Source organism: Protopterus annectens, chromosome 1.part0 (assembly GCF_019279795.1).
Source record: "Protopterus annectens isolate FY-2018-M chromosome 1.part0, PAN1.0, whole genome shotgun sequence".
Taxonomy (NCBI): domain Eukaryota; kingdom Metazoa; phylum Chordata; order Ceratodontiformes; family Protopteridae; genus Protopterus; species Protopterus annectens.
Window position 1 is genome coordinate 219,321,806 of NC_056725.1, and position 72,089 is coordinate 219,393,894.

The window sequence follows — 72,089 nt, forward strand, 5'->3', positions numbered from 1 at the left end:
TCTTCACCATTTGATATAAAAGTATCTAAATAAGCTACTGCATCACTACTACTAGTAGATGTAAATTTTAGAAACCCACTGCTGTTGTTCAAAAAGTCCAAAAAAATATTCAGTTCCCTGATAGGAACTGCATATCCAGACAACAAAGGGTTGCTAATTTATTGTGAGCTACTGTTTTGTCATCTTTGTCTTGGGTACAACTTATATCTTCCTTGAAAGAAAAAAAAAACATAAAACTGAAATTCTTTTCTTATTTCCTAAATGGTTATTATGGTACTGTCTTTGCTCAGGAAATGTGTGTTGTAAGGATGCAACAAAAACTAAAGCTGAACAGCAACACAATTTCTTTACTTAATCATAATTTATGTTCAAGCCATTATTAGATGAAAAGGTATATAAAAAGAAAAAGAAAAAACTTTAAAATGCACTTCATAGCATGTAGGAAGTTATAGCTTCTTGAAAATGTTGAACAGTAAGGCAAACTGTGAGAAAAGAAAGAAAAAAGTAATGTACATGGTATGGGGAGCCCAAGTTGGGGAGGGGAAATGGGAAGAGTGGAGGCTATTGTGTGTATGGGTGAGGTCTAAAACAGTAGGCCTAAGGCACCATTTCACCTAAGTCCAGAGTTGTACATAGAGTTGCTGCAATATATCATTGTGCAACTAAATCCCAGTAACTGTAAATGTCCCTTTTTGTGAGATGAGCCAACACAGTGTAGTACACAAGTCTTGTAATGTAAGAGAATTGTAGCTAAACATCAATCAGTGCATACTACTTCTAAAAGTTTTCAGCATGAACTAAAAGGTTGCTTAGGAAGGGTGGCAGTGACACGGTGATACATAGACTGGAAATGCCTAGGGGGCCCCCAGCTTGACATCTGCTGGGGGCCCCTAAAATGCTAACACCAGTCCTGATGAGCAGGTATAACAATGTGTGCATTCACATAACTGTGCTGGAATACACATTTGTTGGTGCCAAAAGTTCCATTTCTTAATATACAAATATATATATATATATATATATATATATATATATATATATATATATATATATATATATATATATATATATATATATATATATATATATATATATATGTATGTATATATGGGTCTCCTTTACACTATACTGAAACTTAAACCAACGAGACGAGTACTTCGAAACCAGACATTGCTGAACCTTCACTTTGCCAAAGTTTACATCAATAAAACACCTGCAGAGCATGTCTCACACAGCTCAGAACTTCTGAATGGAAATTGTGGTACAGTGAGGATCGAGAATAAGAAGTTATGTACCTACCATAACATTCCATGTTAGTTGTCTTCTCTCGCCTTCTTTCTTGCTTGATGGGTTCGGAGCCGATCCTCGGCTCCGACTCGGCACTTGCTAAGCTCGAGAGTCACTTTTACCAGCTCGAGGCAGCCCCATATCCCAAGATGCAAGGCGGTAAGTACCCAGATCTCATTTGATGACAAAGGGCAATAGCACCAAGCATAAATACTTCCCAAAGGAAGAAAGAAAGAAAGCCTACAGGATGAAAGAAGGACCAGATCTGAATGGTCTTCAGCGCAATAATCTCTTGTAAAAAGGTCTGTCCAGGCCTGGGGGAAGGAGGGAGGGTCGCAAGAAAGAAGGCGAGAGAAGACAACTAACATGGAACGTTATGGTAGGTACTTAACTTCTTAATGTTAAGTTGTCAATCTCGCCTTCATTCTTGCTTGATGGGACCGCGTCCCTAGCACCTCTATCCTGGGTGGCTCAATGGAACAGACTCTTGAGGACTGTAGAGCCAAAACTGGCTCTGTCCCTGGAGGCCAAGTCCAATTTGTAATGGGAAACAAAAGTATGAGGAGTGGCCCAAGTGGCGCTGCACAAATAGTGTCTAAAGGAAGTCTAGCTTGAAAGGCTGTAGAAGTAGCTAAGCTCCTAGTTGAATGTGCTTTAGGTTTTGAGCACAGCTGTTTTCCCCTGAGCAGATAAATTTCAGAGATGACCGAAGAAAGCCATCTAGATAAAGTCACTTTAGAGACAGGAAGGCCTTTCCTGTTATCCGCATAGAAAACAAAGAGTTGATCGGATTTCCTAAATTGTTTAGTTCTGTCCAAATAATATCTGAGTTGGCGGTGGACATCAAGATAATGTAATTTTTGTTCCGATCTGTTTGAATAGTTTGGAAAAAATACAGGGAGATCAATGGATTGATTTAAATTAGCCTTTGAGGCGACCTTAGGCAAAAAGGTCGGATTAGTTCTCAATGATACTCTGTCCTTGTGAAAGACCAAATAGGGGGGTCGAACCGATAGAGCATGAAGTTCAGACACCCTCCTGGCCGATGTAATAGCTACTAGGAATAATGTTTTCCAAGAAAGAAATTTTAGGGAGCAAGAGACAGCTGGCTCGAAGGGGGGAAGAATCAAAGATGTCAGCACTAAATTTAGATCCCATTGAGGAGGAGGATTCCTGATTGGAGGCTTTAGCAGGAAAATTCCTTTTAAAAAGGCTTTACAAAGCCTATGGGACATAATATTGTGATCATGAAAAATCTCTGATAAGAAGTCCAAAACTGCCTGAACTGGGGCAGTGAAGGGATCAATATTCTTGGCTTTTGCCCAACAAGAGAAACGTTTCCATTTGCTTGTATAAATCCTCCTGGTAGAGGATTTTAAAGAAGCTACTATGATGTCTCTAACAGGGTTAGAGATCAAAGGAAGCCTGGCTAAGGAAGGAAGTGGAGCAACCATGCTGTGAGGTTGAGAGAAGGGATAGACCGGTGCAGCTGACCGGATTGGTGAACCAGAAGATCTGGCACTGGGTCCAGATGCCACGGCTGCACCAAAAGGTGACGATGAAGGAACGGAAACCAAATTTGTCGAGGCCAATAAGGAGCAATGAGAATCATTTTGGCTCTCAAAACGGTAGCTTTCTGGATAACCTGAGGGATCAGAGGAAAAGGAGGAAAGGCATAAAGAAGTCCCTGGGGCCAATCCTGGGTCAGAGCGTCTCTGGGGGGATGGCCTGACAGAGGGAAGAGAGAGAAGAAGTCTGGGCATTTGCTGTTTTGGGGAGTAGCAAAAAGATCGCAACATGGGCGACACCATTCCAGAAAAATCTCTTCCACTATGGATTGCTTGAGAGACCACTCGTGAGGCATGAGAATAGCTCTGCTCAATCTGTCCGCTAAAATGTTGGTTTTCCCAGGGATGTGCGTTGCTACCAGAAACCGATGAGAGGAGATCGCCCATTGCCACAGTCTGAGCGCTTCTCGACACAAGGGGTAGGACTTGGTTCCGCCCTGTTTGTTGATATACCAAACTACAGACATGTTGTCTGTGTGGACTGCAATTGTCCCTACAGGAAGAGAGTCGTTGAGGGCTTACAACGTTAAAAGCACTGCTCTCATCTCTAAGACATTTATGTGCAGGTGGTACTCGAACGGTTGCCACGTCCCATGAACCATCCTGCCCTGATAATGCCCCCCCCACCCGATCAGGGAGGCATCCATGGTGACCGTGGCTACCGGGAATGGGGGTACAAAGTGTCTGCCTTGGTGAATCTGGGGAGAAGTGATCCACCAAGCAAGATGATTTTTGCAAATCTGTGTCACCAGAATTTGGTGACGCATTGGAAGTTGTTGGTAAGACCACTGAGTGAACAACATCCACTGAAGAAGGTGCATGTAGAAGCGAGCCAGGGGAAGAAGAGTAATGGCCGCAGCCATGAGACCTAATACCTTTAGAACCATTCTGGCCTGTGCTTTCTTGTCGGCTAGAATGATCTTGACATGACTTTGAATGTCTGAAACTCTTTGATCTGTAAGGGTAGCTGACATCCGAACAGTGTTTAAGTTTGCGCCTATGAAAGTAATAGACTGGCAGGGCAATAAGGATGACTTTTCGAAGTTGATCGAGATGCCCAAATGAGAACAAAGATTTATTGTGTAATCCCTGGCTTGAACAAGCTGATGCCTGGTGGTGGCTGACAGGAGCCAGTCGTCGAGATACGGAAACACCTGGAATCCTTGACGTCTCAGGTGAGCCGTGACCACTGTCATGCATTTGGTGAACACTCTGGGGGCTGTGGTGAGACCAAAGGGCAGGGCTCTGAACTGGAAATGACTGGACCCCAGCCGAAAGCGGAGAAATCTCCTGGAGCGTCTGTGAATTTTTATGTGATAGTACGCATCCTGAAGATCTATTGAGCACATCTAGTTGTCTTTCTGCAAGAAGGGCAGAATCGACTGAAGAGTGACCATTCGGAATCTTGTCTTCCTCACAGACTTGTTGAGTCTGCTGAGATCCAATATTGGTCTCCAGTCTCCCGTCTTTTTGGGGACCAAAAAGAACCTTGAGTAGATTCCGGGCTCTGAATGGTCTGTTGTAACTGGCTGAATGGCTCTTTTTTGCAGTAGTTTTGAGACTTCCAACTCTGCAATTTCCCTTAGGCCGGGTGGTACATCTGGAAGGGAATTTGAGGGACAGAAAGGATTTTCCTCGAAAGGAATTTTGTAACCCTCGGATATGATCGACTGTACCCATCTGTCTTGAGTGAGAGAACGCCAGGCTTCTGGGTACAGTGATAGTCTTCCCCCGACTGCCTCCAAGGAGGGACAGCCGGGCAACATCTCAGGGATGCTGAAAGGGCTTGTCAGAGAGACTCTCTGTTTCCCTGGTTCTGTGGACCCCCTCTGCCTCTAGAGCGGCGTCTGTTGTTGTTACCCCCTCTGCCTCTAGGGGTAAATTGACCACGTGAATCCGGAGTGACTCCTTGGGATTTGCGGAACCACATTTTGCCACCCTTCTGTCCTTTGGGATAAGGTCTAGAAGGGGTGGAAAAACGGACTCCTACGGCAGAAAGAGTTTTGCCGTCCTGCTCACACCTGGTCAACGTTTCCTTCACCTGAGGGCCAAACAAAGCTGACCCATCAAAGGGAGAGTTTGTGAAGGACGCCTTAAAGGGATCTGCAAAATTACATAGCTGCATCCAGGCTTGGTGTCTAAGAGCCACACCTGTACCTGCGGCCCTACTCGCTCCATCAGCAGCATATGATATAAGCCGCATGGAGGAGTTTGCAATGGAGTTAAGGGTTCCTAGCTGCAAAGCAATTTTTTCCTGAGCCCCCGCAGCTGTAGGATCCTGCACAACTTCACCTAGCTCCTGAAGGATATCCCTTTGGAGTCTGGTGAAGTGACAAAGATAGTTCAGCGAACGCATAGCAAAGGTCGCTGAAGAAAACATCCGCTTACCATATCTATCCATGGTCCTAGAGTCCTTATTAGGAGGATGGACAGTTACGGAAGGATCTGCTAGTTCCTTCTTGGTGGCAGCCGCCACCACCATGGCATCAGCCGGGACACCTTTTGTAAGGAATTGCTTGTCCGACGGGGCAGTAATAAATTTAGAAGGCCTCCTAGGGACAGGCTCTACAGAGTCAGGAGCAGTCCATGCCTTTCGAGCAATAACCTGCATAAGGGGTCGAAGGCGGAGACACCCAGGAGGTGGAGGGCCGAGATCCAAACGCCTCCAGGTATACTGACTCATCCTCAGAGGGATTATTAGTGGGCCAGTTTCCCCTCTGTTTAAGGAGTTCTAGGATGTCTGAGAAGGAGACATCCTCAGAGGGGGATCTTGGGGATCCCTCTGACTCATCTAAGTCAGTATCTGAAGTGATAGACTCGGGGGAGTCTACGTGTTTCCTCTTACATGTCCTCTTCCGTGGAGGATGCCCCGACAAATCAGGAGAATCCTCGGAAGAGGGGGATATTCCCAGTGGGGAAACCTGAGGCGGAGGATCTCTGGGTCCTGGAGCAAGAGAAGTGGCAGAGATGTCAACAGGCACCATAGAGGGAGGAGCTAAGGGAATAGACTGCTGGCTGAGACCAGTGGCTAGCACACTCTTCATTACCTCGAAGGCCCCCCTCCCAGGAAGGTCCGAGAGAACCCGCTCCGAAGAACTAGGAACTCCAGGACCCACCGAAAAGGTAGGCTCCGAGGCAGATGTCGGAGCCGAGCTCACCAAGGCCGAGGCTCCAAGGGGAAGAGCGGGCTCGGACAAGGGTCCGATGCCACTCACCCCTCGGAGGAGACCAGGAAGCCCGCCACCGAATCCCTCTAAGGAAGGTCTCAAGAGGAGATAAGAGTAGAGGCTGAAGTAGCAGAAGGGGTATCTGTCCCTCAGCCATAGCAGAAACCATTCCCGAAGACTCCAACTCCAAACTCTGAGGTAGAGTCGAAGGAGGAACTACCATGGGGTGTGGACCAATAGTCGTCTGCTGAGACGGACTATGTAGCATTTGGGCCAGTGCCTGTGACTTTAGTAATCTACTGACCACTCTCTCCAAATCATGGTCAGAAAGCCTGGATGACCTTGAAGATCGGCTCGATGGCTCCGCCCGAGAGAGGGCGAGCCGAAAGTATCGGCTCCAAGGAAGGGGACCTAGACCTCTTCCTCGAAGAAACCATCGGAGCCGATGAAACCACTGAAACTGTCGGAGCCGACGACTTATCGGCACCGACAGGCAGCTTCGATGCATCGGCTCCAGCCGGAGCCGATACGGCCATAAATGTAAGGGTGTCGGAGCCGATCGGAGCCGACACCGATGCCTGGGCCACATGGTGGTCGGAACCGATCGGAGCCGACACCGAAGTGGTCGAACCAGAGTCGGCACCGATAGCCATCAGTGCCGAAGGTTTAGGCAACCCAGAATCGGCTCCAGCCAGAGCCGATTTCAACTCTGAATGAGTCGGAGCCGAGGCCGCAGGCTTGGACACAGAAGCCTGGGCCTTGGAAGACTTAGAAGTCTTAGATGGGGCCAACTTAGCCGGAGAGCCCTCCGGCTTAAGAAGGCCCCTTAAAATCAATTTATTTCTTCTTTCCTGCAGGACTCTCTGGCTAAAAGAATGACATATAGCACAGGAGTCCTGCAGGTGAAGAGGCCCCAGACAGTACAGGCAAGAAGTGTGACCGTCTGTCAGAGACATCTTCTGACAGCACGAGTCACACTTCTTAAAGCCTGAGACCCTTTCTTTAGACATGGTGTAAAACAAACACACACACACACCAGTCCAAGAAATTAAACTAATTAAATATACCCAAAGGTATCACTAACAGACACACACACACACCCTAACAGGGGGGGATGGGATGGGTGAAAGTCTGACTAGAAGTTATGAGGGAAATTTTCTGTCAGAAAGGGATTAAAACTAAGTTAAAACTAATAATTTAAGTTTTTTTTGTAAAAAGGGGCTAAAATAGTAAATTAACAATTCACTTACCAGGAGCAGGTAAAAGGAGGACCTCATCAGCGAAGCGGCAAATGAGATCTGGGTACTTACCGCCTTGCATCTTGGGATATGGGGCTGCCTCGAGCTGGTAAAAGTGACTCTCAAGCTTAGCAAGTGCCGAGTCGGAGCCGAGGATCGGCTCCGAACCCATCAAGCAAGAATGAAGGCAAGATTGACAACTTAACATATGTACACTTTTCCTCACTGTAGTACGACCTCGGAGTTGATATGTATAATTTTCAGGGGGTTTGGGGGGATGTAGCCAACCACAAGGGACGTGCATGCACCCCCAGCAAAAATGTAAGAAAATGTATATTTTTTGTTTTGTTGTAGCAAATGGTATTTCAGTGTTGTAAACTTCAGCAAAGTGAGTGATCGGAGATGTCCGGTTTTGATTGGTTTAAGTTTCTGTAAAGTTTAAATTTGATAATTTAAAGTAGATCCTTATATATATATATATATATATATATATATATATATATATATATATATATATATATATATATATATCACATTTAATAAAAAATATAGAACATTTTTGTAGTTTGCAAAATGTTACCTGTCATAGTAATCAGACTCTGTGCAGATGCATGTGGAAATTTATGGGCCAAGATACTGATAAATCTCAAAATTACAAGACTGCATTTAGAAATTATAGTTTACACAAACAAATATGCCACTTATCAAAATTGTATACTACCTTTCCATCATGCAATTTCATAATGTAATTTCACAAATCTGAATGTTAAAAGGTTTGCACTCCTGCCAACAAGGTGATTTCATATAGCTAATGTAGTCTGCCATTTTGTGATGGAGCTAATACCCAGAATATGAAGGAGGTACACATGAGCCCAAAGCAAGACTACCACAGCTTCATAAAACTCCATAGTTCTGAGAAAGGTTTGCAGGTTAAAAATGTGTGTATAGAAACCTTGTTGCCTTTTTAAGTAAAAGAAAATTTAGTGATAGCTGAAATCACAGAGAATAAGTTAAATTGGTTCTTTCAGGTGTAGGCTGATTTAACTGAAAAGGTAGTAAGCCTGGGGGAGAATTTTTGTAATTTATTTATTTAATACCAATAAGCATCTCCCATTCCTTGTGCAGACCTCATGCATGGTGCACTGATTATGAGGGTAAATGTTGCTGATGTGACAAGGGAAGTGGCAGAAGTAAAATAAGAGTAGCAGGTTAAAAATGGAATATCTGACATTCACCCAAGTGATTCAGGAGAAATGTGGTGAGGAACAAGTTCTGAAGGAGGAGTTCCATCTGCTGTATATAAAGGTAAACAATCCTGTGAAATGTGGAAGGTGCAAACTATAAGGATTATAGGACTGATGAAGCCTGAAAGCCTTGACCGCCACGTTTGGTTGTAATTGGAGCTTAACAAACTGCTACAAATGCCCAGTGGACAGAGGGAGAGACTCAGCATTGAGTTAACTGGGAGTGGATAGTAGACCTGTTTGTCAAATGGTCATAGAATAAACTGAGGTTTTATAATGTTTAAAGCAGGCAAGGGCAGTACCTTGGATGGAGTATTATGATAAGCAACAGTGGTTTGAAGGGGGAGTTTGAAGAATGTGAAAATTCCAGATGAAGCCAGTTGTTTATAAAACCAGGAGATGATGTGAGAAAGGTTTAAAAATTCAGCTGCAGTAGGGTCAATGAGGAAATGCATGTTTCTGTCAATAGATAGAGGATCTAATGTCTCTGTGCTACTGAGTAAATTAACTTTTGGGAAGAGGGGAAGAGTCAAAAGTTTGATGATAAAAGATAATAATGGTTTTCATCAAGCCAGAACATGAGACTGTTAGTGTAGAGATTTAAGGCTGCCAGTGTCTGATACAGTCGAGGATGAAGTAATGCAAAAAGGCAAGATGGGCCTTGTGCTTGAAGAAGGAAAGCAGCATAAGGAATGCACTGTGGAGTGATGTGAAGGTGATTTAAAGACTTTAATTTAAGAGAAGAAAGTCAAGAGGAGAAGAGGGACATAAGAGGGGCAGATGAAACTGTATGGAAACAGAGATACTGTGGCAAAGATAAGTGTGACTGCAGAAGAAATAAGAGTTATTTTCCACAAGAGATGGTACTGACAGAAACTAAAACATTTAAGGTAATAAAGATATGGGACTGGAATGGCATAACGCAAGCCTCCCCTAACCCTCATCCTGACAAAACACATGAGGAAACTGCCTCCATATTTAACAACTACTTTATAGACTCAATATCCAAATTATTAAATCAAGATACAAACCATTCCACCAACAATAATAGACCTAATAGATCAAACTCTTCTATCAGTAGTAACCCTCCCACTACCTTCTCTCTCAAACCTGTCTCCACTAACTATATTAAAACTCTACTATCTAAATTAAAACCTTGCTCCACGTCCGTAGACAACATTCCCTCTGCATTCCTTCAGGTTGCTGCTGATGTTCTTGCGTTCCCAATTTCTATTTTAATAAACCACTATATTATGGAATCCACAGTCCCTTCCATCTGGAAGCAAATTTACACCCTTCCAATACACAAAGGAGGAAATTCTACAGATATAACCAATTTTAGACCCATAGCCATACTCTCACCACTCTCCAAAATTCTGTAAAAATGTATACACAATCAAGTCTTACACTACCTTCTGCAAGAAAATCTACTCACACCAAGCCAACATGGCTTTCATCCCATGCACAGCACTACAACAGCTCTCCTGTCTTTCCTAAACTCTGTATCACTAGCTAGAGACAGTAAAAAACTTATTTCCTGTCTCTTCATTGACCTCTCTAAAGCCTTTGATACAGTTTCTCATAAACTTCTTCGCCTTAAACTAGCAAACTTCTCTCCACCCACCATATCTTGGTTTAACAGCTATCTCTCTGATACACTCCAATCAGTCAAATGGCTCTCAGCTTTCTCCCCTCTTCTTCCTGTTAAAACAGGTGTTCCACAAGGCTCCATCCTTGGGCCCCTTCTTTTAACATATTTACCAACCTTCTCTACTCTTCCTGTCCTGGATCCTCACTGATACAATACACAGATGATTCTACACTTATTGCTGAATCACCAACTCAACTAAAATCATACACACATTCCTCTTTTAACTCTGTAGAAAACTAGCTATCTGAAAACCAACTTATCCTTAATCCAAAGAAAACCAAATTACTACTCTTTCTCCCTAAAAATCTTAACCACATAAAGTCTTCCTTCTCCATACTGTCACAAAATAATACTCAAATACAGGTGGACACCAGTACAAAACTCTTAGGTGTTACTATGGATGATAGACTAACGTTTGATTTATACATTTCAAGCTAGGTCTCATCTATAGAAATAAAAAATATCTTACCAAAATAGCAAAACTAACCCTTGCAAATGCCTACCTCTTACCCACTTTACTTTATAGCTCCCAAATTCTCACCAGCCTCAACACTGGACTACTAAACAAGTTAGAAACAATGTATAACAGGATTGCCAGATTTGCTGCCCAAAATTGTTACAAATCCCATCACTGCCTCTCACTAAAAGAACTAAATTGGCTAGAATTACCTAACCTGCTTCAGTATAATCAGTTTCTGATTATTCATTCCATTCTCTACAAACCCTCTTTCTGTCCAACTATCTCATCTCTAATCTTTCATTACCTACCCACTGAATTGCTCCGCAGTTCTGAACAAGGCCTACTAAAAATCTACAAACTAAGGACCAAAATAGGTCACATAGTCTATAACTTTAACCCTTCCAAGGCCTGGAGTAGCCTACCACTAGATATAAGATCCCTTGAACATCCCAATCAATTCAAAACCGCTACAAAAAATTCATGAAAAATGGACTTGCCAATGTAATTATCCCCCGTAAACACTCCCCTATAACCTTCTACTTCTCGTCTCTCTTCCTTCCCTTCAGTTAACACACCTACTACTTTATCTTCTCCTCTTGGTACATCACTGTACAAACATAGCTAGTAAAATATTTCAGCTATGTAACTATTGCACTATTATGTATATAATATGTAATTATGAATGTATCCCTCTGATGAATGCATTTCTATGTATTTCACTTTCCACAGTTTAATGTATGACACTGTAATGCAATAATGTGTGGTACTGATGAATGTAATGTGTGGCACTGTAATTCAGTAATCTGTGGTAATGGTTAATGTATATCTATATGTATTTAATATGTAAAATTTCTATTTTCTGTTAGAGCTTTTCTCCTCGGGCCTCTGCTGAAAATGGGCATTTGTAGCCATCGGACAAACACGGTCAACAAATATAAAATAAATAAATAAATAACACTCCTTTATTGAAACAAATAATGTGTCTTTTTGTTCATTTCCCTGGTAGTGGAAACCCAACAAAGGCATAATACTGGAAGGATGAGGTCGAAGTTGATGTGATTATCAGAGGAGTAGATGGAATGAGGGATGCTGTATGAAGACTGAGTGAGTGGAAAGGCTATTCAATATGCACAGATTAAAATTAAAGACTATTGGGAAAAGGGAATAGGGTGCTGGAAGGTTTGAAAAAATACAAATGACTATATTCATTTAGTGTCTCATGTTTTTGAAAAATGGTGTAATGGTAATGTCTGGAAGGAGTGAAATGTGAGTAAGTATTCAATGTGTGTGTGTGTGTGTGTGTGTGTGTGTGTGTGTGTGTGTGTGTGTGTGTGTGTGTGTGTGTGTGTGTGTGTGTGTGTGAGTTTGTAACATGAAAGGGGTTGAAGACGTGTTGTAATATAGTCAGGCTGCCACTAAAAATCTGCAAGGATAGACATAAACAACAGCCTGAAAGGATAACTAAGGCTGAAACAGTGTTTTATGATATCTAATGTTGTTGCATTCTGAAGGGCAGGGATGAGAAATATGGCCTTAAACATTATCCTATATCATATTCTGTGAAAAAAATTATTGTGAAAACTGCTAAGTAGTTTTAGAGTATGGAGTTCTGTTTTATGGGTAGTGGTAGTTTGTGCAAGGATAAGTGTGTTATAGAAAATGGTAGGAGTAAAGTGTATATATAGGGAGGAATACTGTTACATTCTACTAGGAGGGGGCAGGGGTGAGGACTATGTGTTCAAAATTTTATGTGTGTGTGTGTGTGTGTGTGTGTGTGTGTGTGTGTGTGTGTGTGTGTGTGTGTGTGTGTGTGTGTGTGCACGCGTGTGTGTATGTGTGTGCTATTGCTGTTCCAAACATGCAGCTATCAAGAGTTTAACTTTATAGGTAATGAAGTTTTAGGCAGGGTTTAAAGGGAAAGACTGTAAACACTGTGAAAGTATGCATGTAACTGTTTTGTAAGTATGATGTGGACGTAACATAGTTTGTAGAAACATGCAGAGACTTGTGCCTGTGTTGATAGGGTGATATATGGATATTAGTCTAAGTATGGCTGAAGAGCAGGGGAGTGGAAGTCACGGCATATAATACATGATGTAAAGTGTAAGGTGAAATGGTGACACTCACTGAAGTTGGACGGCCTACGTAGCTAAATCTGACACTGCATGTAACTTTCAAAACATAGAAACTGTTGAGAAATGTTCTTTTCTCTGAAATAAGGGCACTAGGATACCACTAGCAGTGAGCTCCAGAAAGATCAAAGTGGTGTTATGTTAAAGGCTGAGAAGGATCAGGGAGAGAGAAATTATCAAATCCTCTTCTGATATTCAAATTCTCCAGCAAGGGATAGATCAGACCACCATCTAGCATGCTATTCACAGACTTACCTTAAATGCCAAGATAAGCAGTATATTTATCTTCAAGAAATCTAGCACCCCCACCTCATACTATATAAATATCATACAAAACAGAGTCATCAGATATTGGAGTATTTATATGGATAATGTATTTTCTTTTAACCACCATGTACCTACAATCATTTTATCTTACACAATGAATCATTTTAGGTATTTCCCCTAGGTCCAAAGAAGTCATAATTCCATTTTATTCATCCTTTATTAGACCAATTATTGAACATAATACTCAGTACTGTATGCACTTTTTAGCTCCATGGATCCATAAAAGCAGCAAATACCCATTCTACAGACATAAACCTTCACTACCCACACTAACAGCACCTGCTGGTGGTATAAGTACTTATCCTAACTCAATCCTTGTTTTTGAAACAGGCTTAATTTTACACATTAAACACAGTGATTTCATTGCAACCTTCAAAACCAGACAAAGAATGTCTCCGAGATTGTAAATTAATAACTGGGGTATATGCAGACACCATACTTACTAGAAAAAACTCACAAATCCGTAATACTTTTGTCCAATGTGACTAAATTAAAGTTCATTTAGGCTGTTGAGCTTATTGTCTAGCTATGAACCTTTAATTCCAGGTGTATAGGATGGAAATTTGTGAGTCTTAAAAGAGGGGTAAGTTGCTGCTAAGAACAGGATACAAAACATAGAGGCATTTTCTACTAAAATACATGCATTTAGGGATGGAAAAGTATGAATAAACAAGGAAAGATGGTGAAGAAAATGGTTATGGAGCAGTGAAGTGAAGCTAAAAGGAAAAACACAGGGAAATATAGGTATGAGGACCTGAGGAAAAGGGACATGAAAATGGGTACAGTAGAAAGGCAACTTAGTTTAAGGTGCAAGGGAGTTTGTGACAGGATGGCTAGGGTAAGAACAAAGTGTAAAAGAAAAAAACAACATCATGGGTGTTTTGGGGAGGCAAGTAGCTCATGAGTAAAACACAGAAGATGTTGAACTATACAGTGGTCTCTGAGCTAGCTCCATGTAGAGATAATAGACTGCAAAGCTTTCCTACCATCCGGCTAGAAACACCACCACAAGGGGTTCAGGTGAGACATTTCCTTGCAGGTACATTTGACCAGGAAAATGTGGCTAAAGTGAAATTCATTTGCAAGGTCATATGACTGTTGCAAATTCACTGCAAGCACAGTCATGCAGATCCATGTCTACACCTTTAATAGTCAAGTGCATGGGAGTGGGGTATAATGTCCATAGCCCCCCTCAAGGCACTTAGAAGCAGCAGTCAGTGTATCAGACAGTAGAAGGATGCCCAATGAGTATGTCAGTGCAATGAAAATGCACAATGGCCAATGCTTTTATTAATGTGACAGAGGTGTGTGGACCGCTTTGCCCACCCACTTTTGCAGTGTCTATCGAACATTGTCTAAAACACATACTGGAGCATAAATGTGTTAAGGGTTAACTATGATAAAATAAACTTCAGTCATTGGCAGATTAAAATATAATTTATTAAATGAAATGACAAACATGTGGGAGACAGTACTCAGAAAGTCATGTCTCCCTGAACAAAATATTTCATAATCTTTTATAGGAAAACTTTAACAAAGTAGTAAACTTTATCAGTCATACCACTGCTAGCATCCAATAGAAAAATGCTAACTAATACAGTTCATAATATAGTTTATTCTTCAGACCATTACTAAATAAGTAATAGAAATATGTAAAGTTTAGTAAAAATAGATCTGCAACTTCTTATCTACATTTCTAGCTTAGTATGGAATATGTTTCTTTTTACCATGTGATTTATAAAAATGCTGCTTCAGGCTCAGGAAATGAAACTTAACATTCTGTACTTTTCTATGTTTCTGCTTGTGCTATTGCAACACATACGCTAATCTTTTAGGACGCACATACACTAACCTTCTAGAACAAGTGCAAATTCATTTAACCCTTTGCAATCCTTCATTTGATGCTGAGAAAGCATCACACACATATTGCAAACCATTGTTTACCCTTTAAATATATTGTCATACATTTTCCAAAACCTTCAAAAGTAACTCTTCATTTCCATTTATTTCACTTTCATTGACATGATATGTACGTGACATTTGTTTAAAATCACTAAAATGTAAATTCTGTAACAATGTGGTTGATCAAGATGCAATGACTTTGGTTATTAAAGCTTTGCATAAAAATAAAAGCAAAACAAAATTATTATAATAAGCATAATAAATTTCAACAAACTGTCTCCCCACCCTGCAAACAAATTGGTTAACCAAGCCCATTGTGAACTATTCACTTCTTTGGTATCTGACAGTTCAGCCACTTTTTGGATGATTTCCAAATGACTACATATTGCATGCACATTATCAGGAATAAATGAACAGCATTCCTAATGCATGAGCATGCACGTACCCCCCTTTGATACAAGTACAAAATCAAATGCCATTCGATTTTGGAGTACTGCTGCACATGTGGCACTCAGCTCTAACGTAATCAAATTAACAGTTTCAAAAGTTGCATTGCTTAACACTTCTGATAACATAGAGAGCTTGCTTTATCAGCTCCCAAACTGATTTTACAGTCCCATAAGCAGATAAAATTCTAGCCCCAAAAATAACATCATCACCAATGTCCATATTAGAAAGTCCTGCAAAAGCTGCTTGTTTTAAATCATAATGATAAGTCCAAGAGGCATCACACTTTCCAATAAGATTTCTTACAGTCTTGAGTATCTCATATGTTACAAATGTTACCACTGGGCAGGGCATCTACATGTCAAATGGCAGGAAGAACTCTCCCAATATAACAACACCCTAATAAGTTTGCTGGCAGCCAATGATATGCTAGACCACCAGAAATAAAATAAAAGTCTTTCATCATGACCATATCTTTTACTGCACTTCCACTATACATTCTTCGAGTAATATTACATTTGCTTCATCCAACCTCCACAGTCCCATTTTTCGTATAGCAAGTATAACCCTTGACAGTCACTGAAAGTCTAAGTGAAGTAATTTTATTAAGCAATGTGACATTATGCCACAAAGCATTTTTACCTAGTACCACTGATGAAAAAGCTGTCCCCATATCAACTTAATTTACAGTTACTGGAAAGAATGGGATACCTCCATCATAGGCAGTGGGTATGTGGGCACATAACAAGCAGTTACTAATATTTAGAGTCTTAGCATAAGTATTCAAAGTAGCATGAAATATATTGAAATTTGGATGCCAATCTGCTGATATCTATCTGGATTTTAGCAATTGTTTTATTTTTCAGTTAAGAAATTGAACAGTATTTTCAGTTTCAGCAGGGATCAGGAAATGTAGTAGTAGAACAAAAATAACAATTGCAGTCATCATGGCAACAGTCAGACATGAATGATGAGTTGGTCGGGATTAGAGTGAATTTTCAAAAGTGTGCAGGCACAAATTAGTTTTGTGATAAATAGCTTGCTGCTGCACTTCAAACACATTCCATAAAGGTTGCTGTTGTAGTTTAGCTCCCACGAGTGGCACTTGGTCACCTGGCTCAGGAAAAATGTCGCCTTCTGATGTCCCCACAGTATCAGTCATAAGTTCTGTTCCCAGTCTCTCCGATTTTAATTCTAGTACAAGAGGAAACCAGTTCATCATCAGACAAGGCTGCAAAGGTTAGGTCAAAGGGAATTGGTTGGCTTCCCTTATTTGGCACTGCTTTTAGGACATGGGAGATATGGATCCATGCAGACCCTTCAAGTCTAATGGCTGTAGCTGTGACAAGGAGCACCATGAATGGGCCTTTCCATCGTGGTTGGAGGGTGTGTCATCTGGAGAAGGAATGAACAAGTACCCAGTCTCCTGGACTGACATCCTGTGCTGTGTCAGGATCAGGCTGGAGTTGGGAGGAGATTACCTGAGAATGGAAATGCTGCAGAACAGAAACAAGTTGTTTTACAATAATTAAGCATTGTCTCATCAACTACCTGCAGATCAAGATTTGTGGGTAGGGGTGTGGCTAGCATCCTCATAGGGAATCCCATGAGGATTTCATGAGTGAAGAACTTTCTAGGTGCACTGGTTGCACTGCGGATAGTAAATAAAACTAAGGGCAAGACCTATGGCCATTTTAAACCTGTTTCTGCAGTAAGTTTTGCTAACTTAGTTTTCAAAGTTTGATTCATTCTTTCTACCATGCCTGAAGCCTGAGGTTAGTGTGGACAATGATATTGCATCTCAATATTTAGAACGTTACAAATTTGTTGAATAATCTGACTCATAAAATGAGTACCACTATGTGACTGAATACAACATAGTACCCCAAAATGGGGTATAAACGCATACAAAATTTTCTTGGCCACTGAAGCCACATCATTGTTAATGCATGGGTATGCTTCTACCCAACCAGGGAAAACATCAATCAAAACTAATACATATGTAAACTTTGCACACTTTGGTAATTCTGTAAAATCACACTGTATACAACAAAAAGGTCCCCATGGCTTTTTAATATGCTGTGTGGGAACAGTTACAGATTTAGAAATATTAAATTGAAAACATATATTACATGTCTGTACAAGATGCTGAACAACTTCTGATGTATAATGGGCATACCAATTAGTCAAAATCTGTATTATTAAAGCATTTTTCCCAGATGGGAAGGTAAATGCTAAGCCCATGCCAATTGCAGCAAAAGAGTTCATGATGCTACTAACCTTCTATCTGGATGGCACCAGAGTGAGTCTGGGGAATGACAGCAGCCATCATGGATCCACCTTACCCTTTAAGAGTCATCATCTTGGTTCTGAAAAGAGAACACTTCCTGCAAAGTCACAGGCACATTTTTAATTTGAAGAGGCTGCAAAAAACCTAAACAGGATTTAATAAGCAGCCTGCCTTGCCATTGCATCAGCAAAGATATTTCTTACTGTTTCAAATGAGTTGTCTGACTTATGAGCAGCACATTTAACAACAAATGTTTCTTTTGGGAGAAGCAGAGCATCTAGTAATTCATTTATCAGATCCCTTTTGAAAAAACTGAAGCCAACCACCCTTTCAGCCGATCTTCTGCCGGTTGAATACCTGCAAATTGCTGCAGATGTCGTAGCCTACCCTATCTCAATCCTAATTAACAGAACCATAACCGAGGCCTCAATCCCCTCAATTTGGAAAATATCCTATGTTATTCCACTCCACAGAGGAGGTTCATCCACAGAACTATCCAACTATAGACCTATAGCCATACTATCACCACTTGCCAAAATTATGGAAAAGTGCATGCACAACCAACTAATGCTCTATCTAACCCAAAATAAACTACTCACAGACTCTCAACATGGATTCAGACCCCATCATAGTACAACCACTGCCCTCCTCTCTTTACTGAAAACATTAATCTTAACCGAATAATAAAAAATATCCTCCGCTCTCTTCCTGGACCTATCGAAGCCTTCAATATGGTAAACCATCAGTTACTTCTATATACTTTAAAACCCTGTATCTAGATACTCCAGCCCTTGACTGGTTTCAAGCTTACCTCACTGGGAGACAACAAGCAGTAATGTGGCAAAACAAGCTCTCCTGCCTACTACCAAATACCATAGGAGTTCCTCAAGATTCCATATTAGGACCTCTCCTCTTTTCAGTCTTCATAAACGACATCCAAACAGTCATCCCTGAAGCCACCTGCATTCAATATGCAGATGACTCGACTATAATATGTTCCAATGCCTCTCTTGCAAATCTACTAACTACCACCCAACATAGCTTCACCAAAGTCGAAAACTGGCTTGCCAACCATCTCCTGATCTTAAATCCAAACAAAACCAAGTTACTTTCTACCCAACCAATAGATCTCCGACTGAAAACTTCACTATAAAATCCAATAATGGGACCATCATCTCCCCCGACACCTATACAAAGCTATTAGGAGTAAACATTGACAATAAACTCAGATTTGATATACATATCAACTAAGCCATTAAGTCAGTCAACAAGAAACTTGGGACCCTATATAGAATTAAAGCCTTCCTTACCCAATGCCAGGGCAGCCACAGCCCGTTCACACCTTCTCTCTACCCTACTATATGCCTCTCCTGTCCTCACTCACCTTAACAAATCTGATCTGGCCAAGCTCTCATCCTGCTATAATCACATTGCCAGGTTCGTTACAGGCCTACCCTACAGAACACACCACTGTACTAACCTGAAAAGCTTGGATGGATAGAATTCCCACACCTTCTTCACCAGTCCCAACTCATAGAGGCCTTCAAAATCCTTAAACAACCTGAGAATACCCCAGCACTAAAAACTTAATGACTCCCTACTCCAATCTAAGCTGCCTTCGCTCAGCAAACAGACTCCTTGTCCAAACAACTAAATCTCTCAACCTAGGTGGTGACGCCATTTGCCAACACCACTGGTAAAATATGGAACTCTCTCCCAAATAACATCACGCTTGCAACTTCTCTAAGTCAATTCAAAAATAGTCTAAAACTCCACTTCAAGTCACACTGGCTATGTCCTTGCTCAAACCCAGACTAGCTCTGTGCCATTAACTAAAACATAAACAACTAGCTAAGATGATAAGTACTTTGTATACTGTGATAAAGAAATATGTATCCTGTCTAACTCTATGTCATTATACTGCCTTGCTAATATGTTATTAATGTTACATTTGTAGTAACCTCAGAAATAGTAATGGCAGTCTTGTACTTGTATGTAAATAGCCTATGTTTTTGTTAAGTTCTTTCAGCTCATTTACTGTACCTAATTATCAATGTAACTCTGTTGGAGCTTTTTCCCCGCCTCTCGCTGAAAAAGGACATGTATCCAGTCGGACCATCCCGGTTAACAAATGTAAAATAATAATAATAATAATAATAATAAATAATTTAAACAGACTGTATTTTTAATTTTTGTTCCTGCAAAATTCAAATAACCTCTTTCTCTCCAAAGGTTACCAAGATCATGAACCACTCCACACACATATCTTGAATCACTGTACACGGTAACAGTCTTTCCCTGTGATAGTTTGCAAGCTTCAGTAATAGCTACTAATTCAGCTGCTTGAGGTGAAACATTTCCCTGCAATTGTCCAGTCAATAATACTTAATACTACAGACCGGAAAAGCGGCTGTCAATTTTCCATCTTCCCTTCTGATGCATGATCCATCGACAAAAAACTGAGTCAGGGTTCTGCAGAGGAGTATCTCAGAGTTCAGGTCTAGGAGGAAGTGCATTGTTAACAACAAAAACACAATTATGAGGCTGACCTTTATCAGCAGTAGGGATAACAGAGGCTGAATTTAAAGAAGGGCATCTAATAATTTGCAAAGAAAGATTATTAAGTAAAGCCAGCTCATATTTGGAAAGTCTAGTGATAGAAAGATATTGTGTTTTAGTCATTGAGAGCAAAACATTAACAGCATGTGGAACTGCAACAAAAGTATTATGACCTAGAGTAAGTGCCACTGCCATAGCAACTAATCAGATAGTTGCAGCTACAAAGATTCAAGATTCAAAGAATCAAAGAAACTTTATTGTCATTTAGGAAACACAAGTGCTACCTAAATGAAATTTCAAGTGTCAGCCCTTTTACAGTAGAAAAATAAACACAAAAAGACAGAGATAATATGTATTAAAGAATAAGCAATAGCAATAGCACAAAAGTAAATATCTAGGTAGCTGACGGACATGCTTGTACACTATTTATATACACTGGACAACACTGACTACTAGATGATTAACATATGAAAAGAAAAGTACACTATACACAGAGGTGAGATTGCATGATTTTGTACATAAGGAAGAAGGAAGTGATTGGAATTGCACTTGAATGAGACTATATTAATTTTATTATGCAATAAATAAATAGAATTATTGTATGAAAAAAAGGAAAAGGAAAAGAATGAGAGTGTAACAGTCTATTATAGATTTGATAATCTAGATTTATGTCTGCATTAATGAGTCTTATTGCAGCTGGATAAAAACTGTTCATGAATCTGGAGGTCCTGCAGTAGATACTCCGTAACCTTTAGTGAAACAACCATAAGGTAAGAATAAGAAGTGTCACTCAGTATTTTGCGGGACCTCTTTTTACATCTCATTTCAAACAGCTCCTGTAAGATAGGAAGACTAGTGCCCATGATCTTTTCTGCCATTCTTCTTATTCTTTGCAGCTTCTTCCTTTCAGCCAATTTGCTGTAAACAAACTATATAGTACAGTTGCTAATGATCATGCTCTCAATGGCCCCTCTGCAGAAAGTATTTAGAGAATTCATAGAGAGCTTTGCTTTTCTAAGCCTTCTTAGGAGGTATAGTCACTGGTGGGCTTTTTTATTTAGCTAGCCTGTGTTTGTATTCCAATAATGATCCTCAAATATATTTACCCCCAGGAACTTTGTAGTTTGGACTCGCTCCACATCTTCACCATTGATCTTGAGGGTGAGGTGCATGACAGAGCTCTTTCTGAAGTCAATAATGATTTCTTTTGTTTTACTGATGTTCAGGTCCAAATTGTTATTATTGTACCATTCAGTCAGGGAGTTGGCCTCACTCCTATTCACACTCTTGTCATCACCACTTATGAGTCCCACCACTGTGGTGTCATTTGCAAATTTGATGATGTGGTTGTTGCTAGCTTTCGGCTCTACAGCTGTAAGACAAGGGGGAAGTGCGGCTGCCACTGGATCAAGATTTGTACTGTAATAAGCAGCTGGTCTAACGCCATCATTTCTTTTGTGTGCTAATTATCTTAATGCTACCTTATTGCATTCACAACAGAAAAGAAAGAACACTTGTGAATAGTCTGGAAGTCCTAATGCTAGAGGATCTGAAAGAAGTTATTTTAACTGGGTAAAAGATTTTTAATGGCAGGGTTGCCATGGGAGGGGCTCTGGGATATTCTTTTTCAATAGTTCCAAAAAAGGTTTAATTACTTCAGCATAGCTGGATTTTCATGTCTATAATAGCCTGCTAAACCAAGAAATGCTCCAAGCTGTTTTAGAGTAGTAGGTCTCAGTGCTGTCTGTGTAGTTGTAATACAAGAGGGCAAAATGTCCTGTGCATTTTCAGAGATTAGATGTCATAAATACTGAACTTACAGTTGCCAAGGCTGCATTTAGATCAGTTTACTTTAAATCCTAACTCAGCTAGTTTACTTAACAAGAAAACAGTATCAGTCAGAAAGTCAGCTAAACAATTAGATGCTATGAGAACATCATCTACATACTGTACTAAGGCAGACCCGCAAGGTAACTGCATTTTATCTAGCTGCTTTTTCATTCCTTTTGAAAATAAGGTGGGTGGTTCTACATACCCTTGAGGTAAGTGTGTCCATGTGTATTGCTGTCCTCTATATGTAAATACAAACAAATGCTAACTATCAGGGTGGATTGGGATAGAGAAGAAAGCTGAGAAAATATTGATAACCAAAAAGGTGGTAGCAAAAGGGAGAACTGGGCTAAGAATAGCTGCTGGGTTAGGTACTGTGGAAAAAGCAGGCACAACCACTGCATTCACAGGCTCAGATCTTGGACAAATCTATAAGTGTTTTTGCCAGGTTTCTTTACTGGCAAAATGAGTGTTTTATAAGGACTCCTAGTAGGAACAATTATGCCTTGGTGCAGTAATGCTGAAATAACTAGCTGAATTCCTGCTTCTGCTCCTGCTGAAAGAGGATATTGTGCTATCATAGGCAGAGGTTCATGAGGTTTTAAAGTAATTTGCACTAGTATAGCATCTCTAATAAGTCCTACCTCATTTTCATGGGTTGTCCTTAACTGTGAAATATCTGAATTTAGTAATTCTACATCAGATAGCTGTACAGGTTTTATGTCAGTGAGGAAAGAAAAGAGCATTTCCTCATTCAAAACACCCATAACAGCATACATCTGCATCACTGGAGACTCACTGGGAACATTTAAATATATTCCATCTGTTGTACAGAATATTGTGCATTGCAACTTTCAGTGAATATCCCTACCTAAAAGATTAAGTGGTGCAGAGGTTCCAGTGAGAAAAGTATGTTGGTAAAAGTATGTTGGTCTGTCAATGTTCCCAACTGAATAGGAACTGAAACTGTCTAAAACCGACTCCTGAAACCCGACTCCTCACACTTAAGGTGCAAAACAAAGAGAGATTCTTGGCCATGGAAGCATTTAACATTGATCTAGTAGTGCCAGTATCTATTAGAAAAGGAATATTGTTGTCTTGAACTTTAGGGTTAATGAATGGTTCTTTCTGCTGTACAGGTATGAAAGGAAATAGCTGTGATTCCTGTTCATGACTCCTATTTATCTTTCTGTGAAGGATTTGGGAGGGTGGCCTAATGGTTAAGGTGTTTGCCTTATAAACGCAAAGTGCAAGGTTTGAGTCTCACAAGGGATAATTGTCTAGGCTTAAAATGGCTCACAAGGGCAGTTAGCTTAGTACTAACCTATGAAGCTATGGTGGCTGCCAAGGAGTGTTTCACATAGGAGGTTGTTGCCTCACAATTTGGTGGACATTTTGCTGATCTCATGGTGGCATCTGATTTTCAAATGGATTGTTAGACTGCATTGATGCATCTACTGGCTGCAGGAAAGGACAATGTTCCCTCCAATTACCATTTTGGCTACAATTAAAACACTGATTTGAATTTGATTCCTGTCCCTGTCCTTGTGAATTATTAAAATTCTGAGAAAATGGTCCTTGATTTTGAGAAAAATCTAAATCTATTACTTCTCCCCTCTTCCTCCTTTACTTTTCCCTCTATTTCTGGTAAACTATTTGAGCTATAGGTTTAATATTTTTTCTTGTTGCTCCTCTTCTCACTCTGGTTTTTCACAAATAAGAACATCTGCTAAAAACTGAACCTTATGAACAAGTTCATGAAGCCCCAAACTTGGCCAGGTTAAACAAATCTTTTTTTAGTTGGACTCGAATGGGAGGGGTAATAAATCATTGACAAATGCAGCTAAGAGACCATTTGCTTCTGGATATTCAGTAGGTTCTGTATAAGCTGAGAAGGCTTCAAAGGCATCTGTCATGCACTGTAAACAAGATTCAATTGACTCTTCTTCTTTCTGCATGACTGTGTTTATCTAGGACAAGTTAGGTATCGATGGACATACTGCAGTAATAGCCTGTAATAAACACGTCCTAGCTGCCGGAAAAGCCTCCATGTCTGTATGCTGGGGAATAGGGTCTGGTATATTAGAATGATCCCAAATACGTTTAAATAAATCAGGTGGAATGGATGTGTCCATCACTGCTCTGAGATCTTCTAAAGTAAGATTTTGCAACTGAACATGCACTTTTAACATTCTTGAAGAAATGAAATGAATAAAACCAAACAGGAGTTCCAGCCACGATGATCAATGAGGAAACAGTGGTAAATTCCAAAGTAAGACCAAAAACTTTTATTTCACCAAAAGAAAGGATAAAGCTTTCATGGGGACACCCACGCTTTTCTTCAACATTATGCAACACATAACTTCCTTAAATATAAAAAAATACAGGAAAAAAAAGCTTAAATAACAATTAATTAAACAATTAAAGGTACAATATAAAATTCATTAAAAACGTTGCAGTATCAACAATATGTTCTTCCAATGTGTTACTTAGCACAAACAATTATCTAAAGAATATATACATTATAATAACATGGATACCAAATTTAATACATTAATGTTGTTTATTTAATGTCTATGTTTTCAAATTATGAACATTTATAAAATATGCAAGCTATGATTATAATCAATATGCTCAACAATTTTATATTATATTATGATAAATAAATATTAAGCATCATAGTACATTAATAAAAAATCAATGAATGATCATTGCAAGACTCTAACTGGGGCTTAATTATAAGTAAAAGATACATGATTTACAGACATATTAATATAGAAATAAAAATAAAAATTCTATTTCACAAATAAGGGTTTTATAGATACAAAATAGTTCAGTCCTGGAGATATGTGTGCACTTAAAATCCATTTTAATTCTGCAACTGCTAAATCATTATCCAAATCACCTCCTTTATGTCCTTAATATCTATCTGTAAAAACTAAAACTAAACTATGTGAGTGTTGTTCCAAGTTTTAATGTTTGCTTAGTTTCTATTCTATACCTCTCATACATAGATGTGATATTATATATGTCCTGCAGCCTTCTCTTGGTTAAACCCCAATAGAAGGCTTCACAGAAGCAACAACAGTCACAAAGATAAGAAGATTTAGATTTATTAATGCAGCAGGTAGAGTAGGGGGTAAAGAGCAATGTGTTTTTAACATTCTTACAAATTTTGCTGGATTTGTTCTGATGGATGGCAGAGAGTCCAAAATAGTTTGGAAATTAACAGAAGACCAAGGGTAGACCACATTTATAGTGGAAGGTGCTGCTTCATCTCTGTCATGTGCTGGGTTCAAGACTTGTCGAGGATATAGGTGGGTAGTTGGAGTAATTACGATATCTCCCTCCAAAGTGGAGTCAGAATTATCTTTATCTGAATTGAATGTATCAGGATCAAAATAACCATCCCCAGCTATAATTATTGGAATTGAGTAACCAGTTTACATGAACATACCTGCTCTCGTCTAGGAAGAAAAGATAATACCCCCTTTGTATGTCACCTTAGAAAGCTAATAAAACTTTGAGGTAATTTAGACTGGGTACAGTCTGAAACAGAAGAAGAGGAAGAAGTTTGAAGTTGGCTAGAGGAAGGAGGTGACTGAGGAGGTTGAGTCATGTGGTTAGTGGAAGTGTACGACTCAGAAGGTTGCCTTCCTTGGGAAGGTGGTGGAGTAGGAATCTCTGAGATGGAAGAAGAGATAGCAAAATCTTGTTTGTCAGGGGGAGATGGTGATGTATTATAAGGTGGTGGTGGTATGGTGACCAAAACTAAGCAGTTGACATCAGACAACTTGCTAAGTTGTAATTTCTGTAGTTCCCTAAGAGGCTAGAGCCAATAACCACACTGTCTCTGACAATCATAATGTTGTAAACTATTAACCATTTTATTATTTATTATTAAGTTTAACTGCATTATGTTTCAAACTACAAACTATAGAATCTTTTTCTCTATCTTTACATTCTACCTGCCATGCAGTAAAGGGCCAGCAGCCAACAGGGACTTTATTGCTTTTTTACTCCAAGTCTTTTTTTTTTTTTGCAAGTTTAAAAAAATACTTTTACCGAAAGCACCTGCAGGTAGGAAAGTCAATTTGCCATCATTTTTAGTGAGCTCATGGCATTTATCTAAGTAAAGAACAGCTATCTGTCATAATTCTGAAACATGTCTTGCAGGAGTACCATACTCAGGTTCTTTCAACGTAACCATATTCACTCTCATTGTAAAGAAAACTTAAAATGTTGATGCAAAAAAAAAAATGGTATCCCACTCACATACTAACCCACATGCATACAAAAGATACTCTTACTTGTAGAAACCTGAAAGTCTGCCAAGACTGAAAGTTCTAAAGACAGGTACAGTTGTAAACTGATACTACAGAAAATACACTTGACAGAAAACTGTCAAAAGGCTCAGTAAAATGATTTTCTATAGAAGAAGCTCCAGGCAGTTTGAAAAAAAAATCAGAGTCTTTAAGGCACCATCCATGAAGGTCTAACCACAATAAAATAAATTTCAGTATTTGGCAGATTAAAATATAATTTATTAAAAGAAATACATGTGTGGGAGACAGTACTCAGGAAGTCATGTGTCCCCCAAACAAAATAATTCATAATGTTTTATTAAAAAAACTTTAACAAAGTGGTACAATTTATCAATCTTATCACTAATAGCATCCAATAGATAAATGTTAATCAATACAGTTTATAATGCACTTTATTCTTCAGTCCATTATTAAATATCTAATAGAAATATGTCAAGTTCAGTAAAGACATGTCTGCAGCTTCTAATCTACATTTCTAATTACGCTGCCTCAGGTTCAGGAAATGAAACTTAACATTCTGTATTTTTCCATGTTTCCGCTTATGCTGTTAAAACACATACAATAACCTTTTAGGACACACATATACTGACCTTATAGAACATGTGCAATTTCATTTTTACCCCTTACAAATGGGACTACAGAAGCATGTAAGATTTCCCCCATGCTATAGCACGTCTAACTGTTGGTAGTTTTAAAAGAATGTACTCTACACCATGCACAACACACATTATTTCACCTGTCCCCGTGCCTTGAGTTACTGAATCTGTGAGAATAGCTCTGTGTGCTTGTCTGTCTCGACAATGAATTTCAGAAACCCAAATGTCTTTGCATCTAAAATTTGCAACAGAGTCTGGTTTTACACATTAAACACAGTGTTTCCATTACAACCTTCGAATGCCGAAGATGGTAGTCAGGTTGGCAGTCACTGAATAATGGGAAAAGTTGGACTTTAGAGTATGAAATGAATCAGGATATATGAGTAGAATTCTACCAAAGTAAGTCACTGGTCAGATAGCCAAAATTATCAATACTAAAATCAGATTAACTGTATCCTTTGTTACCAGAGAAGGAAGAGTTTTATACTGTCAGCAACATCAAGATCTGGAGCTCAGTGTTGCTTAGGCTATCAACATCTTATTGCAAATTTTAGAATCAAATTAAGGAAAATAAACTAGTCTTCTATGCAATTATGTACAAGCTCAGCAATACTCTCTCTGAATATAGAGAAGAGATGAAGAACAAATTTAAGGGATAAGAGCTGGTGGGTATAGTGAATAAGGCTCTACAGACCAATGTTTGTGATATTGTGCAGGAAGCAGCAACAAAAAATATTCCAAACTTAAAGAAGATTAAGAAAGTAACATGGCTATCTGCAGGGGTTTAGAAGAGGCTGGGGAAAGAAGGAGAGCAAAAATAAAGTTAGAACCGTAGATTGAGTTGAATGCAGAGCTTCTGAGAAGTGCAGGAAGAGATAAGGATGTGTATTTAAACAAGCAGTGCAAGGAAGTAGAACAGGGTAATATAGTAGGAAAGACAGAAGACTGCAATGAGAAGACTGGTGATATTAATAATAACTTCAAAGTAAAGATAAGCATGATAAAAGTTCAAAACTGCAAAAGCAGAAGGACTAAAAAAGGTGGCAGGAATATACAGAAGAACAAAAAATGGATCCTAACATCCCTGATGCACATTATGGTGTGCTCTAAGATCTAGAATCAGGCATCCTGAAGACTGAAGTTAATGGGCCCTAGAAAGCCTTTCTGACAACTAAACTGAAGGAAGGGGTGGAATTCCAGCTAAACTTTTTAAAATCCTACAAAATGATGCTGTTGCACTGTTACTTGTAATTTGTTAAATAGTATAGGAAACATTGCAGTGCTTGTTGAAATGAAAACTAGCAAGTGATATTCTAAGTCTAAATAATGGTCTCTGCCTGTCAAACAATTGCACTTGTTTTGCATGCTAGGAAGGTAATGTTTGAAATTTCACAAACTAGACCCCTGTAATATATGCAAGGAGAACTTCCAGATATATAAGCTGGTTTTAGGAGGGGAACAGCAACATTGTCAACATTTGCTGAATAACACAAAGTGTGGGAATTCTAGAAAATATGTACTTCTAATTTATAAATTACTCCAAAGCCTTTGATTGGTGGACAACAAACAATTGTGGTGGGTGTGAAAAACTGAAAGGCTGCCAGCCTAGCTAGATAGAATTTTATAAATAATTCTGTCATGTGTAAATATTAATATAATCCACAGGCTGGTTTTACAAATGCAAAAGAGAACTATATGTTATGATTAAACTATATGCTGTACTGAGCTTCAAAAATTGCTTGTCGTGGTGTGGCTAGTGAATTCCTGTCGCTTGTGTACAGTCATCACTGAAGATGTTTTTGCAGTCTAAATCAGCCACACAGTGAATATTCAGAGTCCAGATCACAATTGCTTTATTTCTTATGTTAGCTTAGATAGTCAGGGAGACCCGGCAAGCATGTCAGCAGAGGAGTATGGTAAGCTGACAAGGAGCCAGTTGGCTGAGATGTGCCAGGCTAAGGGACTGGTGCATGAAAACCTGACTAAGGCAGACATGATTACAGCTTTGGTAACAGCTGCATCAGAAAACAGCAATAAGGAGCATGATCAGGCAGGTCGTAGAGGTGTACAACACTCAGAGAATGGACAGCTCAACCTTTCTGCAGAGGACTTATAAATCCATCTGGAGGTAAAGAGACTTGAGTTGGAGGCAAGGTATTTGGAAAAAAGAAGCAGCAGAGAGACTGAGACATCTACAGGCTGAGGAGAATGAGAAACTGCTATGCCTGGAAGCTGAAGAGAAGGAGAGGCAGAGGCAGCACAAAAAGGAGATGCTGACTCTTCGCCAGAGTCATGGAGGTAATGGGGAAGGGAGTAACCAGAAGCACAAAAGGTCAGGAAAGTTCTTCCATAGTTTACAGAGGGGGAAAATGTTCATGGTCTCATTCATATGTTTGAGAGGGTAATATAAACAGTATGGTGTTGACCAAAGCCTCTGGGTACAGTTCCTGACCCCCTTACTCCAGCTGTAACTGTGTTGTCTAAATTATTTGATTGTGAATTTTTTGATTATACTGCTGTTAAGAATTGTTTGTTTGAATTTTTTAAGCTAACACCTGAAGTTTATAGGAAAAAGTTTTGTGAACATGAATGCAAGGCAGATAAAAGTGTGTGAATATGTTGCTGAACTGAGCACTTATTTTCAAAGGTGGGTGAGTGGGTGTCAGGTCACCACTTTTGAAGGGCTGGCAGACCTTTTGGTGAGAGAACAAGCCATTAGCACTTTGCCTGAGGACATGAGGATCTGGTTAACTGATAGACAATGTGCTACTTCAGAGGAGTTGAGGAAGAAGGGGGTCCTATACTTAGCAAGCAGGGCATCACTGCACAGGAAAAGGACACCCAGTGCTGCTCATGGGTCTAAAGGAACCTGTGGTGGGAAGCCCAGACTGCCCCAACAGAATGTGCCAGTAGCAGGGGAAGCCACTAGTCTGGGTACATGTCCAAGACCTAGGGTTAAATGTTTTTAATGCAACCAGTGGGACCATGTGGCATATAGATATACACAGAGGCAAAGGGAGAACAAAATTTGAGGGAGCCAGTAAGTGGGAAAGAAAACATGCCAATAGCAGGTTGTCTTGAGACAAATTACCATCCTGCAGATGTCCTGGTAGGGAAGGATTTTGATGAGAGAGTACCATGTGTTAATGTAGTTACATGAAGTCAGGCTTCGAGACATGCATGTGGGTCTGGTAGCTTGGGGGAGACCTAGAGAGACTGCATACTTGTAGCCAGGACTGGTGAGACTGTAACTTTAGGGAGCAAGCTACGATGTTGCAGTGAGACTGAAGGTGAGCCACAGCTGCTTGTGGGTACTGATGTTCTCTTGGACAGAGTAAATGGAAGGGTAGAGGTGAGTAGTAGTACCCAGGCTGACAGTGAGGCACTACTGTCAGAGGATGCCAGACTTCCTGTGGAGGGGGAGCTGGGAATGGTTACAAAGAGACAGTTGAGACAGGCTCAGGTCTCAGTCCCTACATTACAAGGACTGAGGCAGGTAGCTACTGAGGCACCTGATTTTCAATCGAAGGGGGATTCTGTATAATGGGACAAAGGGTTACTGTATAGAGAGTGGACCCCTGAGGGAGGGCTTGATGGTGAGAGACTACAGCAGTTTGTAGTGCCTAGAGCCTACCATCAGGCATTTCTAGCCATAGCCCATGATATTCCCTTTGCAGATCATATGGGCATAAAACATACAAAGAGACATATTATGCAAAACTTCTATTGGCCTGGAATTTCCAGAGATGTAACAGGGTACTGCAGGACCTGTGAGCAGTGCCAAAAGGTAAGCAAGGCAGGAGATAAGGTGAGAGATCCTTTGATGCCTTTTCCTGTGATTGAGGAAACTTTTCATAGGGTAGCTATGGATATTGTGGGGCCTCTGATTACCCCAAGTTCCACAGGGAAAAAGTATACCTTAGTGGTAACAGATTATGCTACAAGATACCCTGAGGCAGTGGTGTTGTCCTCCATTGAGGAAGGAAAGGTGATAAATGCTTTGTTAGCGATTTTCAGCAGGGTAGGTTTCCCAAAAGAAATACTGATTGACAGAGGTGCCAATTTCATGTCAGACCTGCTGGCTTGTCTGTGGAAGTACTGTGGAGTGAAGCACCTGAAGACCCCCCCCTACCATCCCCACACTAATGGTCTTGTTGGGAGGCTAAACTCTACACTCAAGTCCATGCTTCAGGCATTTGCAGACCAGTTTAAGAGGGAGTGGGACAAATATTTCTCCCATCTGTTTGCTTACAGAAAGGTTCTCCAGGAATCCACAGGTTTTTCACCCTTTGGGTTGCTGTATGGACATAGGGTAAGGGGACCTCTAGATTTAATTTGAGATGAGTGGGAAGGTGAGTGTGAATCTCACAAGGATTCTGTTGTGGCATATGTCCTAAACCTCAAGACAAGGCTCAGGGAACTCATGGGCTTGGCCCAGGAGAACCTAATGGTTTTCATTCCTGTCAGACACAACAAGCTGCAGGCAGCCTGGGAGGGACCCTACAAGGTGGTGAGAAAGGTAAGTGATGTTAACTATATGGTAGAACTGCTAGGCAGGAGTCAGGGGCACAAATTGTACCATGTTAACATGATGAAGCCTTACCATGATAGGGAGGCCCTTGTCCTGAGTGTTTGCAGTGGATTGCAGGAGGAGTCTGAGGGAGATCTGGGGACTGATCTCCTCAGTGAGGCTCGGACAAACACCTCCATGGAAGGGGTAGCAATGTCCCAGCAGCTATCTCCTACCCAGGTTCAAGAAACCCAAGCAGTGTTACAGGAGTTTGTGGACAGGTTCACTGGGAAACTAGGGTGCACCCATCTGGTGCAGCACCAGGTGGATACAGGACCCCAACGGCCTATTAGGCAGGCCTCTTATAGGGTGGCTGAAAGAGTCAGACTCTGAGTGAGGAGATACAGGAGATTTTGGAACTATGGGTAATTCAAGAGTCCAACAGTCCCTGGGTCTCCCCAGTAGTGCTGGTGCCAAAGAAGGATGGCAGCACCAGGTTCTGTGTAGACTGCAGGAAATTAAATAGTCACACAGAGTCAGATGCTTACCCCATGCCTAAAACAGATGAGGCCCTAGAGCAGCTGGGTGGGGCTAAGTATCTTACCACCATTGATCTTACCAAGGGTTATTGGCAGATGCCCTTGACTACCAGTGCTACAGAAATGTCAGCTTTTGTGACTCCTTTTGGCTTGTATGAGTTCACAAAGATGTCCTTTGGGATGGAAAATGCCCCAGCAACTTTCCAGAGGTTGGTAGATCATATCCTAGCAGGAGCAGGAGGGTTTGCTCTTGCTTACCTAGATGATATTGCCATCTACAGCCATTCCTGGCAAGAGCACCTTCAGCATGTCAGGGAGGTGCTAGGCAGACTACAGAGGGCAGGGTTAACCATTAAGCAGACTAAATGTGAGGTGGGTATGGCAGAGGTCTCCTACCTGGGACATAGAGTGGGGAGTGGTAAGATCAGGCCAGAATGTGCCAAAGTGGAAGCTATTCTGGCATGGCCTCCACCTGTTACCAAAAAAGCAGGTGAGGGCATTCTTAGGGACAGCAGGGTACTAAAGAAAGTTCATCCCCAGTTATAGTACCATAGCTGCTCCTCTCACAGACCTGACAAGGAAAAACAGACCAGATAAGGTAGTGTGAACCACAGCATGTGAGCAGGATTTCCAAAGGCTTAAAGAAGCTTTGGGAGGACCACCTGTGTTAGCCAGTCCAGATTACAAAAATAATTTGTTGTGCAGGTGGATGCTTTGAACCATGGGGTGGAGGCTGTACTTAGCCAGATTTCTTCAGAGGGAGATGAGCACCCAGTGGTTTATCTCAGTCATAGGCTCCAACCCAGGGAGGAATGCTATGCAACTGTAGTAAAGGAATGTCTAGCCATAGTGTGGGCACTGCAGAAACTTCAGCCTTATCTGTATGAAAGAAAATTCACTGTAGTTACAGATCACAATCTCCTCACATGGTTATACTGGGTCAGCCAGAAAAACGCAAAATTGCTAAGATGGAGCCTAGGGTTGCAAGCATATGATATGTCACTGCAGCACCGCAGTGGGATTAGCAATGCCAATGCAGATGGGCTCTCAAGACAGGGAATGGGGTAAGGTATACTCAGATAGATCTAACCCTCTCAAGCAACGTTTCTCAAGGGTCACTTGAAAAACTAGCTTGAGTTCTCAGGTAGGGGAGAAATGTGAAAAACTGAAAGAATGTCAGCCTAACTAAATCGAATTTTGTAGATAATTCTATGCCATTTGTAAATATTAATATAATCCACAGGCTGGTTTTACAAATGTAAAAAAGAACTATAAGTTATGATTAAACTATATGTTGTACTGAGCTTCAAAAATGTAACCACAGTGCACTCTGCTGGAAGAAAGCTGATAAGTCAAGCATTGTATGACTGTTTGATCTCAGGGCTTGGAGACGGGATGTCTGTATGAAGGAATTATTTCTATTGTCTTAGAACAAGAGTCAATTGCTAGATTTTACACACACACACACACACATATATATATATATATATATATATATATATATATGTGTGTGTGTGTGTGTGTGTGTGTGTGTGTGTGTGTGTGTGTGTGTGTGTGTCTTTTATGACTCTGGCTTCCTGGAGATGCACATTACAAAAATAAATGTAAATTCTGAATCTCTGTTAGCCTGGGAAGCTAAATCAGAACTGTTAAGGATGTAATCTAAAAGAAGTCAGCAGTTGTGTATTATCAATTTAAGAATTTCTCAGAGAGAGAGAATGACAACATTTTTGCATTTGTCTCTAGAACTGACAACATCTCCAGTACTCTGCCTTTTCTCTGTATGTATGTAAGTTATTTAGAACATTGTTTCTCTTAGAAATAGATACAAAATAATAAGATTAGACTAGCTGTTTTCTATATTTATGTCAGACTATTCTACAGTATTATTTTAAGCATTTTCCTGTGATCTATGAACTCTTGACTAGCACTGTGTTGAATTGAGATTTGTCTAGTGTTTTTATTATTTATTCCTAAATAATTTTGAACCTTTCAACTGTGGCTGTTTTGTGTAGAGATAATTTAAGCTCTAGACTACATTGCATGTATATAGTGATTCTGTCCAAGCCACTCCAATAAGTCTCGCTGTTCATCATACTTACTAATTGGATAATAATAATATTGCACAGTAAAACTGGACACCCTATGGTAAGGGCATTATTAGTAGCTGATATTAGTGGTTGGTGGCAGTGATTTCAACCTTATAACCTGGACAGTGGAGGTGACATAGCTGGAGAACACGTGCCAGCCTTCCCCAGGAGTGTCTGTGTGTTGGTATATAACTCATATCTCAAAGTGTGTGTGTGTCAGCTACTTGGGCAGGGACACAAAGCACTGGTTGGACAGAGAGGGTGCTGTCGGTTTTAGCTTGACCACTAGGCTGAGACCTGCACCCTATAGCTGTACCAGTGGGCAGACGTATTGGGGATCTGGAGAGAACGGGAGAAACAAGCTCCAGACTAACTGTGTTCTCTGCGTGCTCTTAAGGGAAATTGTACTTTACTGTTTATGCACTTATCCTTCCCAATGTGGCTGCCCCTCACTGATGTTAGTGGTGAGGAGTGAGGCTCTTTGATTACTGGGCCAGTGCACGGGCTTCACAGAGGGTTCTTAGAGAAATGAGGATACCAGGTCACCATGTGTTCCTCCCGAGGAATCTGTATGCAGACATAGAAGCAAGAATTAGACCTCAATATGGAGTAACTGACTGGTTCAGAACTGGGAAAGAAGTGTGAGAAGCCTGCATATTGTAAATGATTTACATGCAAAATATGTCATGTGAAATGTTGGACTAGGTGAATCAGATCAAAAAAATATCCTTCAGTAGAAACAGAGGTAAATCCCAAAGATGAAAAAAGAAATCCAAACCAACACATAGCTAGACAAAATGATCCTTTAATAACACATACAAATATAACATGCATAAGTTATAAAATGACATTAAAATGCTCAATGATAGTATTTTAAATTATCTTTTATTTGAGCAAGTGTCAGAAAAATACAGTAAGATATTTTCTGACATCAAAACTTTTGCTGATAATAACTATTAAGAAAAAGTTGAATAAGTTAGATAGAGACAGGCAGGATTTCTTTACTTAAAAGAGAATACCCTGCCCCCTGTCTCATTAATGTTTATGGTAACGAAAGTAATACTGAAGGTTATGTTGACAATAATGTCAGCCACAATGAAAATACAAGAATGGTGGATGACAATAATGAATATTTTTTAGAAGAGGAACCCCCCCCCCGAAGTGCTCTGAGCATCTGATGAACAGGCAGCATCAACAGCAACGTGGTCGTTCCTTTCAGGGAGCACGCAGGGGTCATTCAATGAGGGGAAGGGATTGGGGGAGAGGCATTGATGCACTTTGACAATGTTACACTGCCTTTTAATACAACTGCATTTAAATGTGACATTGCTTTTTCATTCAGTAGTTATTTTGACAATGTGAACACTTCAATAAATGTTGCTGGATCTGGTACCAATGAAAAAGTTTTGAATGCACCTATTTTGAGATGTAAAACTGGCACTATTTATAATTTAAGTGATTTTACTTTAACAGTTGAACATACTAGAATTTTAGGAAAAATCTTCAACTTTGTGCCTGTATTTAGAACAGACATTGCAAAATTACTTGTTAATTTAAGACTTTTTATGCATCATTTAAGCTTAAGGTTATTTTTTCTCATAAAAATCAAGGTCCAATTAGTGAACCATTTACATTAAAATGCAGAAGTACTTTTTTACCTCCCAGCAACTCTATGGTTTGTTTGTTTGAATTGCTTGTCGAAAATGATTTTAGGGAAATTGTAAAGAATAGCAGATTTAGATGTAACAATCTTACTAAAGAAGAGAGTTTGGCATTGAAAGAATTATCAGCTGACAGGAATTACAGGTTGATGAAGCCAGACAAGGGGGGATGGGGGGTAGCATCGTGATTATGAAGCAGATTAATTATGTATGCAAAATGTTAGATATTACTGAACAACGAAGAAAATTATGAAAGGGTATCTTTAAACAAGATATATAGGGCATATTCTAAAACTGATATTTTATTTGACACCCTCATGCAAGATGCACTTACCCTTGATGAATATGATTTTTTTGAAAGTGGATATACCTAGGATTCTGATTATATTTGGAATACCTAAGATACCCTCCATTCAGGCCTATTGTTGCAGCACATAATTCCAAAACTGAACCACTAGCAACCTTTATTGATTATTTTTGTAAAACTGTGATGGATAGTTTTAAATATGTTTTGCAAGATTCTTGGCATTGCCTGGAATTGTTAAGAGAGGTTAACATAGAAAAAGATGACTGGTTTGTGGCTATCGATGTAGTGAGTTTATTTACAGTGATCCCCCATGACATTGGCTTGGAATACTTTATGGAGTGCATGACAAACAGTGGAATAATTAACCAAACAAAGATCAATTTACTGACAGAATTGTTAGAGATAGTGCTCAAAAACAACTTTTCTATATTCGAGGGGGAATACTTTCACCAAAAGACAGGTGTGGCGATGGGGGCAAAATGCACCCCAGTGTTTCCAAATTTATTTTTGGCCTAATGGGAAAGGATCACTGTTTTTTCATCAACCTTCATGTCCAAAATCAAAGTATATTATAGATTTTTGGATGACATACTTGTGATTTAGAAAGGTACACAAGAAGAAGTTGTGGAATTCCTAGACCTTATGAACGGAGTGTCTAGTTATTTGAAATTTACTTAAAGGGTTCATGCCCACAAAATAAATGTCCTTGATATTCTATTAACTAAAGGCAACAACTCAGGAGAATTAATTTCAAACATATTTAGAAAGGAAACATATAGTAATGCAGTTTTACATTATGATAGTTGTCACCCGGAACATCAACGTAAGAGCATAGTGAAGGGTCAGGTGGTTCGACTATCCAGATTGGTGAATTGTGATTTAGATTTTGGCAAGGAACTTTACAAACTTATAGGAATGTTTAAGGAAAGAGGATACCCTATTAACCTCTTGCTTGACACTTGAAAGGAGGTCATTAGAAATTGGACCACTAAATTTAGACCTATTCTGAAGATTAGGTTGGATAATTCTGCGGGTGATTGTGTTGGTAGGGCGGATTTGGATACCAGCTTGCATAATACAAACAAGTTTGATGCTATGGTTGTTCCATACAATCATGGTGCCCCTGATCTAAGACAAAGTATCAAGAGAGCTTGGAAAGGTGTATTTGATGCTGACTTTCAGAATAGACTTGGCCTTGAGCCCAAAGTGGTTTATAGTAAGGGCAGGAATATCAAAGAGATTTTAGAAAAGGACACTGGTATGACTAGGAATTTGTTAGTATCCAAGATGCCCAAGTGTGGAAGCTGTTCAACATGCAGGTTCATCAAAGATGGACCGTATGTCCAGGTAGATTCTTACGATAAGACTTTGAGGTATCCAGAGCACTGCAACTGCAACGCCAAATTTGTGGTATATCTAGCTACATGCACCTCATGCCCCGCATTTTATTTGGGAAGACAGTTAGGAGGCTGCATGTGAGAATTATGGAGCACACTAGAGACATTAGAAATGCAAAAATAACTAGTACTTTATAGACACATAGTCTTGCTTGTGGTAATTTCAAAACGTTTATTTTCTTTGTAATAGATAGGGTATACACCAATGCCAGGGGAGGTGACCAGGATTTGTGTTTGCAGGTGAAGGAAATGGAATGGCAACTAAGGTTAAATGTCAAGGTTAAACCAGGCATTAATGAGTCAATTTCCATGCTTGGTATATTAAAAATGAGGGCCCAATGTGTATAAGTGTGTATAAGTATAAGTGTATGACTCAACCATCATCTGCTCAGCCCAGTCCCTACCCAAACTGCAAAAAGTCACACAGGAAGCCTTTTCCTCTGTTGAAACATGGTTATCCAATGCCCAATTAATAGGCAACCCAAACAAAACTAAACTACTCATCTTCCAACCCACCAAACATACTCAAAACAACTCTCACTTTAACATTACAGCAAAAGACAACACCACTATATACCCAACTGAGCACACCAAATTGCTAGGAGTAGAAATAGACAATAAACTAAAATTTGGCATTCACATATCCATGACCATAAAAATGTCCGCAAAAACTAGGAGCGTTATACAGAAATAAGCAACTTCTCACCAAAGCAGCAAAGATTTCAATAGCAAATTCCCACCTTATCTCCACCCTACTTTATGCCTCTCCAATATATACCAACCGAAGGCAATGCAATCTAAACAAGCTAGAGACCTGCTACAACAAAATCGCCAAATTCACCACGGGGGCATCCTACCATAGTCACCACTGTCTCTCACTTGCTGAACTGGGCTGGCTTGAACTCCCTCACTTCCTTCAATGGTATCAACTCTCACTCACCCACAAACTAGTAAACCATCCACTAAATGTCCCATCCCTCCAGAATCTACTCCAACCCTATCGCACTACCAGACCACTAAGATCCAGGAACAAAAATCACTTGCAAATCACTAAAGCCAATAACTCTGCTGGTGAAGCACTATTCTCTTGCACCATAGCCAAATTATGGAACTCCCTCCCACCCACAATTACCTCCATACCATCATGCACCCACTTCAAAACTTTACTAAAAGCGCACCTAAAAACATGCTGGCTATGCCCTTGCAGCTCCCACTCTAATATCACCCACCCCATCCAACTGCTACCTTTCTTTCCACTCCATTAACTACCTTGATTATAGCAAGCTCAGATGCTCATAAGCCTAGTACTTATTATACAGCAGGAACTTGTTATTGTAACATTTGTTATGTCTGTTATGTACTTCACAGATAAAGATTCTAGTTGTCTACTGATGTACTATGTTCTTCATCTGTAAATATGTTGTAAGTAATTGCTATGTTAAATTGTTAATCACTATGTAATCCAATGTAAATACTGTCTGTTTATTTTAACTGTGGAGCTTTTTTCCCCGGGCCTCCACTGAAAATGGACCTACGTCCAGTCGGACACTCCCGGTCAACAAATGTAAATAAATAAATAAATAAAATACATAAAGTATAAAAGTGTTTCAGCATGCTTAAAGTGTTTGCAAAATATTTGAAAGACATCAAAAAATATTTTTAAAATGGGTATATGATACATGCTATGTATTTCAACATCAGCTGAAAAATGCATTTTAATTCACAAGTGTCTTACTAGTAAGAATTGTGGTTTTAGGGCATTATGTTTATGTATAAAAAATAGTAGTTAGTTTTACTTTATTCAAAGTAATTGTATGTGTATTTTAACAGTTAGCATTTTTATAAAAAAATTTTCTATGCTAGGGATTTAAATGCTAAAGTCTTTTTTACATGTTAAGTCAGCAGGATATGATGTCAGTACTTGGTTTCTTATTTAAATGCATTTTTGAATTGCACCAATATGACTCTGATGATGCCTGATTGTTAACAGGTGAAATCGCCCAGTCTGAGGTACTTTGTGTATGTTATATTTTTTATGTGTTATTAAAGGATCATTTTGTCTAGCTACATGTTGGTTTGGATTTCTTTTTTTCATCTCTAGGTGAATCAGATACCAGAATAAAAATTGCTGAGTGAAATATTTAAATTATCTGATATACAGGCAATACCACTTTGACGGATGAATGTGAGGAGAAGCTGGACAGCCTAAAATACAAAATCTGGCTTCTGCTCAACATAAAAAATAAGATTACATCATTTAGCACTATGCATTCTTTGCAAATAGATAGGGCGGCCACGGTGGTGCAGTGGTTAGCATTGCCGCCTCACAGCAAGAGGTTCTCCGGTTCGATCCTCGGCTGGGATGCCTTCTGTGCCGAGTCTGCATGTCCTCCCTGTGGTCGCGTGGGTTTCCTCCGGGTGCTCCGGTTTCCTCCCACATCCCAAAGACATGCTGCAGGTGGATTGGACACTCTAAATTGGCCCTAGGTGTGCGTGTGAGTGTGCCTTCTGTGGAAGGTTGGGTGCCGGGCTGGCAACTCGACACCGTAAAACTCCACTGCCATTCAATGTGCGGACAAGGTGATCCGCTGTGGCGATCCCTAACCGGGAAAAGCCGAAAGAAGAAGAATTCTTTGCAAATAGATAATAAAGTGGAGGCAGTAACAGGTTTTATTTTCCTGACTCAAGGATTTCTTCAGATGGTCATGGTAGCCATGAAATTAAAATATACTTACCTATCAGAAGGAAAGCTTTAGCAAATCTGGATAAGCTATTAAACAATAAAGACATCAATATCATGAAATGCCACATATTCAAAGTTATTTTCCCTGCAATAACATATGGCCATGAAAGTTAGACAAAAATTAGTCATGCCCTATAAAATTAATGTTTTTGAGTGTTTCTTGTAAAACAATTGTCTGAGAATGTTATGTTATAGAAATAGCCAGAAGATACAGGACATAAGGGAGAGTGGGCTAAGGAATGTGCAGAATGTAGTACACGGGGAAAAAAGGCTATTTACATTTTCAAAGCAGTCTAGAGGGTTGGACAGGATATTGGTAAGAAAGAACACAGTAGGAAAAATGGAAATAGTGATGACAGATGAAAGGTGCTTGCCAGACCATCTACATGCTTAATGAGTAATCAGGCTAGAGAGAGAGATGAGTCAGTGAGTGATGGCTGCATTTATAGAATTAGATACCTAAAGTACAGGGGAAGGAGATGTTTTTCAGAGGGATGTTTATGGATTTGTTGTAGGAGAACAAGCTGCAGTATAGTTTAGAGTGGAAGGTGTGCAATTGGCTAAAGCATGCATTTGGAGGATGAGGGGCAGGTTAGTTAGGAAGAAAAGGGAAGGTAAACCTTGGGGGTGGAGGGGAAATGAAGAGACAACAAACTGCTTGAAAGGGAAGGGAGTGGAGGTGGTAAAGGGTGTGCATGTGATAGTGAAGGTAGTGAAACCCATAACTGATAAAGGAATTAGTAAAGAAGGTAGAGGATAAACTGAAAAGCAGTAGGGATATGAGAAGGTTGCAGGGGAAAATGGATGTAAAATGTTTGACATAAAGGCTAAATAAATAAAAGACTGATATCAAGGAGAATTATGTAGGAAGGTGTGCAAAAAGAAATTTGTGTCTGAGGATTGTGATATTAACTGGTATGAGTTCAACAAATATGTGAAGGTAGAAGGGTAGTAGAGTAAAAAAAATAGTTGTGCTGAAAGTGGAAGTGTCTCATACATAAATGAGAGGAAAGGTTTGTGTAGATCAATGTGCATGTATGCCTTTAAGAAGCTTTCCAGGGGCTTGCTCAAGTGTAAAAATACTGAGCATGTGTGAGCCTGACTGCAATTTTGCAGTAAGCTGGTGAGATGTAAGCAGGTATGTCTGTATAGTCTGTCAGTTAATCAATTTGTTTATATTTTGTAATGCTGCTATTCAACCTGATGTGTTTTAATGTAATAAAGCATATAAATGAACTACCCTGCCTGTTCATCATCTATAGTAGTGAGAGATGAGCAACAGGGTACCAGAATGGGATCCAGTTTCTCCAGATTCAAGATCGAGGGGCATTCAGTTAAGATTGGAGGAATATAGAGGAGTGGATCATCCCTACTGCACATATAACTCGTAAAACAGGTCTGAAACAAATTTTAGATAATTAAACTTGCTCAAATGATTTCTTATTCACAAAATATGAAAAAAAAAACATACAAAACACTCTAAACAATATTTTAAGTAAATGAAATGTCGGATACTGCAACACATTGCTAGAAATATTTGCATTACTACTGAAAATGTTTGAAATAAAGTCTGAATGGCATGAAATAAATGAAATAAAGAAAATGACGCCTTTTTCCACTCAGTACATACTTTTTCATATTAATTAAAGCTCTTCTAGATATCAGAAGTGTATGAAGCGTTCTTATGTTTGTGCAGTATTACAATATATTTATTTCACAAAATACAGCCATTTCAGAGCATATTTTGCAAAGTACAGTATTTTAAAAAGTTTATTGTGCATTTCAGTGTTATTGCAAGCTGCTGTGAGAGCTTGTTCATATACAATTACAAGGGCTATATTTTCAGCATGTTTGTGCATAATCTGTTGGCATGGCAGACAGATTTCAAATACCAGGTCTACTTGTGTTTGATACTGATATTGCAGAGAACTGGTGAGTGTTTGAGCAAGAGTGCAATATTTTCATACAGGCTGCATTTTCTGGTAAAGATGATCATACAAAGGCATTTATTCTGCTTAATTTAGCTGGGCCAGAAGCCATTGAAAGGGAGTGTTCATTTGTGTATGCACCTGCTCTATTTGCAGGAGAGGGGGAAAACCATCATATAGTTCTACCGTCTGAGTCAAGGGAAGACCCCAAGTGCTGAAAACATAAATTTAGGAAAATGTATAACCCCTCCAAAAAATATTACACCAGAAAGGCACTTGTTTTACACGAGGAATAAAAAGCAGCATATATAACTGATTCGAGAAACAGAGCTAAAACGTACATATTTGGTGATTTAAGGGGCAAGTTGATAAAAGACGTGTGTGGTATTAAAGATGATGTGATGAGAAAGATTTTGCTTTGTGACAGAGATTTAAATTTGAAAAAGGCCACAGAAATTTGTCATATATATGAGCTCACAGAAAAGCACACAAATATGCTTATAAATGAGAGAGGCATGCTTCCAGTAACTTCTACAGCCTATGTCGATAGTATGCAGCATGTGGTTAAAAGAAACAGGCCCAAGCATATGGCAGCAACTGTAACCCCCTGCAACACTCACTGGTAAACCCCAGAGCTTTCTATCAAATTCCAGAGTTCGCACAGTCTCAGTGAAGCACAAGAATGAGTCAGCAAGCTCAAAGAATGGCCCCCACTCGATTTCATTGCCAGCTGCCATAATTGTAGTGCGAATCATGAATCTAAAAGAGAAAAGTGCTTAGCTTTTGTTCAACAGTAACACAAATGCAATAAGTGGAACGATTTCAAAAGGTTTTGTAAATTAAAAGGCACACATTATTTTATTAAAGGGGAACATTTCAAGAAATAAGTTGATCAATTAGAAAGCTGTGACCCTACTTTTTATTTTGATGGTTTTTATTAGTGCTTAAGGAAACAGTGCAGTAGATTTATGGGCAAAGAATGAAGTATTTTGTACTGTTCGAATAAATGGAAAACCCACAGAGCTCAAAGTTGACACAGGTTCAAAGTGCAATGTGATGTCAGCAGAAACATTTGCTGGAGGATGTGCTGGTGAGAAGCTTGATTTGGCAAATTGTGTGAAGCTTGTTGCTTACAGTGTTGAAGAAATTCAAACTGAAGGCTCAGTGATGCTTTCATGTTACTCTGCTGGGAGAAGCTAAGACTTATTTTATGTGGCCAAAAGGCACATCCAGTCATTATTAGGGCTCAGAGACAGTTTGAAAATGGGACTGCTTTCATTTAATAAGGAAGTCCACCATGTTAGCTTAAAAAAAGTATTATACTTTCGCCCAGTATGTTTTCTCTACCTATGCTGATGTCTTCAAAGAAGAACTAGGCAAGCTTCTAGTTGTGTACTCCATGAAGTTAGGCCCAGATGTCAGCCCAGTTGTCAGGCCAGCCCAAAAAGTTCCAGTAGCCATGCAGGACAGAGTTAAAGCCAAGCTAGATAAAATGGTGCAACAAGGTGTGATTTATCCAGTTAAACCAACTGAATGGGTATCCCCTATGGTGGTAGCTCATAAGAAAAGCTCAGATGACATCAGAATATGTATCGATCCACAAGATTTGAACAAGGCACTGAAAAGACCTCATCATCCAATGCATACAGTCAAAGAAGTTGCTGCTGTTATGCCAAATGCCACTGTTTTTTCTGTCTTAGATGCAAAAAAGTTCATTTTGGCAAAATTTGCTTGGCCAAGAATCTTCATTGCTAACTGCATTCAGTACTCCATTTGGAAGGTACATATTTCTGAGAATGCCATTTGGGATAAATTCTGCCAGTGAAGTCTTTCAATGTGCAATGGAGCAAATTGTTTCTGGTTATACGTGTGCTATTATAGTAGATGATATTCTGGTAGGAGGTAATGGTGAAGCTGAGCATGACAGAAACCTCAGGAAAGGTCTGGAAAGAACTCATGTAGTGAATCTTAAGCTTATTCCTCAGAAATGCAAATTCAGGCTACAAAGAGGTCACTTATGTTGGTGATTTGTTTACCAGTTCAGGCTTACGACCAGACCCTTCCAAGCAAAACAGCTATTCTCAAGATGTCAGCTCCAGACAATGTTTAAGCCCTGCAATGTTTTCTTGTATGGCTAACTACTTAGGCAAGTTTATTCCAGCCAACTTTCAGCGCCACTCAGAGACCTGACCTGTAAAGATGTACCCTGATCATGGTTGGAAGAACACCATAGAGCATTTGATATCCTGAAACAGAAAATTGTCAGTCAACCAGCTCTCAGATATTATGATGTCCACAGACCAGTTACTCTTTCATGTAATGCTTCAAAATTTGATCTAGGTGCAGTCATTCTTCAAGTGGGTCAGTCTGTTGCCTATGCATCCAGAACTCTAAACCAAACTGAAATGCAGTATGCTCACATACAGAAAGAGCTCTTGGCAATTGTGTTTGCATGTTCTAAGTTCCATGATTATGTTTATGGTAGACCTGCCCAGAGAGAAACAAACCACCAACCTCTAGTCACTATTGTGAGAAACTCTATGCATACAGCTCCAGCCAGATTGCAATGCATGATGTTGAAATTGCAAAAGTATCATTTCAATCTTGTCTACAAGAAAGGCAAACTACTTTATCTTGCTAAAACTCTATCCAGATCACCCAGAAACACCACAGAACAGCATGCAAATGAGCAACTTGATTTTGAAGTCATGGAAGTGAGAATTTTTCTTCCACTCATCTTGATGAGCTTAGAAGTCATACAGCCACAGATCCAGTTTTACAGAAGCTCACTCACTTTCTCAAATAAGGATGGCCATCAAAACAATGTTGCTTACCAGTAGAAGTACAACCTTATTTTTCATACAAGGATGAGATTTTGTTTGACAAAGGTATTATCATGAGAGGTCCTAAAGTGATTGTTCCAAAGTCCTTGCAACAAGAGTACATTACTGTCTTGCATCGTGGCAACCCAGGAGCAGACCCTACCAAAGGAAGGGCGAGAGGATTAGTATTTTGGTCTTCGATGTCACAGGACATTGAGAGAATGCTTTCATCTTGTTCTGTGTGTAATAGTACTAAGTTGCATTAACAGAAAGAACCACTTCAGCTAAACCAGATTCCTACTGTAGCTTGGTCGACAGTAGCCACTGACATTTTCGAATGGAATGGTCATCATTTCTTGGTGTTAGTAGACTCTTATTCAAATTGGTTCAAGATCAGCCTACTTCCTAATCTAGCATCCAGTACTGTCATTACTAAGATGAAGTGTCATTTTGCAGTCCATGGTAGTCCGCACAGTTATTTCTGACAATGGCACACAGTTTACAAACCAACAGTTCAAAAGATTTGCAGAAGAATAAGACTTTGCTCATATTACAAATAGCCCAGAGTATCCACAGTCAAATGGTTTGGCAGAACATGCAGTTCAAAGTGTGCAACAATTACTAGAGAAGTCAAAATGAGACAATAGTGATGTTTTCCTGAATCTTTTCAGTCTCAGAAATATTCCTTGTGATAAACATCTTGGTTCACCTGCTCAGAGACTTCTGTTGAGACAAACCAGAACCCATTACCAATCAGTAGCAGATTATTGATTCCATGTGTCAAGAACAAAAGGTCAGTGAAAGCCAATCTGTTGAGGAAGCATTTATCCCAGAAGTCCTATTACAATAAGACCAGCAAACCACTTGATCCATTATGAGAAGGAGAAGTAGTAAGGATGCAAACGCCCAAAGGTTATGATCGGATTGGAGTCATGAAGAGTGTTTGCTCAGGGCTGAGATTTACATTGTGGAATCACAAGTAGAGTTTAGGTGGAATAAAAAACATTTCATGCTAGTGTCCAAGGCAATACCACAGCACAGAGCCTGTGAAAAAGACTCTTTATCTCAGAGTGAGTTGTCCAATGTTCCAGTTCTGGAAGACGTTTCAGTAAATATCCATCTTCCTGTGACGAATCCCAAAGTTCCTGATATGAGTTGTTCACCGAAGACTGTCCCTGTTGCTAAAACCAGTTCTCACTACTATATTACTTAAATCAGGACACAGTTCCAGACCATATTATAGATACACAGTAACGTGGACACGAACATTGTGTTTGTTTCTAATGTCTATATTATTGCATGTCTCATTCCAGTGCCATCTCATTTGAGAGCAATCTTTTTAAGAGGGAGGATGTAGATCAATGTGTATGTATGCCTTTAAGAAGCTTTCCAGGGCCTTGCACAAGTATATAAATACTGAGCATGTGTGAGCCTGACTGCCATTTTGTAGTAAGCTGTTGAGATGTAAACATGTATGTCTGTATAGGCTGTCAGTTAATCATTTCATTTATATTTTGTAATGCTGCTGTCCATCCTGATGTGCATTCATGTAATAAAGCATACAAACAAACTACCCTGCCTGTTTGTCATCTATAGTAGATTGAGACAAGCGACAGTTTGGTTGAGGTGATGACAATGAAGGAAGTAGTTGAGGTGATTGTGAGGAATGCAAAAGTGGGGAACCATGCATTTTTTTCTAGACTTTTACAAGATGGTTGTACTTAGGATCCATTACAATGGAAATTTCAATCATATCTCATGCACATTACATAAACGTTTCATTATGCATATTTGTAGATTATTTTCATCATTCAAGTATATCAGTATCAGCCACGCCCATCTATTACCTCCCCTTTTGACTTTTTGCCTCAAATACAGATTTTGCATTTCAATGCATTAAACTCACTCTTAGAAGGACATCAGAAAGATAGAAGAAGAAGACAATTGAATGTGCCTCTCTACAAATAAAGCAGCAGAACTATCATTTGATACTACAAAATGGGCAGTTTGGATATCACTTGCAGGGGAGACAATGAAAAAGGTTGTCAGGGAAAGGCTGGCAGTGTCTCTGGATTGCCAGGAAATAGATTGCATTGATTCATATCAGAATGTGGTACATTGACCTAGTATTATGAGTGAGAAGGGGTGCTCTGGTTCGATGTGGTCCACTTTATTTTTTCAGTCCCTCACAAAATTCTCCTGAGTAAGTACTAACAGTGAGGTTGAGAAAAAGAAAGATGAAATGTGTGTACAAGTGGCTAGAAGTACAACTCAAAGAGTGATAGCAAATGACGGGTCTATATTATATCCTCGAAGAGGCATTCCATCAAACTCCTCTTCGTCGACCCTTAAACTGCAAAATCACAAAACAGCAAATGTTCACATCAGCGATTTCATTCCCTGGGAAAGAAATTGCTTTCCCTAAAAAGAAAAAAAACACATCACTACAAACATTACAAAGTGGGCCCCCCCCCCCACATCCCCTAACTAAATATACCAACACTACAGTGGCGAAAACGGCAAACTATCAGGGATGGTGAAGTGATTTCTTTCCCAGGGAAAGAAATCACTGATGTGAACATTCGCTGTTTTGTGATTTTGTGGTTTAAGGGTTGATAAAGAGGCATTCAATGGAACACCTCTTCGAGGATATAATATAAACCCCATATTACACCATATCTAAGGAGAATATAGCAATGAATGCTACATCCCAATGATCATTTCTAAGTCTGGTGCTAGCCCTTGTGTTTGTATATTGGGGGGCAATGAGAACAGAATCAACAAATTTACAGATAATATGAAATTAGGGGCCAAAAGCAAGGGATATGGACATGTAGAAAAAAGGCACTGATAAGCAGCAGTTAAAATTCAATATAAAAAAACTAAAGTTGTTGTATATGGGATATTATAACCAGGTGGTAAGTTAAAAACTAGTGGGAACCAAACTCAACTAGACAGACCAAGAAAAAGATCTCTGAGTGATGATTACAGAAGTATTGCACCATCATGCGCAAAGCAAAAAAGTGGAAATAAAGTTAAGATGGTATTCCTAGGAATAGATAGAATTCAAGGATGTTACACTCCACCCCACACACACACACATACACACACACACACACACACACACACACACACACACACACACACACACACACTCTCTACACGGCACTGCTCAGACATCATCTGCAGTACTGCACACAAGTCAGAAATCCTGGCACTATGGGAAAACAACAAAGCTGGGTATGAGAATGGTGGGACTGAGCCATGAAGACAGACAGAGGGAATTGGGACTGTGTGCTGTGGAGGCAAGAAGACAAACAGGAGACATGCCTATGAGGTCATAAAAGGGAACTGAAGGGTAGAACTGCTCATGAAGTAGAAGTGTGGTCAGGGAGACCATCAGCTGCATATCAGCAGGAACAGATTATAACCTGGTTCACGGAAAGTGGTGTTGGTGCACGGAATGATCTGCCCCAGTGAATGGTGGACAGTGGGAAACGTTAGAAAAGAATAAATATTTAAAATAAATTATGAGAAATACAACTGCACTTCTGGATTTAGTTACTATAAAAGGAAGTATTTTAGACCTTTTGAAAGAGGCCTCAGTTTCATGGGTCTACATCAGGGAAAGTAAATGTATACCCAGAAAATCTAACAGCTCCTCACCAGATTCACAAGGGAAGATATTGATAGAAGATCAGGAGTTGTTGCAGATGGGCAAGACCCAGATTGTGCGGGATATGAAAAGTCAAAAACAGCATCTTAAATACTGACCTAGCAGTGCTGGACAGTTAGTGCAGTTCCTAAACAGTAGGGTTACTATGACTGGAATGGATAGCTCCAGCCAAATGACTGGCTCAAGAAATTTACATCTACTTACACCATGTCAAGTTAACATCAGTTAGCCTAAGGTAAAGGGCATTATAACTGTCCAGCAAGAGGTTTCAATAGCATTGACTAGCACCACAAGGTCCAAAAGAGGAATAGGCTGTTTGATCCAGACAATACTTATAGATGGGAAAATGTTTTGAGGATGACTGACAAAGTCCTTCACTGTCAGCCTGTCATCAAGAATCAAAGTCAGATTAGCCATAGAGGGTATAATTTCCAGATTATGTCCTAATGAGAGATGAGAGTAAAAGAGAAACTGTGAGGGGCAAAAATTGACATGCAAAGGCTTCATTTCAAGTTCTGCAGAGTTGATCTTCAGTTGGCTCAAGGCAATCCAGTGTAAAACCCCAAGAAGAGAGTCTCCTTAAGTAGTAACGTCTTGCACAGGCACCTGAGAAAAGGAGCAGTATAACTGAATATCATCAGCATAACCGTAAAAGCTAACACATCTTTTGTGCATGGCCATAGTGGCAATATATACACAGCAAACTTAAATGGTGCCAAAATCAACTCCACAAGTTGAGCTACTGAAAGAGTTAACAACAAAAACTACTCATCATCCGTAACCTGAAATGTGAGACTCAAACCATTCAAGTACTACAAAACTTAAATCAGTGAGCTCAAAAATGCTCTATTATGATTCCATGGTCCATACTTGAAAATCTTACTGAAGCAGGATTGAGGATGAAAATGGAATATAATTGTAAATTTGTCATAATAAAGATGTCACTTGTCACCATGGTGAGTGTTGTCTCAGTACTGTACATTGATTTTCAATTACACTGAAAAGGGTCAACTAGATTACGGGATGTCAAACGGGAATGTAGCTGTATATAAACCCCTTTCCCAATAATCTTATTCATAAATGGATGTTTAGAGATTATTTGATAGAATCCTTTCTGAAAATTCAGAACACAAAGTTAACACTCCATGTAATTGCTAAAGACACAATTTAAGAGTCTTTTCTTACGCATACCTCATTTGAGGGGCACTGCTACCTTCAAGGTCACTACACAGAAAGGCTACAACATACTCTAAAATATGGACCTTCACAATTATTTGAAGTCAGTTTCGTTAGTCAAAATTATCATCAACACCCAATTTGACCATTTTCCACACTAACCTGATTAATAGAGTGTTTCTTGTAAATGTGAGTAATAAAAGCCTTAGAAATGAAGGTTTCCCCCATCTCTTAGGATAGATCAGAGCAGGGATGGTCCATCGTACTAAAACCACTAGAAAATCGAAACAGAGCACCAAAATGTTCCATGGTACTGGCTGCTGGGCTGCAGTCCCCACCCCCACCCCAGCTAAAAAAATGTGGTAACTCAGAAAATTCACTATTATTTTTAAATTAAAACTAATAATGGACTTTCTGTTGTGTTCCTGGTCCTCAGAATTCTACTCCTGCTTCTTATAATTACCAAGAAGTTTTGAAAACAGCATTAGGCTTCCTGATCATCCATCAGGTTTGATCAGCAGATTTAGGCAGTGACAGGTGTCATTAACTGAGCAACTCAATGGGCAGCAGCAGAGGTCCATATGTTCATATGTGTTTACTAGGCTAATGACCACAAGGGCCTTTTTAAGTCTAGCCATGCATCCCAAATCTCTGACAAGTTCTCATGCTCTTGATAAGTGTAAGCAGAGGCTTGGGAGATGAACCATTTACATGCTTCCTGTGTCCATTAGAGGTATAGGTGCCAAACAAGGGATGTGTTGCCTGTTCCCCATGAAGCAGTAAGGAGCCTGAAGCAAGAAAAAGGATGTACTGAATGTGGAAAAGAAAGAACAAACACTGGAAATTTTTTTTGTTGTTTTATTTTAAAGTATTTTGTTTTTCGGGCACTATGTGTGCATCTGCAAGGACAGGGAAAGAAAGGAAGTACTTAAACTGTATGTGTGTGAGTGTATAAATATGTGATTGTGCATAAATGGACAAGGAGTCATTGGGGGAAATGCTTAATTTTGATGTCAGTGAAGTGCTTATGCATGCATGGACAAGCTACTGAAGGGGCCATTGGAGGAAATGTTTCATTTTGGTGTCTATGAAGTGCTTGTGCATACACTGACAAACTAGTGAAATGGTCATTGCAGAAATATTGCATTTAAGTACACGGTTAAACTACTGAAGGGATCTATGGATAAAAGGTATCATTTACGTGTCTATATTAGTTCGCCGCAATCGCATTGCAACAAACATCTAATCATCGTCCCTCATTCAACAAAAATCATTTCAGCGATTTACTGAAGGGTAAGGAAATACTTGTCCTAAAGCACAATGGACTGCCAGGTAAGTAACCGCCCCACACACAACCTCAATGTGGGGAGCTGTGTCCCCCACACCCACCTAAATATACATACCAACACTGAGATCACACTACAGTGGAGAAAATGGCAAAGTTGTGCTGTAGGACAAGTATTTCCTTGCCCTCCATAAATTCAGCGAATCACTGAAAAGATTTTCGTTGAATGAGGGTCAGTGATTAGGTGTTCGCTGCAATGTGATTGCGGCGAACTTTATAGACCCTCATTTACTACTTGCGCATGCATGGTTAAACTACTGAAGGGATTGATAAGGAAATAACTGATGGTCACATCTGTGTGTGGGGGCGGGTTAAAATAAATTATTTCATCCAATTGTTGCTATTTTTTATTACATTGTTAAATCTGAGGTATATTCAGTCAATAAAGTTGGCTTTAATTGGACGTAGGGGTTGTCAGTGGATAAAAGTGGCTGACACTGTTGTCATTTATTTGAAATAAGCATTTATTATTCTGGCTTTACAGAAGTAGTATGCATACTTTTTTCACTTTCTGTAACAGTCAAACATCAGCATTGCACTCAATAAGTAGCTGTCTGTGGTGGTCTAGGCAGGATGTGTGTGACTAACTGATTACTGGCAGAGTGGCACACTTAGTAGTGTTACCATATAACAGCACCTGGTACCCCTGTTTAGTTTTTGGCTGTTCATTGCATCTATGTGCAGTCCTTTTCTCTTTCTGGAATTTTCTAAATGCTTTGATTTCTTCTCACAGACTGGCTTTGCATCTGGCCATTTATTCTTTTACATTTTATCCCAATCAATCACCAGAGTGATACACAGAAGATAACTTTTAGTTATGTACTTACCATAACGATAGCTGTATGTGATCCATCTCACCTACATTCATAACTGATGGGCTCAGAGCCGAGAATCGGCTCCGACTCGGCTGATACACTAGCACGAAGTCTCTCATTGGCTGGGCTAACCCCCTTATCCCAGGATGCACCACGCCCAAACCCCCAGATCTTGTTTGCCCCACAACAACTCACTCACATGAGCCACTCCAACTGTACAATAGTGTTTCCTCCAGATCCAACAGGTAGGGGGAAGGAGGGAGATGAATGATGTGAGATGGATCACATACATCTATCGTTATGGTAAGTACATAACTAAAAGATGTAATGCGATCCTATCTCGCCTACATTCATAACTGATGGGACAGCGTCCCTAGCACCTAGATCCTGGGAGGCTCACTGGAAAACACTCCTGAGCACTGTGGAACCAAAGGACACCCGACCTCTAGAGGCCACGTCCAGTTTGTAATGAGAAATAAAAGTATGTGGAGAAGCCCAAGTGGCCGCTCCACATATCTCATCCACCGACAGTCTGGCGTCGAAGGCCACAGAAGTTGCCATATCCCTAGTAGAATGCGCTCTAACTGGAAATGGAAGGTCCCTTCCTGTTGATGCATAAATAAATGAAACACAATCCCTAATCCACCTAGCAGTAGTGGTCTCAGTTACTGCTTTGCCAATCCTGTTATCTGCAAAGGCCACAAACAACTGGTCTGATTTCCTCTGCTGCTGTGTCCTATCCAAGTAAAACCTCAGTTGTCTATGCACATCCAACTGATGAAGTCTGTATTCTGCCTTATTGGAAAATTTTGGAAAGAAAACTGGTAGCTCTATAGATTGTTGCAGACAAAGAGCAGAAGAAACTTTTGGAAGAAATGACGGGTTTAGTCTTAGAGACACTCTATTCTTGTGAAAGATCAGATAAGGGGGCTTAACAAAGAGGGCTTGAAGATCAGAAACTCTTCTGGCTGAAGTAATAGCTACCAAGAAGGCAGTCTTCCAAGATAAAAACTTGCTCACAAGTGGCCGCCAGCTCGAAGGGATGAGACGTCAAGGCTCCTAAAACTACATTCAAATCCCATGGCAAGACAGGTTGCGACACCGGTGGGCGAAGCAACCAGGCTCTCTTAAGAAAGGCCTTACACAATTTATGACTCATGAGTGAAGGCTCAAAGGCTACATGATAATTACAAATCGCTGCCAATTGGACTTTAAGCGAGGAGACAGCGGAACCCTGTCTAAAAAGAGTTGCCAAAAAATCTAATACTGTGGACACCGGGGCTGTCAGAGGGTCAAGGTTGTGCTGCTGGGCCCAAATGGCAAACCTTTTCCATTTATTAGAATATATCTCCTTAGTGGAAGCTCTGTGAGAAGAAGACAGAATCTGGACCACCTCAGGCGAAAGGATATGCTGTTTGACTAAGGTCGGAAGTGGAGCAGCCAAGCCGTTAGCTTGAGAGTTCGCAGTGATGGATGGGCCTGACCTGACTGAAGAGTCAGGAGGTTTGGAACTGGGTCCAGAATCCAAGGATCCTTCACTGCATACTTTCGAAGGAAAGGAAACCAAACTTGGCGGGGCCAGTGTGGTGTGATCAAAATCATGTTGCTTCCCAAGCAGATCACCTTCTGAATCACCTTTGGTAGTAGTGAGACCGGAGGGAAGGCATAGAGCAGACCGGAGGGCCAATTGTGGACTAGAGCATCCCTGGGTGACCCCCCCCCCCCCAAGGGGGAATCAGGGAGAAGAAATTGCTGCACTTCGCATTCCAAGGGCTGGCGAAAAGGTCACAGCAGGGAAACCCCCACTTAGAGAAGATCCGAGCCGCTACTCGGTTGTTCAGGGACCACTCGAGAGGCATCAGAATAACTCTGCTCAGCCTGTCTGCTATCACATTGGATTTCCCCGGAATGTGCGTTGCCACTAGAAATCTCTGGGAAGCGATCGCCCAGTTCCAAACTCTCATGGCTTCTCTGCAAAGAGGATAAGACCTGGTTCCTCCCTGCTTGTTCAGGTACCATACTACCACCATATTGTCTGAGAAGATTGCAATGGTACCCTTGGGAAGAGAGCTGTGAAGTGCCTGCAATGCTAGAAGCACTGCCCTCATCTCCAGGACATTGATATGTAAGTGGTTTTCATGATCCTGCCACGTGCCTTGAACCATCCTGTCCAGATAATGCCCCCACCCTATCTGGGAGGTGTCCGTGGTCACTGTGGCAATGGGGGAGGGGGGCAGAAGAGTCGCCCCTGGTTCAGGTTGGAGGAGAGGAGCCACCAACGAAGATCTCGCTGGCAGGTATCCGTAATGAGAATCGGGTGGGACAAGGGCAGATCTTGGTACGACCACTGGGTCGACAGGAGCCATTGGAGAATTTGCATGTGCAATCTTGCCAGAGGGACCAGAAGAATGGCGGCCGCCATCGACCCCAAAAGCTGAAGGACCATCCTGGCCGGGGCTTTGCTTCGGGGTAGTAAGGCTAGGACTTGGTTCTGTAGTATCTTTATCCTCTCTGTTGGAAGGAATGCTCGCATCTCGACAGAATCTAGCTCTGCACCTATAAAGGCAACACGCTGTGATGGCAACAATACAGACTTTTCCCAGTTGAATGTAATTCCTAATAGATGTCCCAATTCGATGGTAGCACTCTCGGCTTGAATAAGAAGATGGCTGGTGGGGGCGGTGAGCAGCCAGTCATCTAGATACAGAAACACCTGGAATCCCAGACGTCTCAGGTGAGCCGTCACCACTGCCAGACATTTGGTAAACACCCTGGGGGCTGTGGTGAGACCAAAGGGCAGGGCTCGGAACTGGAAGTGACTGGCTCCTACACAGAAGCGTAAATGTATCCTGGATGCCCTGTTTATCTTGATGTGATAATAGGCGTCCTTGAGATCGATGGAGCACATCCATACTCCTTTTTCCAGCAATGGGAAAATGGATTGCAACGTGACCATCCGGAACTTGGACTTCTTTACAAAGCAGTTTAGGTGGCTGAGGTCCAGAATGGGTCTCAAGTCCCCTGTTCCTTTTGGCACCAAAAATAACTTTGAGTAAGTTACTAATCCGGTCTGGTCTGTGGGGACTGGCTGGATGACTCCTTTTCCGAGCAGCTTTGCAACCTCTATGGCTGCTTGATCCCGTTGACTGGGTGGCACATCTGGGATTTTCCTTGAGGGTGGAGGGGGACAGATAAAGGGAATGGTGTAACCTCCGGTGATGATACGAAGCACCCACTGATCCTGAGTGATGGAACCCCAGGCCCTTGGATGTATCGAGAATCGACCCCCGACTGGCTCTGGAGACGCACAGTCGAGCAGTCCCTCAGGGACGCTGGCCGGAGGAACCATGAAAGGATTCACAGTCTCCTGAGTTGCGGGGGTCTCCACTGCCTCTGGGGCGATGTCTTCCAGAATAATCCCCCCCCTGCCCCTGGGGGGGGTCACTCTGATGGGCAGGGAAAGACTTTTGGGACTTTCTGAACCACATCTTTCCTCCCCTCTGAGCCTTGGGGTAAGGTCTCGAGGGAAGCAAAAAATGGGCCCCAACGGCAGACAAAGTCTTACCCTCCTGCTCACATCTAGTGAGTGTGTCTTTCACCTTGGGTCCAAAAAGAGAGGACCCATCAAATGGAGCATCGGTGAAGGAAGACTTGAAAGCATCCACAAAGTGACACAAGCACATCCAGACTTGCCTCCTAAGGGCTACACCCGAACTCGCTGCCCTACCCGTCCCTTCAGCTGCATACGATATGAGCCTCATGGATGAGTTAACAATGGACGAAAGGGTAGACAGCTAGGCGTTGACAGACTGCGTCAATGCCTCAGGCACGTTACCCGACAGGGTATCTCCCAACTCTTTTATGAGATCCCTTTGGAGCCTCGTAAAATGACATAAATAATTCAGCAACTGCAGGGTAAAGGTCGCTGATGTCAGGGTATGCTTCCCATACCTATCCGTGCTCCTGGACTCCTTGTTAGGAGGATGGATAGAAGTAGATGCCTCTGCCACATCTTGCTGGGTGGCAGACACCACCACCATAGCATCAACTGGAACTCCCTTGGTTAGAAACTCCTTGCCAGGGGGTGCAGATAAAAACTTGTTGGGTCGAGAAGGAACTGGCTCCACAGAATCAGGGTGTTCCCACACCCTTCGACAAATAAGGTCCAGTAACTCATCGAATGGTGGAGACACCCAGGAGGCGGAGGTTTGGGCTCCAAAGGCCTTAAGAAAGTCCGACTCCTCCACGGAAGGGTTTTGGATGGCCAGTCGCCCCTCTGTCTCAAGATCTCCAGTTTATCGGAGAACGAGACATCGTCTGAGGACAACTTGGGGGACCCCTCCGCATCATCGAGGTCAGTGTCCGAGGTGACAGACTCATCTGGGGAGTCTATGTGCTTCATCTTGCACAATTTTTTTCTGGGGGGCTCCTCAGGCACAAACTCTGAAGGCTCCTCGGAAAAAAGGGGACCACACAAGGAGGAATCCTCAGGCCTAGGAGCCACACTGTCCGAAGACAGGGGGGCACCAGAAGCTCTAGCCGCCGTGTCTAGGGAAGGAGTCGCAGATTCGGGTGAACTCACTAGAGACTTGGCCAGCGCGCTCCTCATAGCCTCGAAGGCGGGCCCACCAGAATCTGAGGAGGGGCCCGTCCCCGAGACCATGACCGGTTTCAGGGTTCCCCTAGCTGAGGCGCCAAGAGGGAGACTCGGGGCCGAAACCAGAAGCCCCGACGAGTCCCCCTCGGGCCCGGCTGAGGACACCCGAGAACCGAAACCTCTGGAAGGCACAGAAAGAGTTGGAGCTGAAGACAGTGCCGATGAACTAGAAGTGGATCTCGGGACCACCTCAAGGACTTCACCCGACTCTACGAACTCCGACTCCGATGACACCAAGGTTGTCGGAGGAGGAAGAAATGGTATCGAAGGGGCTGGCTCCAGGGCCGACTGGGCCAGAGCCGAAATTAATTTGGATAAGACAGGTGACTGGAGGAGCCTCTGGACCACCCTATCTACATCCGAGTCTGAAAGCCTGGAGGACCTGGAGGAAACAGAAGGGGGCCGAGAGAGTTTTCCTATCAGCTCCGAAACCAGGCAAGGAGGCCAGCTCCGAATCGGCTCCAAAAGTATCGGGGCCGAAGCAGACTCGACCATAACTGAGACTCCTTTCGGTGCCGATGGTTCAGGAGCCGACGAAACTGACCCCAGAGCAGAAACACTCTCCAGCGGCTCCGAGATCAATGGAGCTGACGAAGGAGACCTCGATTTAGACCCTCTATCCTGTGGCTCCGAAATCAGTGGAGCCGAGGATGGGGACAGAGTACCTGATCTCTCATCCCGAGACTCCAAAAACAGTGGAGCCGAGGAGGGAGACCCAGCTTTAGATCCTCTATCCTTTGGCTCTGAGGCCAGTGGAGCCGAGGAAGGGGACACAGATTTAGACCTTTTTGCAGGCGGCTCCGACGGACTTGTAGGAGCCGAAGACTTCTTTAGCCTCGATTTAGATGAGGGAGAAGAAGCCAAAGCTTCCTCGAAGACTGGTTTGATGAGACCCTTGAGGATGAGCTTATTTTTCCTCTCATGAAGGACACAAGAGGAGACAGCATGGCAAACACTGCAAGACTCTTGCAAGTGTTTGGCCCCTAAACAATAAACACAGATGGCGTGGCCATCTGTCAACGACATCTTATAACTGCATTTCGAACATTTTTTAAAGCCTGATGGCTTATGCTCCTTTTCTTTGCAAGACATACCTACTGTCGACGCACTCAAAACACACAAGGAAGGAAGGGGGGAAGAGCTCTAACTTAAACGCTCTAAGAGATAGGGCAAAGGCCCTCTAACTCAAATGGGCCTAGCCCACCAAACAGAAGGGATTACCACAACAATTCAAAGTACAAACACAATCAACCACAAATGAGCTAACAACCAGATAGCTATTAAAATAGCTGTTTGAGTATAAATTCTAAACCAATTGTCAAAAAAGCGACCAAAAGGCCAAAAAGGAAGGGTACTTAGCCACAGCCAAGTCGAGACCACGTCGTTACTCTAGGAGCGGCAAACGAGATCTGGGGGTTTGGGCATGGTGCATCCTGGGATAAGGGGGTTGGCCCAGCCAATGAGAGACTTTGTGCTAGTGTATCGGCCGAGTCGGAGCCGAGCCCATCAGTTATGAATGTAGGCGAGATAGGATCACATTACATCTGTATTTTTTAGAAGGGGTAGGAAAGCTATTTCCAGAAAGACTGATTATATTTCCTTACTCATGATTTTTTGTTAAGGCTATCATTATTAACTCAAAAGTTAGTTAAAAAAATCTAAGATGCACCTCGGTACATATACAACTTTATGACTTCTAGAGTCCTAGCAGATCCCCATATTAATTCCATCCACATGGTGTTGGGGCCCTGGATGAGGAAAAAACAAAGGAAGGCACTGGGAGAGTACAAGGGAGACCCATGGAGTGTCATCCTGGGTAATAGATGGACCTATGAAGAAATCTGAGGTGTGTGTATAGTCAGTAATATAGTAGTATATAGTAGCTAAAATGAGTGGGTTTGTACTGAAGCAATCTGTGGATGAAAGTGAATGTCCACATCTATTTGATCATAGGTAACAGTTATTGACCTACTGTAATACAGCCCCACCCCACTGCATTTGGCCAAGACCATACAGTTGTTTCTTGCAGCCCTTCCTTGAAGTCACAAGACACCACTGGATCAGAGTAATAGGATAATAACTTGGCCCAAAGACTAAAAGCAAGGTTTAACCAGTCAAGATGGCCCTGAGTCTAGGATGCAAGTGGTTGCTTATAGAGATGAATAAAATACCATGCCTTCTTCATAGCTGAAGAAATTCAGCCTAACAGAAATCAAGGTTATCTAAATGAGATCCACTACAGTGTGCCATAGCTACATTGAAGAAGGGGACATCCTGCTAGATCTCAGCAACCTTACCCACAAATAAGTGTTTGACATTCTCACAGCAAGAAGATGAAAGGCTTTGCTTTGTGAGCAGGGGGATGATCAGATGAGGCAAACAGCTCCCTACACAGCAATGCTGCCTTCATGTAGCAACTCTGATTGTTATGCCATATAATGTACATTCAAACTAAGCTTGACTTCCAACAGAAATATTGTGCCCCATTTACACTCTAACTGCCACCCAGCAAATACATTCAGGAAAGTTCAGAATCATACAGCCTGGTGTGCAAATACACTCTGACCTTATAATCCACAATAATGCAAAGCACCAAACGGTCAGTTGGAAGATCAAGTCTACTGAGTACCTCAAAGATGGATGACAGAGGTAATCACATAAATGAAGTCAAAACTCTCCAAAATGTAGAGTAACTCCGTGATTACTTCAGTAGTATTATCAAGCAAAATATTAAAGTTACTGAGTATTAATCATCATGGAGGATTACACTCCGGGTCAATTAAAACTCAGAGTGCTCTAAGTTAATTCAATGGCAAACCATGAAGAATCTGCACATCATTCCTGCCCCAAAAAGATATTCAAAGGTGCTATATCTTCTATAATTATCCCATGTACCTCTCTATCTTATTCAACAGGTAGGAAATATGCCAACTGGGGGGTTATGTCATCTGTATAAAAAATAATAGCTCTAGATTCTATTTAACAGCAGCAGATCAGGTCCATTCTGACTGAAATGCACATCTGATACAAACATTTGGCTAAGAATCTACATTTTCCAAAATGATGACTACAGTAGAATTTTAATTCTCACTTGGAATCAATCAACATGTACAGGCAATAAAGGGTTCTTTCAACATGTGGAATCATCTGCAGATTGTAGTCCTGTTTTTGCTACCATTTACACTAGAAAATAAATATCATGGCTGCTGTCTACGATCTCGGGTAGTCACTAAGGCACGCAGTGATTACTGCAAGGGTAGTGTATGAAATATTGCTACTCTGCCAGAGAAAATAGAACTGATGCTCTGATAAACACATCTTTCAGTAAAGTTATATCACAGGTAATGCTAATAATGCTAATATTATACAGTTCTTCTAGTGTGGAGTAACATTATAACAAGCTTTTGGTGCCCACCACAACTTATGATATAAAGTCCTTCATGGATGGCATTAAACACTGTTAGAGGATAGATAGAAATGGCATGAATTACTATTCTGCCACAGATGTAGTGATGCTTCACAAAACCTGCCTTCCAAGTACAGAAATTGATATATAAAAACATTTCTGAATGTAAATAGAACACACTGAATTTTCATAGTTAAGTTCTTTATTTTCTTCTGGCACTTGATCTCTGCAGGACTGTGACCACTTGACATTTTGTGTTATATGTGGTGACTGAGGGGCTAATTTGTAAGATTACATATTACTTGTCAGACAAAGAATGTGTTGAAGAGATGTGAGAAGCAGAGTAGAGGATGAATTCACTCTAGATAGAGCCTTTTTTAACCTGACCTGTCATACTTCAAACAAAAAGTTATAATGAGCAGTGACATTAGCAGGTGGTAGCATTAAAACAAGTCACAGAGTTAGGTTTTGTCATCTGCAAGCACAGTGTGTGAGATGTAAGTTAAGAAGCAAGTGCGTTAACTATACAAAAATATGTATGAAGCCTGCAGTCTAACAGTATGGAGTAAGTACTAAGAAAGGATTCATTGATTCCATAGGAAACCATTTGTAATCTTGTCACACCACTGTGATACTGAGACGCAGGCATTCTCGGTTTGGAAAGCAAAACAACAGCTAGGATATCAGCTATGCAGCTTTAAAAAGAATGTGTTCCATTTCCATATAATACTGGACTATAGAAACGTGGAAGGCTATTGACTAGGTTTCAGCATTTTTCAGCATTTGAAATAATTCTGTGTATTTATATACAATAGTTATTGATGAAGAAAATGAAATCTGTTGCTAAAGCAATTTATTTGTATAAGACCATACTACATATTGTAATACTAGTCAAAATGTGTACATCTGAAATTTTAGTATTACACAAAATGACAATGCTTTTGTGTTACATGACTGCTATAATTATGCGAGGCATTTATATATATATAAGCTGGATGGTTGGTGTTAGTCAATTAACTGTGTAATTACCTGCATATAACTTCTATGCCATGTGCAGGTAAATGGTATCATTTATTCAGTAAGTGCATAACTTCTCAAACTGTATCACATCAAGCACAAATATACCTTTCTGGAAATTCACTAATGAAAACAGAAAAGCAAATACTTGATTTTTCTGTGCAAAAATAAAGTATTTCCTTTTCATTGAATAATTGTGACCTCAAAGGTAATTTCATTCAAAAACAAGAGATGTTTAGGGTTCAGACCCACACATGGATTCACATGGGGAATTAACTTCCATATTAAGCAAAACAGCAAAGCAGAAAATACCCCAGGGGTAGCTGAATGCAGAATTACTTCAGAAACAGAAAATGCAGCTTGCAATGTTTACTGTACATGCACTGCACGGGTGGTATTGATCCAATATATTTACAGCAATCATTATGTAAAGCCTACATCTAAAACAATTATCTTCCTTTCATTCTTCAGCTGTGCAGCTCATTAAAACTAATACAGTCCATCATCTTCTTGGTGATAGTATTAAACAGCCCCGCATTATAGCTTGCACCTTTGCAGAGCATTTCCCTATATATAACATGCCTAGAATTTGTTATACGCCATGACATATTATCTTTCCCTTTGCAGTACAGATAAATGGTTGCAGTTTAACAAAAAACAATAAGCATGAACCACTTCTGGCTCATATATTCAATAATCCTTATTTATTTTTCTATTCTTTATCATGCAAATCATTCTTTTCACATTCTCTGAATTTTCGTAATGCTGTTTTTCTCTTGCAAACAAACTTATCATATTGTGATGCTCACTTATGTAAGGTGCTTCTATCCCACATCCTCTAAGCCCTGAATCAACATACAGGCAATCGTGGTTGACATATAACCCTTAGACAGTATAATGCTGCTAACACTTTCCTCTCTCCCCTATTGCTCCCAGCTCCATAAATTATATTACATCTTTAAGAGTCCTTTATCTCATCTTCCTCTTAAAAGTTTGCAGTCTACCTGTGGCCTCAGTAATCACAACAAACTGCTGTCATCAAGGAAACTGTTGATTCATTCCCCATTTTCCAGTATGTTCAACTTGCCATTCCATTGCACTACTGTTATCAAGCATTGCTCACAGCTTTGCCCAGAAAATTAACAGGCCAACCAGGGATGGCATTCAAAAAAAGACTTACAATGAGCTACTCAGAGGGTTCTGTGTAATTAAAGGTGCAGCCTAATGTTCTTTGAAATATTTAAGAGGTGATATAACAGGAGTTCATGTGTAATATGTATGTGAACTTTAACATTAACTATGCAGATCTTATAAGACACTAATGTAGTGTATGTTGTCTTTCCATATATTATATTTATACATAGACGCACCCCCCCCACACCCATATACGATGTGTGTGTGTGTGTGTGTGTGTGTGTGTGTGTGTGTGTGTGTGTGTGTGTGTGTGTGTGTGTGTATATATATATATATATATATATATATATATATATTTATATATATATATATATATTTATATATATATATATGTATATATATATATATATATAAGGATTGGATATAATCGAACAATTGTAATATTAAATGTTTTTATTTCCAGCAGAAGCAATCAAACAATCATTTGATCGCATCTCTCTGCATTACTTTGCAGGAAGTCATGGGACAGCAGGGAGTGGGAATTTGTTGTTTTCCTACTGTTTTGCGATCTCCGATTATATATATATATATATATATATATATATATATATATATATATATATATATAGGTAATTAGCAGGGTGTGGGAACATATACATGAAATCCACCAGAATTCCATGGTGATTTGACTGCACTAACTGATACACCTCTATTACTATTAAAAGTAGACAAGTAACCTCTCCTGCTCCCCCTCCTCCTGCAGGTGAGATGTACACATGGATTTGGGGCAAACGTTTGCATTCTTTCACTGAAAGGATTACATTTTGATCTCAGTTTTTCTTGATGGAGACTAAATGATGTCCCCAGCAGTTTATAGCAGCAGTTGTGACATTCTACCTGAGCATGTAACAAATACATTATCCTAATGTTGTAGCTGCATAAGAGTGATAAACAATATTCTGTAATCTTATTAATTTCAGAAGTAGCAACAACTGATTAAAAGTATCAGGCTTGCTGGTATATTAAAACAAACAAATAAAATTTTTGTTCACATTATTTGGACATACTAAGCAACTTCTTAGCTTGTCTTCTTTTCTAGGGTGCACAGGCAACAAGGTCTGACACACTAATGAAAAACTGTCCTTAGAATGCATTTGTCATGAGGCTAGTGAAGGCACAATCTGGTGATTATTCCCAAGAAATACATGCCAGTAAATGGATATTTCTTGAGTGACTTCATGACAACTAGTGGCATGCTGCAGGGGTGTCAGTACTGGGACTGCTGGACACTTGGCAGCAAAATTACAAGGATAGTCTGAAACATGCCAACTTAAAATTCAGTTCATTATGCAGAATAATTCATCTGGAAACAGCAGTCCTGAAAATGAGTACATATCTGGAGAGGGTGCAGCATCAACAATTAAAAGGTAATGGTATCTAAGGATATTCATATCACATGACCTGTGGTTAAGCAAGGAGTGTGAAAAAAAAACAGAGTACAAGGCTGGAGGAACATTGGGATACAATGGAAGAAGTATCACCAGTTGGATACAAGGATTTATTTTCACTCTATGTGCCTAATAGGCCGCCATCTAGAACATCATAGGCCATGAGACCTTCATTTTCATAAGGACTTACTCAGCATAGGTGCTTAGAGGCATTTTCTGCTTTACAAGCCATATTGGAGGAAATTAAAGAGTTTACAATGCACCATGTCGAGTAAAGGATGTGGTGGATGGATATCACAGAAACATACAAATGCCATCTAAAGAATCCACATGGGTATTCTTTCAGAAAACAAAATAAATGAAAATAAGTTATTACAGTTGAACTATATGGTTTGAGAAGAGCAGATTAGCTATAACAATGCACTGATTTACTGAAGGAGTAGGGATGTTTAGAATAGCCTTTCTTGATATGGACATTGATTCATTTCAGTTTGCCTAACAAACCTACGTCTCATTCAACTCATAAAAGAAAAAACAAGACCTAATCACAGGTCCTCCAAACACTCCATACTTGACCAGATTATTACAAATATAGCAAACTCCATTGTCAACATAAACATTCTGTAACCAGCACTATATGACCACTGCCCAGACTCCTTTACAGTTGTCAACCATCCTATAAAACTACCACCAATATTCAAAGCCTTTAGAAACCAGAGTAGTACAAATATGGACAAATTCAGAACCTTTCTCACAGCCCACAACTGGAATCATGTACTCTCCTTACAAGACCCTAATTCAGCAGCTACAAGCCTAAACTTTCTACTCCATCTGCAAGACAAATTCTTCCCACTTATTCACAGGCTTTATAAACCCACCAAAACTGAATGACTATCCACGGACCTCAAATATGTTTTAACTCTAAAAGATGAAGCATGGCAAAAACGAAAACATACCCCCAGAACTGACAACTGCACCTCCTTTATAGTTTGTGGAACCTAGCCAAGAAATCAATCAGAAGGCACAAAAGAAATCTCCAAACAAAGGAACAAATTACCCTCTCAATTTCCTCCAAACACTTTTGTAAAGAGACTAACCTACTTACAGGAAGAAAACCTCCCTGTGATATCCTTTATACACACACTATTCAATGTGGTGCAACAAAACTTTCTCCAGGGGATTTTCTTAAAGAATTTAGCAATCTCCCATCAGTAGACTCCACACCTCCCACAGATCATGCATTGCCCACCCTGCCATCATTTATACCCCTCTTCCACTTAAAATGCATACATCCCAAATAAGTTGCTATTCTACTTAAGAATATTTCCAATGACGCTCCTCTTGGATCTGACAACATAAATCTGTGGTTCATATATCACTGAAGAGAACATCTATGTCTTCCCCTCACCCACATATACAATCGATGTCCCAAACAAAGCATTATGCCATAGATTTGGAAACTGCTCTCCCAAAGTAAACCAACCTAAAAGATACCTTTCACTTCCATCCAATATCCATCCTCCCAATTCTTGGCAAAATTCTTGAAAAGATAGCCCACACCCAACTCTCCCTCTATATCCAGCAGTACCACCTGTTCTCCTTCAAACAATATGGATACCGAACAAAGTGCTATGATGACATTTTGGTCCCTAACTGATGACATCCTGCTAAATTCTGATGGTGGTTTCCTTGCAGGTGCCCTAATTATAGACCTGACACAGGCATTTGACCTCATTGACCACTGTCTTCCCCAAAACAAACTAATTGAGAATGATATCAGTCTAGACGCCACTCCTTGATTTAAAAACTTCCCCACTGACAGACAATATACAGTTAAAATAGGATCTTCGTAATCAGAATCTGTACCTGTTACCAAAGGTTTACCACAAGGATCCATTCTTGCCCCTCTCCTCTTCTCCTTATTCATTAACAAACTTCTCTGTGACCTCCCCCACCTCCCACATATTCTCTATGGTGATGACATGGTCATTTACTGATCATGTCACTCTGACACCAACATTCAATGCCAACTGCAGTCAGACGTGCATGAGCTCCACTGATGGTTCATAAATCATAAATTACTTATCAACCCCACCAAGACAGAAACTGTGTTTTTTGGAACTCCACAGAAAATTAACCATGCACTTTACTCCAACTATCTTTGCATTACATAACCATTCCATAGAGACAACTTCCACCTTCAAATACCTAGTACTAAGGCTGGTTCAGTCACTAAACTTCTATTTCCACATAGACAAAGTGAGAGCCAAAATAAACTCCCTACTCTTCCAGGCCAAAAAAATGTCTTCTTTTCTAGTCAAACCAGCCAGAGCAGCTATTAGGAAAAGATTTCTCTCCTGTCAATTTGATATGGGCTCCCAATTTTTGCTTCTGCCTTCAAGAAGAACATTGTGACTCTCCAGACGATATCTAACAGCATATGCAGATTCATTACAAAATCACCTCTCTGTGAACATCACTACATCACCCTACAAAAAGCCAAGTGGCTACCCATAAAACAAATATCTAACCTACTTTTAAGATCACAGCTCTACAAACTATTCTGTATCCAAACATGTATTTCTCTTGCAGCTAGACTTCATGAAAAAAACCTCCTCAGCAACACTAAGCACAAGCTACACCATCTCTCATTACACCAGAAGCAAACTCCACAGCATGACACGTGCTTTCTCCTCTCAGACACCTACTCTTTGGTAAGCTTTCCCTGCCAACATTAAGGAAATCAGCACTTATTCCATAGAATGCAACTCAGAAATCACTTCCTTATCCAAGTCATATTCTTCTGCTTCAACCCAGGACATATTACCTAAGATCGACCCACTTTAGAAAGTAATGTATATATTTGCACATCATACTCTGCTTGATTGTACATTGCACTGTGCTTGTTCACTAGAATTTATATACATATTTTTTCTGTGTAATTAGTCTAAACTATTGTGTTATTGCTTACATTTTTTGTTTGCAAAATGTTTTGCACTTCATCCAGGCTGAGCTTGAAATTAGTCACTATTGATCAGTTCACTACCCCAGTAAACAAATATAAATAAATAAATTGCTGGCTCAGAATGATTTGACATGCAACCCTTAGTCTGTGTTAGTAGAAAAAAAGTGACATTACCTCCTAGAAAAAAAAAAACAGGTTAGATGGATAGGATAACAGCACCATTAGTTCAATGCACTTGTGTGTCTGATGTATCCAATGAATGCATTAGGTATTTTGTTGACAGTTACTAGAATTTTCTAACGTGATATGTCAGAGAAGATAACACAACAGCTTGGATATAAATAAACATGGAGATTGACTTTAGATGCTCTAACAGCTGACAGCATGTGTATACAGGACTAGCTATAGAAACAACAAAATTCTGCTGAGTGCTGCATATTATTATAGTAGGCATAATTTGAAGCCTTGCATAAAATTTTTGGCATGACTTTATGTGACTGTTTTACTGGTTATAAGAGCCTCTAATATACACTTCTCTGTAGCATAATGTAGACCACATATCTGGGATCTTTTCTAATTTCTTTCTATGCTTATTTTTATATATTAACAGTTTTTGAATGAAAAATAAAATAAGGAAATGCAGGGAATACCAGTGTAATAGCGAGGGAAACATACTCACAAGCAAGGAGAGTGTGTTTAGTAGATGGAAAGAGCACTTTGAGGGGCTGATAAATGGAGGGAATGAGAGAGAGAGAGAAGGTGGGATGATGTGGGGATAGTGAATCGGGAAGTGCAGCAGATTAGCAAGGAGGAAGTAAGGACAGCTATGAAGAGAATGAAGAATGGAAAGGCTGTTGGTCCAGATGATATACGTGTGGAAGTATGGAGGTATTTAGGAGAGATGGCATTGGAGTTTTTAACCATATTATGTTAATGAAATCTTGGAAAGTGAAAGCATGCCTAAGGAATGGAGAAATATATTGGTAGTGATTTTTAAGAATAAGGGTGATGTTTAGAGCTGTAGTAACTACAGAGGGATAAAATTGTCCAGCCACAGCATGAAGTTATAGGAAAGAGCAGTGGAAGCTAAGTTAAGAAGGGCGGTGATGATTAGTGAGCAGCAGTATGGTTTCATGCCAGAAAAGAGCACAACAGATGTGATGTTTGCTCTCTGGATGTTGATGGAGAAGTATAGAGAAGGCCAGAAGGTGCTGAATTGTGTCTTTGTGGACTTAGAGAAAGCATATGACAGGGTGCCTAGAGAGGAGTTGTGGTACTGTATGAGGAAGTCGTGAGGGGCAGAGAAGTATGTAAGAGTGGTATAGGATATGTACAAGGGTAGTTTGACAGTGGTGAGGTCTGCAGTATGAGTGATGGATGCATTCAAGATGGAGGTGGGATTACATCAAGGATCTGCTCTGAGCCCTTTCTTATTTGGAATGGTGATGGACAGGTTGACAGACGAGATCAGACCGGAGTCCCCATGGACTACAATGTTTGCAGTTGTGATCTATAGTGAGAGTATGGAACAGGTTGAGGAGAGGTGGAGATATGCTCTAAAAAGACGAGGAGAGGAATAAAGGTCAGCAGGACTAAGACAGAATATATGTGTGTTAATGAAAGGGAGGACAGAGGAATGGTGAGGATGCAGGGAGTAGAGTTTGTGAAGGTGGATTTAAATACTTAGGATCAACAGCTCAGAGTAATGATGAGTGTGGATGTTAGATAAATTGTTAAAATCAGACTGTAAAAATCATTTGACACTTTAAAATGACAGTCAATAGCAAACAGTAATGCAGGTTTCTCAGGCATCTACTATACATATACTCTAATGTACATTAGGAGGCAAAAAACCATACACAAACTTGTACAGAATTTTGTCTAGCTTTATTCAGGAAATACCTGACATTTTATATGTTTTACAATCAGTTTTTGCCCACCTCACTGACGTGGTCAGTGACAGGGTCTTTACATCATGACCATTCATAAGAAAAATGCTGATATTACAATTTTTGAAAAGTTACTTTCCCATGAGAATATTACAGCCTTGCAAGGCACCTGGTCAGTCACAATGTCCTTCGAGGATGTAGCCAATTCAAGGCTCTTAGATTAGCTCGAATACAATGGATGAATGTCTCTTTAATACATTTCTTTGTCTCTCTGTTCACCAGCTGGACATTATCTCTGATAGTGCACAAGGCTATTCTTCTGGTGGAAGCAGAAAAAGATACACATGCACACAGATTCATTATTTTCTAACTTTGCAAAATAATCTTTCACTGACAGACATGAGCCAGCCGAGCTGGTAACTGCCAAGGCCAAGTTTCTAATCACACTGAAGCTTATGCTTCAAGCAATAATATGCAAGTTTATTTCTACTATTATTCTAGTAAAACAGAATCAAATGCATTACATATTGTTCTATTTTTCAATCTTTGCATTTCATATATGTTCAAGTTCATTTATATATATCTGACCACACAACTTATATATGTCTGAATGTTTGAATACATGTTTCCCTAACAGCTTATATGTGAATACATATTTTTCTAGCAGCTTATATGTGAATACATATTTTTCTAACATTCTCCCTCCTGTTAATGCATTTCATTCTATTTGAAACATAAACAACATCATTTCATTTCTTAGCTTTTTCCTTTCAAGGACTTTCAGCTAAGTAAGTCATTGGTTTTATATTTCAGATAGGCTTTAAACTTGGTATCAACAAATTCAATTCCATGTCTTGGTCCATAGTTTCAGGTACTCATGTGTCAACTAGGTCTTTAACTAACTTTTTCACACAGGGTATCCCAGCAGACACATGCTCCAATTATGAGCAGTACTACACAAATTGCAATCAGAATATTCATAAGGACCGACCCCACCCCCAAATAGATTCTGGAAAAAGTTCGTCAGTGGGTTTGGGCCTGGTTCTGCCATTGCTGACACCTGCTGTATTACCTCCAGGTGATCATTGATTTCATGTTGGTTGTCTGGAATATGCGCAGCATTCTTCTTTGATAAGCGCATGCGTACCACCTCTCGCCGCTAGGGTGAAGTCGAGAGCCATTCGGTTCTGTAGCACGACTGTTCTCATTGCATTCATTTCATCAGTCACAAGTTCAAGAGCGGAAAAAGTCGCATTGCTCATTACTTCGAGGAGTTTTGACAATTTCCTCAGTTCCCAAATCGATTTGACTGCTCCGTAGGCTGGGAATATTCCAGCCCAGGATATAACACTGTCACTCAAGTCCATATGGGTTAGTTTTTCTTTGTCCTTCACAGGCGAATGATCCTTCCAGCTTGCTTCAATCTTACCCACTGGATTAGCAGGTTTTTTGACTGTATTCTCGGCTTGCTGAGCTGCATTTCTCACATTGCGTATTTTACCCAGGGGCAATTCTGCAGTATGTCTTATGGCTGGAACCAGATAACCCAAAAAACAACTGCGGACCAATTCTCAGGTAACCATTTATAGGCCTTTTTCCCACAAACAAAATAACAGTTTTCTACTTTAGTACTGATGCGGGTTAACCCTGAATGAAACATTTTTTTATCTATAACAGATAATTGTCTATATATTTCAGGAGTTTTTTGCACATCTCTCAATGTTGTTTTCATCAAACTTAAATACGAACCATAGTTCGAGCTACAACTAGTACCTTGGTCTACAGGTTTTATATAACATTTGTAAGACACAGTTATGTTACAATTACTCCAACCAACCTGGAGTGTATCATTTTTAACAAAGCAAACAATTCCTTTCTGAGTAACGGGTAAATATAATGCCACTTTGTCTTGTGATCTCACAGTACCCGTGTCAAATAATAGGTTTTCCCAAGTTTCATTTATCCCCAGGGGACAGCAGACATTAAAGTCCTCCATATGCTGTGGGTATTGCAGTACAAACCCAGCAATTGAAACGTTCATAGTCTCTACATAGACTCGTTTCATAGCCAGGTATGTGTTGAAGTTCGGGTGCCAGTCTATAGCCAGTTCATCATCACGTTTTATCAATTTCACTTCTGTAGTTATATGCAAGAAAAACCATAACAACAAAAAGGTCACTACAAACATGGTTAATAAATGTATGATCAGTAGGCCAGTGAACCAATGTCTTTGGGGTTGTTTTGCATTTTTATTCACTCTGCCTCTGGCCATCCTGTTCCTGTGGTATGTCAGTTAAAAAATGTTTGTCCAACTTAAACTCTTTGAGTGGTTTACAGTGCGTCAAATGAACCCAAGATGATCTCTCAGCAATTTTTACTGCAGTATGTGTTGCCAATAGTACCTGGTACGGGCCTTCCCACTTTGGACTCGCCCAGTTCTTTCTTTTGATGACTTTCAGCCAGATCCAGGACCCCGGGGTCAGCACGGCCTCTGGTTTTGTTTCTTTTTTGTCTGAAAAAGAGTTCAACTGCAAAACAGTCTTATTTGTTAACAATTTCTTCATATAACTAGCTAATGAGCTATCGGCCTCCAGCTCTGCAGGCATGAGGGCCTTCCATTGTGGTACACAATATGCTCTTCAAATACTACCTCAAAGGGGTCAAGCCCTTACATTTGGAACAGTTCTCATGCTCAGCAGTGCTAAAGGCAGACAGCAAATCCAAGTCTTTTGAGTCTCACTCATCAATTTTCTCAACTTGTTTTCAAAATTCCATTGTACCTCTCCACCAGTCCTGCTGACTGGGGTGATAAACACAATGGTTTTCAAAATCCCAAAGAATCTCCCAAGCTGGTGTATTGTCTGATTAACAAAATGTGTTCCATTGTCACTATAAATTCTTTCCGGTATGCCAAATCTAGGAATGATTTCTTTCACTAAGGCTTTTGCTACTGTTGCTGCATCCAGTTCCTGGTCGGAAAAGCTTCTACCCATTTTGAGAACATATCTATGATCACTAAACAGTATTTTTTCCCTTCACATTTATTCAGTTCTATGAAATCCATACAAATAGTGTGGAACGGATAGGGTGGTGTCGGAAAGCTCCCTCGCTTCGGTTTAAATGCTCCCTGTGCATGATGTTTGCTACAAATATGACATGTTGCACAAAATTTTTGTGTATAATTCGTAAATCCGTATGTTTGGAATGTTTTGTTAACTAACTGTACCATCCCCCCTGTTGAGACATGGCTCTGCCCATGACTCAACAAAGCTGCATATCTAAATAGATTAGATGGCAATATTGGCTTTTTCTCTTTGGAGATGTACAGTCCCTCTTCAAGGATTGCTCCTCGTTTTATCCACTTTTGCTTTTCTGCTTTTGTAGCTAATGTCTGCATTGTTTTTAACATTTCTAAATCTAGAGTCTCAGAAGGTTGTAGTTCTTCATTTGAAAACACAGTTTCTAGGTCTGAGGCAGCTTGCTTTGCAGCTGCATCAGCCCGCATTCCTTTTGAAATTTTGTCTTGTTGTTTGGTATGGGC